The sequence below is a fragment of the Bufo gargarizans genome, chromosome 1, assembly GCF_014858855.1.
Source record: "Bufo gargarizans isolate SCDJY-AF-19 chromosome 1, ASM1485885v1, whole genome shotgun sequence".
Lineage (NCBI taxonomy): Eukaryota > Metazoa > Chordata > Amphibia > Anura > Bufonidae > Bufo > Bufo gargarizans.
The window spans coordinates 753,548,353-753,620,441 of record NC_058080.1 but is presented as its reverse complement, the minus strand read 5'-3'; the positions used below and the strand labels follow the sequence as shown (position 1 = coordinate 753,620,441).

Below are 72,089 nucleotides of genomic sequence, written 5' to 3'. Positions count from 1 at the left end.
TATGAAAACAGGAATTTGTACCACTGAGCAACAGTCCAGTCCTTTCTCTCCTCAACCCAAGTAAGATGCTTCTGACATTACCTCTAGGACATGAGTGGCTGGATACGTCTGTGTGTGGTGGCTTTTGAAACACTGACTCCATGTCACGGTGCGGTTCACTGTGACAGTTGTGGCCATGTAGGCTGGCTGCAGGCTGACCCCTGTGCAGGCTGGTTGCTTGGGGCTGCGGTGTCTTGTGAGAACTGCTGCCTGTAAATGTGTGTACTCCCAGTGTCTGCATCTCTGTGCAGTTCTTGTCACTGTTGCCGTGCAGGCTGGCTGCAGGCTCTCTCGCGTACTGGCTACAGGGTGTCACCTGTGTATGCTGGTTGCTTGGGACTGCGTGCTGGCTGCGGTTGGTGTGTGAACTGTGGCCTATGTTTGTGGCTTCCATGTCTATATCTCTGAGGTTCCTGTGTGAACAGGGTCTGAGTTTGGATGCATGTCTGTTTCTATCACAGTGCAGTTCTGTTACTCAGTGTTGCTATGTAGGCCGGCTGCCTGTAACCTCGTACTGGCTACAGTTATCTTGTGTATACTGGTTGTCGGTTGGGGCGTGCTGGCTGCAGCACTTGTGATTGTGTGATGATATGAAGAGTAATAGAATAGGCGGCACTCACCTGCGTGAAAAAGATAATCCTTTAATCGTACAAAAGATAAAATCTTCAGGCTGGAGCATATGGTGCGATGTAACACAGATGAAGTCAGCGGCGACGGCCGTTTCGCGCTAACTTGCGCTTCGTCGGGCAAGTGACATAATCGCTAACACGCGCATCTTATACACGTCACTGCGTCAGGTTGTTAAGGCAACAAAGACGCTAGACCTCCTTGCAACCGCCTGTATGATCCAGCCCAGCTGAATACAATAACTTCTATGCGGCATCGGGGAAAAAGGTCAGGTAAATACACTTAAATCATTTCTATCATTGAGTCCCAAAGGACCTAAAGCATCAGCTTTCATGATCCACTTAGATTCCCTTTGTAGGAGTGCACGGTGCCTGTCCTCACCTCGGGACCGGGATGGCACCTGCTCAATCCCCACTAAGGAAATACACTGTGGATTACCACCATGTTCATTGCGGACATGTTCAATAAGCCTGGTACAACCCTTGCCTGTTTTAAGAGAATTTAGATGCTCTCTAAACCTCTCAAACAAGGGGGCGGATTGTTTTCCCTATGTAAAAGGCCCCGCAATGGCAAGTGATCAAGTAGAAAACATAGTTACTTCTGCAGGTAATAAATTGTGTAACTCTGTGCGAAACCCAACCAAAAGACAGGTGTTTCCTTTGATTGTTATAATTGCAGAAGGAGCAATTCCCACATTTAAAATTGCCCTCAGGTCTACTAGATGACAGCCAATTGCTGGTCACTTTGTTCCTGAACCTGCTCCTTACAATTTGATCCTTTATGGTGTGGCACTTTTAGAAGGCTATAAGTGGTCTATGTTTGCAATCCCTTCCAACCCTTCCTCATTTTTCAAAATATCCCAATGGTTACAGATGGCACGTTTAATGAGATTTGCTGCGGGACTATATTTGAAAGTGAAAACGAATCTCTCTATTTCACTACGAACATTTCTCCTTTTCCTATGTAATAACTCTTGTTGAGTGAAGGAACCTGCTTTCTTTCTGGCTGTGTCTACATCCCTCTCCTTATATCCTCTGTCAAGTAGTCTACCTTTTAGTTCCTCTGACTGTCTATTGTATCCCTCTTCAGTGTTGTTTATACGTTTATGTCGCATGAATTGGCCATAGGGTATAGATTTCTTAACACTATCCGGGTGAAAACTCCTGTGGTGCAAAAGGGAGTTTGTAGCTGTGGGTTTTCGGTGGCCGCTGGTATGTATGCCATCCTCTCCAGCCTCTACATGTACATCCAAAAACTCAAGAGACTGACCCCCAAAATTGAGGGTGAATCTCATGTTCATGCTGTTACTATTGTTCAAGTGAGAAACAAAATCCCTGCATTGCATCTCAGTACCCGACCATATCATGAATACATCGTCGACATAGCTAAAAAACAACTGTATATATTGCAAGTATTGGTTAGCCGTAGTGAAGACATATCTGTCCTCAAATACTTGTGATTGTGTGTTCTGTACTTCTGGTTCTGGTGGGGTTAACATTCCCTGATCTGTTCCTGGGTGTGGCTTATCAGGTGACCTTGTTATCGCAGCTACAGTCAGGTCCATAAATTTTGGGACATTAACACAATTCTAAAATTTTTGGCTCTATACACCACCACAATAGATTTGAAATTAAACAAACAATATGTGCTTTAACTGCAGACTGTCAGCTTTAATTTGAGGGTTTTTACATCCAAATCAGGTGAATGGTGCAGGAATTACAACAGTTTGCATATGTGCCTCCCACTTGTTAAGGGACCAAAAGTGATGGGACAGAATAATAATCATAAATCAAACTTTCACTTTTTAATACTTGGTTGCAAATCCTTTGTAGTCAATTACAGCCTGAAGTCTGGAACGCATAGACATCACCAGACGCTGGGTTTCATCCCTGGTGATGCCCTGCAAGGCCTCTACTGCAACTGTCTTCAGTTCCTGCTTGTTCTTGGGGCATTTTCTCTTCAGTTTTGTTTTCATCAAGTGAAATGCAGCTCAATCGGATTCAGGTCCGGTGATTGACTTGGCCATTGCATAACATTCCACTTCTTTCCCTTAAAAAACTCTTTGGTTGCTTTTGCAGTATGCTTTGGGTCATTGTCCATCTGCACTGTGAAGCGCCGTCCAATGAGTTCTGAAGCATTTGGCTGAATATGAGCAGATAATATTGCCCGAAACACTTCAGAATTCATCCTGCTGCCATACATGCCCACGCCATGACACTACCACCACCATGCTTCACTGATGAGGTGGTATGCTTAGGATCATGAGCAGTTTCTTTCCTTCTCCATACTCTTCCCATCACTCTGGTACAAGTTGATCTTGGTATCATCGGTCCATAGGATGTTGGTCCAGAACTGTGAAGGCTTGTTTAGATGTCGTTTGGCAAACTCTAATCTGGCCTTCCTGTTTTTGAGGCTCACCAATGGTTTACATCTTGTGGTGAACCTTCTGTATTCACTCTGGTGAAGTCTTCTCTTGATTGTTGACTTTGACACACATACACCTACCTCCTTGAGAGTGTTTTTCATCTGGCTAACTGTTGTGAAGGGTGTTTTTTCACCAGGGAAATAATTCTTCGGTCATCCACCACAGTTGTTTTCCGTTGTCTTTCGGGTCTTTTAGTGTTAGTGATCTCACCGGTGCGTTCCTTCTTTTTAAGAATGTTCGCCACGCCTAATGTTTTTGCTATCTCTCTGATGGGTTTGTTTTGTTTTTTCAGCTTAATAATGACTTTCTTCACTGATAGTAACAGCTCTTTGTATCTCATCTTGAGAGTTGACAGCAACAGATTCCAAATGCCAATAGCAGACTGGAAATGAACTCTGGGCCTTTTATCTGCTCATTGTAATTGGGATAATGAGGGAATAACACATACCGGCCATGGAACAGCTAAGAAGCCAATTGTCCCATTACTTTGGGTCCCTTAACAAGTGGGAGGCACATATGCAAACTGTTGTAATTTCTACACCGTTCACCTGATTTGGATGTAAATACCCTCAAATTAAAGTTGACAGTTTGCAGTTAAAGCACATCTTGTTCGTTTTATTTCAAATCCATTGTGGTGGCATATAGAGCCAAAAATGTTACAATTGTGTCGATGTCCCAATATTTATGGACCTGGCTGTATATCTATCTGTGAGCTGTGGGGCTTGTGGTTAGTCTTTCTTTTGTCTTGCTGGGTGTAGCCCCTTGCTGCTGACCCAGGGGGTTTTGCTACCTGCCCTTTTGTGTGGTGTCGCCTGGTATAGTGTTGGTGTTGTTGATGTCCATGCCTTGCCTGATCTTCTGATCCTGTCTGTTCTATGTTCAGCCTGGCAGTGCTTTACTGCTTCTGTTCCTTTGTTTGTCCTGCCTTCGTGAGAGGGCTCCTGGGTTCTCAGGAGGGAGGATCTTTAGTCTGTGGGCAGCTTTGCCTGAGACCGACATGCTTCTATTCCGCTTGGTGTCCGGGCATCTGCCTGTGTGCTGGTTCCCATTTGTCATCTGATTCATGTTGTGAGTTTGGTTGGGTTCCAATCCTGTTGTATTTGGTTCTCTGCAGGTAGCAGCAAAGTGTAACGGGACCTTCCTGGGGGTGCGACCAGTGAGCCCCCGGCCCAGTTCATCCCCACCACCAGGGGCTCTGTGAAGAACCGGGCTCACTGGCTCTTCTCCCTCTGGGTTTTGCCTCTGGTCTGTCAGTGAACTTGGTTCTGTGGTAGTGCTACTACTATTGCTTAACCTGCTTTTCAGCACTGTCATGTTTACTATTACATATGTAATAAAGCACTCTGTTGGTCCCTGGTCTGTATCTGCCTGTGTCCTGGTCCTGTTTGCAAGACGTCCCGGAGTTCTGCCTTGGGCCTCTGAAACGTGAAACTCCAGCCACAGTCCACTCCTTGTAAATCTCCCGCAACTTTGTGAAAGGCCACTCACAATCACTTCAAGGCTGCGGTCATCCCTGTTGCTAGTGCACCTTTTTCTACCACACTTTTTCCATCCACTCACCTTTCCATTGATATGCTTGGATACAGAACTTAGTCACCAGCTTCTGTAGCACTGACCCTTAAGGCTAATCCGTGTGAAGGGTGTCAATGACTGTTTTCTGGACAACTGTCAAGTCAGCAGTCTTCCCTATGATTGTGTAGTCTACTGAACCAGACTTAGGGATCATTAAAATGCTTAGGAAACCTTTGCAGGTGTTTGTGTTGATTAGCTGATTAGACACCTTAAGGCTACATGCACACAACAGTGAAAAATGTCCGTGTGATGGCCATCTAAGTAATGACCGTCACACGGCCATTTTTAGCACCAGTGAAAGTCTATGGGGCTATTCACATGGCTGTTCTTTTAACAGCCAGTGAATAGCGTCCGTCTAAAAATAGGACATGTCCTATTGAAATCAATGGGACCGTTTTTAATGGCCGATTGACAGGAGTGCACCCGTCTAACGGCCGTTAAAAATTCTCTCATTTAGAGGGACCTGCCGAAGGACCTGCGATCTGCGTGGTGACGTAACCACGTGGGAGCGCGTAGTGACGTCATCGCGCACCTTCGGCAGCTCCCGTTCTGTGAAGAGAGAAGAGACTGCTGCAGCGCGAACAAGTGGATAGGGTTAGTTTTTTGGGGGGCTGTGGGACTTTATGGGGGCATTAAAGAGCTGGGGGCCCTAAAAAAAGAAAAACAGACACACTATGTGGGACATTATTTAGGATGGGGCTCTACATTATGGGCATTATTAAAGCTGGGGGCAGTAGAACAAATTCTTACACTACGGGGGAAATTATTTTAGCTGGGGGCCTACATGGGGATATTATTAAAGCTGGGGGCAGCAACAACAAAAAATCATGCACTATGGGGGACATTATTTTAGCTGGGGGCCTACCATCCTGTGCGTGTTCTCAGAAGGGTGGGTCTATAAATAACTGCCAATCAAATTCATCCATTTTTCATGTCTGTTTTCAACGGACATGAAAAACGGACATTAAAAACGGCCAGAAAATGGATGCACACACTGATGCAAACTGATGCAAAATGGCCATAAAAAACTGACAGTGTGTCCGTTTTTAACGGACTTTTTTTTCACTGTCGTGTGCATGAGGCCTAAGTCTACAAGATTCTACTTTTTCACACTATTCTAATTTTTAGAGATACTAACATTTGGGTGTTTATTAGCTGTAAACCATAATGAGTCTATATAACATATGAGTTTCACTTTTTGAATTTAATTACTAAAATAAATGACTTTTTCAATGATATTCCAATGTGAGATGCACCTGGAGTTTATTCTGGAGAGAAGATATCTTCACACTGTGACCCTTGTCACCACAGTAAAGACATATGTTATTGCTGCATCTATGCCGGCACTCCTCCTCAGATAGAGGACAGAGGTTGAAGAAAAAGGAAGCGAGGACATCTAGAAGAAAAGTGATAATAGTGGGGCTTTTCTCTCCCAGATAATCGGACCAATACATTTGGCCAATGTGATTAAATGGTCCAGGGTAGCTATAAGATCTAAAACTGCTAATTCATCATTTATGTAACCGGAAAGCCCATTCCAAAAAGAAGCCACCAGGGCCTTGTTGTTACAGGAAAACTCCCAGGAAAGGCTGCGGAACTGGATGGCACACTGTGTGACCAAAAGGTTGCCCTGAGGAAGACGCAATAAGGCCTCCTGCACACGACAGTATTTTTTAACGTCCCGCAAAACGTGGTTCCGTTGTACCGTGATCCGCGCCCGTTTTTTCTTCCGTGGGTCATCCGTGATTTATGGAGGATCCACGGACATGAAAAATGAAAAAAAAATCTAAGTCAAGTTTGCCATTGAAATGATAGGAAAAAACGGACACGGATCACGGACACGGATCACGGACAACAATCTTGTGTGCATCCGTGATTTTTCATGGACCCATTGACTTGAATGGGTCCGTGAACCGTTGGCCATGGAAAAAATAGGACAGGTCCTATTTTTTCACGGCCAGGAAACACTGATCACGGATGCGGCTGCCAAACGGTGCAGTTTCCGATTTTTCCATGGACCCATTGAAAGTCAATGGGACCGCAGAAAAACACGTTAAACGGGACAACGGCCACGGGTGCACACAACGGTCATGTGCAGGAGGCCTAAGGAAGATGTTGTGCATTTAATTCCAAGTGGATGATGCACTGGTTCAAAAATCCACAACAGGTCTTAGGATCTCCATAATAGCGTGGTTACAGTTGTAGATGCACAGGAACCCCCGAAGGAAAAGACAGACTGAAGGAGCGATATAGATGTAATTGTTATGGACCAGAACTATGTTTAGCTAAGATGGCGGCCAGGCATTCAGCCAACGCCTATAAACTAGAATCTTACTTTGTGTTTTATTATGTGCTTCTTTGTGGATTCCGTTCAGCTCAAGCAAGCAGTTTCAAAGAAAGAATAAGTAACGGCTTCACCCACCAGCAAGGGGGGAACTTCCTCTTGTCATCGATGTTACAGAAAATATAGAGTTTATAGTCAATAGAAAAGATACACGCCACCTTACACCCCCCACTCCTTTCCATCCTATATACTGTCTACTGTTTCGCAAATAATCTAGAGATCCTGTTATAACCCCCAACTGTGTGTTGTCTCAGTATTGATCTCTCAGTATAGGTATACTTAACATTAATTAATTTGGAGCAGTACATCAACCGAACTGGCAGCTTGACCAGAACCAGAACACCATGGCTTGAGTACAGAGCTGTGTATATATATAGCATACAGCACAGAGCTGTGTATATATAAAGCATACAGCGCAGAGCTGTGTATATATAAAGCATACAGTACAGAGCTGTGTATATATAAAGCATACAGCGCAGAGCTGTGTATATATAAAGCATACAGCACAGAGCTGTGTATATATAAAGCATACAGCACAGAGCTGTGTATATATAAAGCATACAGCACAGATCTGTGTATATACAAAGCATACAGTACAGTGCTGTGTATATATAAAGCATACAGCGCAGAGCTGTGTATATATAAAGCATACAGAGCAGAGCTGTGTATATATAAAGCATACAGCACAGAGCTGTGTATATATAAAGCATACAGTACAGAGCTGTGTATATATAAAGCATACAGCGCAGAGCTGTGTATATATAAAGCATACAGCACAGAGCTGTGTATATATAAAGCATACAGCGCAGAGCTGTGTATATATAAAGCATACAGCGCAGAGCTGTGTATATATAAAGCATACAGAGCAGAGCTGTGTATATATAAAGCATACAGCACAGAGCTGTGTATATATAAAGCATACAGTACAGAGCTGTGTATATATAAAGCATACAGCGCAGAGCTGTGTATATATAAAGCATACAGCACAGAGCTGTGTATATATAAAGCATACAGCACAGAGCTGTGTATATATAAAGCATACAGTACAGAGCTGTGTATATATAAAGCATACAGCGCAGAGTTGTGTATATATAAAGCATACAGCGCAGAGCTGTGTATATATAAAGCATACAGCGCAGAGCTGTGTATATATAAAGCATACAGCACAGAGCTGTGTATATATAAAGCGTACAGTACAGAGCTGTGTATATATAAAGCGTACAGTACAGAGCTGTGTATATATAAAGCATACAGCGCAGAGCTGTGTATATATAAAGCATACAGTACAGAGCAGTGTATATATAAAGCATACAGCACAGAGCTGTGTATATATAAAGCATACAGCACAGAGCTGTGTAGATATAAAGCATACAGTGCAGAGCTGTGTATATATAAAGCATACAGTACAGAGCTGTGTATATATAAAGCATACAGTACAGAGCTGTGTATATATAAAGCATACAGCGCAGAGCTGTGTATATATAAAGCATACAGTGCAGAGCTGTGTATATATAAAGCGTACAGTACAGAGCTGTGTATATATAAAGCATACAGCGCAGAGCTGTATATATATAAAGCATACAGTAAAGAGCTGTGTATATATAAAGCGTACAGCACAGAGCTGTGTATATTGTAGGAAGGCGCAAGAGTCCGTCATTGACGGAAGGTACGTGTCACCGAGGTTCCTGGCCTCTAGTGCTCGCTGACACTGTTTAACTTAGTGCGGCTGTAAAGCCAATCCGGGCCGGTTTTTATTGAGAGCAGCCAAAGAGCAGGGTGTGTTCCCCACGTCTAGACCAGGTTTTGGGCTGGGGTTTAAAAACCCATCCAGCAGCTCAGCTGGGTGTGGTATGATCCTCCAAGTGATAGTGGAGATGTGGAAGCTCCTTGTGTTTGGGAGCTGAGGAGATCCGCCATACTGTAAGGCTGAGAGCTGCATGAGAGCCGCCTGCTGGGTGCCCTAAAGCCTGCTGTGGTCTGCCAGGTGACTTATGTTATTATGGGAACTCCTGCTGTGTGAACTAACACCAGGACCCTGTAAAGCATTCCCTACAATTGGTGGAGGACGCGTGCTAGCGCAGTGAGGCTGGCGTAATCGTCGAAATATTTTTGGTTTGCACACGGGTGTATGTCGTTTATCAAACCTGCTAGATTTAAACCTGTGTCACGTGACAAAATGGAGGCTGTTTTGAAGGCCCTCATGGAGGCTAATCTGCAGCAGCGAGAGACCAACCTGCAGCAACGCAAGGCTAATAAGCAGCAGCAAGAGACCAACTAGTTGCTGCTACAACACGTGATGGCTTTGCAAACAGCAGGAGCAACCCTAAGCGTCCACGATGCCCGGAAAGCAGTCCGTGCAGCAATCCCTAAGATGACACCCACAGATGACATCAAAACATACCTGGCGATGTATGAGAATATGACCACCAGGGAAAGGCTGCCCCCGGACCAGTGGGCTGGTAAGAGCCCAGTGGGTGCATCAGTGGGAGTTCAACCCAGCTGAGCCCATGAGACCCCAGTATTATAACCTGCTCAACCAGTTGCAAAAGTGGCTACAACCTGATGTGCTGAGCCCCACTGCTATGCTGGACCGGTTGCTAGCAGACAGGTTCTGGAGGGCTCTGCCACCCCCTCTCCAGCAATGGATTGGCCAGGTCTCTCCAGGTAATGCGCTGGAGATGGTCGACCTGGTGGAGCGCTATGAGGCTACCCGGAACTTACAGGGGGGTTCTTTCAAATCCCGTGTCCTTCCACCCTGGAGACTGGTGCCCACCAAACCTGCCCAGGATATGGCCCCTGTGGACCCCGCTCCAATGGTCTGCTGACGGTGTTGGGAGACTGGCCATGTTCGAGCGGACTGTCCACAGGAGGGGGATCCTATGGACACGAACTATGGCTTCCGTCAATCATATGCCAGGAAACTGTGTGCCATGGGTGCTCCGGAGTTTCTGAACCACCTGTGCCAGGTGAAGGTGGGAGACACTTCAGCGGAGGCTCTGTTGGACTCAGGGAGTCTGGTGACCCTGGTAAGGGCTTCCCTGGTACTCTCCGCTGAGTACACCGGCCGCAAGGTCGAAGTCATGTATATACATGGGGACTTAAAAGACTACCCTTCTGCTATGGTGTCTCTGTCCATGGTTTCCGGCAGGTGGACCCACGAGGTGGCTTTCGCAACCAACCTACACTATGAACTTATAATAGGGAGAGACTTCCCGGCACTGTGGCTGGTTACAAGAGTGACTCATACCCATAAGACAGGGGTAACCCTAGCAAAATGGTCAGGGGGGAGAGGAGACCAGAACCCTGGGAACCTGAGTCCGAAGAGCCAGCGGTAGGGTCGACCACCACTTCGGTGGAAGAGGGAGATACAACCCCGCTAAGTGTGATGGTGGGAGACATGGAGGACTTGCCACCGGATCCTGAGCTGGCAGACCTCAATGTCTTTGGGGATAATTTTGGTACCGCCCAGCACTGGGACCCAACCCTATCCTGAGCCTGGGAAAATATATTAATAGTAGATGGTATACCACAACAACCAGGGGCAGAGTCGTTGTTCCCCCGTTTTGTGGTTCATCAGGATATGTTATATCGGAAAAATCAGTTGCGAGGTGATCCCATTGAACAGTTGGTGGTGCCCCAGGCTTATCGCAAACTCGTGTTAGAGTTAGCCCACCAGCATGTTCTCGGGGGTCATCTGGGAATGCAGAAAATACATAACCGGATACTACAGCGGTTTTACTGGCCCAGTGTGTTTAAGGAGGTGGACAAGTTCTGTAAGTCTTGCCCTACCTGCCAAGCAACTAGCCCCCAGCACCTTTTTCGCAGTCCCTTGGTGTCTCTCCCGATATTCGAGATACCATTTGAGCAAATCGCTATGGACCTAGTAGGCCCAGTACCGAAGTCCGCTAGGGGACATCAACACATCTGCCCAGAGGCAGTGCCACTGCGACATACATCGGCGAGACTTATAGCTAAAGAGCTAATGGAAATGTTCTCCTGAGTGGGGTTACCTAAAGAGGTCCTGAGTGATCAGGGGACCCCTTTTATGTACTCCTTGTATTTACTGCATATTAAATAGTTACGGACGTCTGTGTACCATCCACAAATGGACGGACTGGTTGAAAGCTGTAAAGCTAATCCGGGCCGGTTCTTATTGGGAGCAGCCAAAGAGCAGGGTTGGTGGCTGCTCCCCACGTCCAGACCAGGTTTTAGGCTGGGGTTTAAAAACCCAGCCATTAGCTCAGCTGGGTGTGGTATGATCCTCCAAGTGATAGTAGAGATGTGGAAGTTCTGTGTTTTTGGGAGCTGAGGAGATCCGCCATACTGCAAGGCTGAGAGCTGCATGAGAGCCAGGTGCCCTAAAGCCTTCTGTGGTCTGCCAGGTGATTTATGTTATTTTGGGAACTCCTGCTGTGTGAACTAACACCAGGACCCTGTAAAGAATTGTTTTTCTTTTCTGCCTTTTCTGTGTGAATAAACACTGGACTTTTGTGTTTTCAACCATGGTCTCGCCTCTGTACTGCGTCCGCTTACCCTGCCGACCAGAGCAAATCCCTACAATATATAAAGCATACAGTACAGAGCTGTGTATATATATAAAGCATACAGCGCAGAGCTGTGTATATATAAAGCATACAGTACAGAGCTGTGTATATATAAAGCATACAGTACAGAGCTGTGTATATATAAAGCATACAGCACAGAGCTGTGTATATATAAAGCATACAGCGCAGAGCTGTGTATATATAAAGCGTACAGTGCAGAGCGGTGTATATATAAAGCATACAGTGCAGAGCTGTGTATATATAAAGAATACAGTACAGAGCTGTGTATATATAAAGCATACAGCACAGAGCTGTGTATATATAAAGCATACAGTACAGAGCTGTGTATATATAAAGCATACAGCGCAGAGCTGTGTATATATAAAGCATACAGCGCAGAGCTGTGTATATATAAAGCATACAGCGCAGAGCTGTGTATATATAAAGCATACAGCGCAGAGCTGTGTATATATAAAGCATACAGCACAGAGCTGTGTATATATAAAGCGTACAGTACAGAGCTGTGTATATATAAAGCGTACAGTACAGAGCTGTGTATATATAAAGCATACAGCGCAGAGCTGTGTATATATAAAGCATACAGTGCAGAGCAGTGTATATATAAAGCATACAGCACAGAGCTGTGTATATATAAAGCATACAGCACAGAGCTGTGTAGATATAAAGCATACAGTGCAGAGCTGTGTATATATAAAGCATACAGTACAGAGCTGTGTATATATAAAGCATACAGTACAGAGCTGTGTATATATAAAGCATACAGCGCAGAGCTGTGTATATATAAAGCATACAGTGCAGAGCTGTGTATATATAAAGCGTACAGTACAGAGCTGTGTATATATAAAGCATACAGCGCAGAGCTGTATATATATAAAGCATACAGTACAGAGCTGTGTATATATAAAGCGTACAGCACAGAGCTGTGTATATATAAAGCATACAGCGCAGAGCTGTATATATATAAAGCATACAGTACAGAGCTGTGTATATATAAAGCGTACAGCACAGAGCTGTGTATATTGTAGGAAGGCGCAAGAGTCCGTCATTGACGGAAGGTACGTGTCACCGAGGTTCCTGGCCTCTAGTGCTCGCTGACACTGTTTAACTTAGTGCGGCTGTAAAGCCAATCCGGGCCGGTTTTTATTGAGAGCAGCCAAAGAGCAGGGTGTGTTCCCCACGTCTAGACCAGGTTTTGGGCTGGGGTTTAAAAACCCATCCAGCAGCTCAGCTGGGTGTGGTATGATCCTCCAAGTGATAGTGGAGATGTGGAAGCTCCTTGTGTTTGGGAGCTGAGGAGATCCGCCATACTGTAAGGCTGAGAGCTGCATGAGAGCCAGGTGCCCTAAAGCCTGCTGTGGTCTGCCAGGTGACTTATGTTATTATGGGAACTCCTGCTGTGTGAACTAACACCAGGACCCTGTAAAGCATTCCCTACAATTGGTGGAGGACGCGTGCTAGCGCAGTGAGGCTGGCGTGATCGTCGAAATATTTTTGGTTTGCACACGGGTGTATGTCGTTTATCAAACCTGCTAGATTTAAACCTGTGTCACGTGACAAAATGGAGGCTGTTTTGAAGGCCCTCATGGAGGCTAATCTGCAGCAGCGAGAGACCAACCTGCAGCAACGCAAGGCTAATAAGCAGCAGCAAGAGACCAACTAGTTGCTGCTACAACACGTGATGGCTTTGCAAACAGCAGGAGCAACCCTAAGCGTCCACGATGCCCGGAAAGCAGTCCGTGCAGCAATCCCTAAGATGACACCCACAGATGACATCAAAACATACCTGGCGATGTATGAGAATATGACCACCAGGGAAAGGCTGCCCCCGGACCAGTGGGCTGGTAAGAGCCCAGTGGGTGCATCAGTGGGAGTTCAACCCAGCTGAGCCCATGAGACCCCAGTATTATAACCTGCTCAACCAGTTGCAAAAGTGGCTACAACCTGATGTGCTGAGCCCCACTGCTATGCTGGACCGGTTGCTAGCAGACAGGTTCTGGAGGGCTCTGCCACCCCCTCTCCAGCAATGGATTGGCCAGGTCTCTCCAGGTAATGCGCTGGAGATGGTCGACCTGGTGGAGCGCTATGAGGCTACCCGGAACTTACAGGGGGGTTCTTTCAAATCCCGTGTCCTTCCACCCTGGAGACTGGTGCCCACCAAACCTGCCCAGGATATGGCCCCTGTGGACCCCGCTCCAATGGTCTGCTGACGGTGTTGGGAGACTGGCCATGTTCGAGCGGACTGTCCACAGGAGGGGGATCCTATGGACACGAACTATGGCTTCCGTCAATCATATGCCAGGAAACTGTGTGCCATGGGTGCTCCGGAGTTTCTGAACCACCTGTGCCAGGTGGAGGTGGGAGACACTTCAGCGGAGGCTCTGTTGGACTCAGGGAGTCTGGTGACCCTGGTAAGGGCTTCCCTGGTACTCTCCGCTGAGTACACCGGCCGCAAGGTCGAAGTCATGTATATACATGGGGACTTAAAAGACTACCCTTCTGCTATGGTGTCTCTGTCCATGGTTTCCGGCAGGTGGACCCACGAGGTGGCTTTCGCAACCAACCTACACTATGAACTTATAATAGGGAGAGACTTCCCGGCACTGTGGCTGGTTACAAGAGTGACTCATACCCATAAGACAGGGGTAACCCTAGCAAAATGGTCAGGGGGGAGAGGAGACCAGAACCCTGGGAACCTGAGTCCGAAGAGCCAGCGGTAGGGTTGACCACCACTTCGGTGGAAGAGGGAGATACAACCCCGCTAAGTGTGATGGTGGGAGACATGGAGGACTTGCCACCGGATCCTGAGCTGGCAGACCTCAATGTCTTTGGGGATAATTTTGGTACCGCCCAGCACTGGGACCCAACCCTATCCTGAGCCTGGGAAAATATATTAATAGTAGATGGTATACCACAACAACCAGGGGCAGAGTCGTTGTTCCCCCGTTTTGTGGTTCATCAGGATATGTTATATCGGAAAAATCAGTTGCGAGGTGATCCCATTGAACAGTTGGTGGTGCCCCAGGCTTATCGCAAACTCGTGTTAGAGTTAGCCCACCAGCATGTTCTCGGGGGTCATCTGGGAATGCAGAAAATACATAACCGGATACTACAGCGGTTTTACTGGCCCAGTGTGTTTAAGGAGGTGGACAAGTTCTGTAAGTCTTGCCCTACCTGCCAAGCAACTAGCCCCCAGCACCTTTTTCGCAGTCCCTTGGTGTCTCTCCCGATATTCGAGATACCATTTGAGCAAATCGCTATGGACCTAGTAGGCCCAGTACCGAAGTCCGCTAGGGGACATCAACACATCTGCCCAGAGGCAGTGCCACTGCGACATACATCGGCGAGACTTATAGCTAAAGAGCTAATGGAAATGTTCTCCTGAGTGGGGTTACCTAAAGAGGTCCTGAGTGATCAGGGGACCCCTTTTATGTACTCCTTGTATTTACTGCATATTAAATAGTTACGGACGTCTGTGTACCATCCACAAATGGACGGACTGGTTGAAAGCTGTAAAGCTAATCCGGGCCGGTTCTTATTGGGAGCAGCCAAAGAGCAGGGTTGGTGGCTGCTCCCCACGTCCAGACCAGGTTTTAGGCTGGGGTTTAAAAACCCAGCCATTAGCTCAGCTGGGTGTGGTATGATCCTCCAAGTGATAGTAGAGATGTGGAAGTTCTGTGTTTTTGGGAGCTGAGGAGATCCGCCATACTGCAAGGCTGAGAGCTGCATGAGAGCCAGGTGCCCTAAAGCCTTCTGTGGTCTGCCAGGTGATTTATGTTATTTTGGGAACTCCTGCTGTGTGAACTAACACCAGGACCCTGTAAAGAATTGTTTTTCTTTTCTGCCTTTTCTGTGTGAATAAACACTGGACTTTTGTGTTTTCAACCATGGTCTCGCCTCTGTACTGCGTCCGCTTACCCTGCCGACCAGAGCAAATCCCTACAATATATAAAGCATACAGTACAGAGCTGTGTATATATATAAAGCATACAGCGCAGAGCTGTGTATATATAAAGCATACAGTACAGAGCTGTGTATATATAAAGCATACAGTACAGAGCTGTGTATATATAAAGCATACAGCGCAGAGCTGTGTATATATAAAGCATACAGCACAGAGCTGTGTATATATAAAGCATACAGTACAGAGCTGTGTATATATAAAGCATACAGCACAGAGCTGTGTATATATAAAGCATACAGCGCAGAGCTGTGTATATATAAAGCATACAGCACAGAGCTGTGTATATATAAAGCATACAGCGCAGAGCTGTGTATATATAAAGCATACAGCACAGAGCTGTGTATATATAAAGCATACAGCACAGAGCTGTGTATATATAAAGCATACAGCGCAGAGCTGTGTATATATAAAGCATACAGCGCAGAGCTGTGTATATATAAAGCATACAGTACAGAGCTGTGTATATATAAAGCATACAGTACAGAGCTGTGTATATATAAAGCATACAGCGCAGAGCTGTGTATATATAAAGCATACAGCGCAGAGCTGTGTATATATAAAGCGTACAGTGCAGAGCTGTGTATATATAAAGCATACAGTGCAGAGCTGTGTATATATAAAGCATACAGCGCAGAGCTGTGTATATATAAAGCATACAGCGCAGAGCTGTGTATATATAAAGCATACAGCACAGAGCTGTGTATATATAAAGCATACAGTACAGAGCTGTGTATATATAAAGCATACAGCACAGAGCTGTGTATATATAAAGCATACAGCGCAGAGCTGTGTATATATAAAGCATACAGCGCAGAGCTGTGTATATATAAAGCATACAGCGCAGAGCTGTGTATATATAAAGCATACAGTGCAGAGCGGTGTATATATAAAGCATACAGCGCAGAGCTGTGTATATATAAAGCATACAGTGCAGAGCTGTGCATATATAATGTTAATACCGCCACCTTGTGCACACAGAGTAAAACGGTTGAGGTGTTTTTTGTCGCTGATTTAAAAAATTCTTGATGTTACTTCTTGGAAACAGATTTGAATTTCAGAGAAGTTGATGCGGAAGCAAAGAAACCTCAACCCAAATCTCCTGTAAAACCTGCACCAACTTACAGCTCTGCCACCACCATCCACCTGTTCTCTGACACAGCCTCAGGCGGCGCACACATCTCTGTCACCTCACGTCACATTATCAAGAAGAATCTCCTCAGACAGCACAGCCTGGATCCTGACTCCGCCCACACAGGGTCACATGGTCATGACATCACCAAAGGTCCTTTCACTCACTAGGCTTCGGAATCTACAGATATATACCTGGTCATGTGATTCCTGACCCCTCCCACACATGGCTGTGACATCATCACAGGTCCTGTAAGCACAGAACAACCACAGGGCTGCTCTGCAGGAGGAGGTAAGTGTCTGCTCACAGTCATGTAAGGCTTGGGGTACAAGGTGATAGAGGGGATCGCCCGGAGGTCAGTATTTTCCAGTCCACATATAATTTGTTCAACTCATTTTGTGAAAAACAACCCTCTGTATGGCTATGCTGACAGAAAATAAAAACATTATAGCTCTTGGAAGGCAGGAGGGGAAAAAATGAGAATTGTCTGTGATAGGAAGGGGTTAAATATCATGAGACTGTTTTTTTTATGGTCCAGTACTATGACGATGAGAAAGTTTTTTAAAAAAAGCAGCTTTTACCTGCTACCTGTTTAAGCTGAGCACGGACAACGGCCCCTGGGCTTAGCCGCTCCAACGAAAATCCCAAAAGCTTTACAAGTCCAGCTCATAGCAAAAAACAGACGGATCTTTATTTCAACGGTTAAAAACTTCCAAGACAGGATAGAATGTTACGCGTTTCAGACCTCCTTTAATTCAGGTCCTTCATCATGACCCACCAAACACTCAAATGAGTGCACTATATGTGCTAACCCACCACCTGGGGCCCATCGGACTATGACGATGATACCAGGTAGACATGTCCATTTTTTTTACACGCTTTTGCAAAATAATTGAAATATATATATATTGTTTAAATGGTTTTCCGAGGTATTTTTACCGATGAACTATCCTCAGGATCGGTCGTCCGCAGAGATGGGCAAAGTTCTTAAAAATTTGATTCTGCTGCTTTGATGAATTTAACAAAGAATTCGCTTTGTGACAAATTACTTAATTCCCAAAGTGCATTTCTTCGTAAGTAGCGGGCACAATGACGGGGAAAGGAAATTGCGCAGCCCCCGTCATTGAACCCTTTAGATGCCGCATTTATCACAGATCACGGCATCTGAGATTAATATTAAAGGGGTATTCCCTTCTTCAGTTTTAATACCTTCCTTCGTCCAGCGCGACGTCCACTTCCTGGATTCGGCTGGGCTTGAGTGACGTCTTCTCCCGGCCAGGCCGAGCTTGCGCAGAAGACTGAAGTTTTTCTCCTGGCCGAGCCGCGCAATGTCCTGAATACGCACGCACGCTGCGCATGCGCCATGGTGACTTATTCCTGGCCTGTATAGTACAGAGCCGGCGTGCGCGTTCGCGGCTCTGTACTATACTGGCCAGGAAGAAGTCATCATGGCTCATGCGCGGCGACGTGCGCGTTCAGGACATTGCGCGGCCGAGAGAGAATCTTCAGTCTTCTGCGCAAGCGCGGCCCGGCGGGATTCGACAGGAGAGGTGGCCGTAACCAGGGGAGACGAAAGACAACATCAGGTAAGAGGGGACTTATTTTCTCAAAAAGGGTGGGAATTGGGTAATAAAATGTATTTAGAAAAATGATCACTGTCAAATCATGAACAGATTTAACAGTGATCATTATGATGGGAATACCCCTTTAAGGCCTTTCAGACCTTATCAATTTGAGCACAAAGAGGCCATCCATGCTTCAAGATCCAGCGCGAAATCTAGCGTTGTGCATGATGACGTCATCACGCTAGCCGGCTTGGTGACGTTACATGTCACCGCGGAGGATCTTCATGCAAGATGGCCGCGGCGGCCTCTTTGCACTCAAAAGTATGAGGTGAGTATGATGGGGTTATTTTTACCGCCATTCCAGGGAAAATTGATTCATTACCACAAAGCACGAGGAAATTCGGTTTTGCAGCGAATTGTAGTTTCCCTGAAACTTGTATCAAAGTCCACCTTAGATACTTCGATTCACTCAACACTAGTCATCAGTGTCTGATCGGTGGGGGTCCAACACCCGGGACCCCCTACCGATTAGCTGTTTGTGAAGGCATCGAGTAATTTGGCCTTCTCCATACTCACCAAGGACAGCGCCGTACATTGTATAGCGGCCGTACTTGGTATCGCGCTCAGCCCCATTCACTTCTATGGGGCTGACGAAAATAGCTCGGCTAATTTATGGCGCTCAGCCTCGCATGCTTGGTCTGCACTTCTGCACTTTGCAGGCTCCATTCTAAGGATAGGTGCGGGTCCCAAATCGGAATACCCCTTTTATTAAAATGTATTTAACGAGTTTTCCCATCCCAGAAGGGAACCTCACAATGCCGTCTTATCGTTTGGCTTACTCAGCAATAGACCTACAGGCCGTCTGTTAGGCCGGGCCTTTCTTAAAGGGTTATCCAATTTCAACATGTGTGGCATATAGCTAAAAGGTGCCATGAGTGTGTTAGAGAAATATACCTTCACCCATAATTGTTGGAATTCAAATTAAAAGGGATACGATACGAGCGATCGAGGAAACTGACAGATACATTTGATGTAATTGTATCAGATTTATCTTTATTCAAAGACAACCTCACAATAAGGCTACTTTCACACTAGCGTTGTTTTAATCCGGCGTTCAATTCCGACACCGGAACTGCCCACCGGATGCGGAAAAACGTGTGAAAACGGATTACATTTGAATCCTGATCAGGATTTTGATCACAATGAAAAAATGCATTGGAAAAAACGGATCCGCCATTTATGGACTTTAACTTTTTTTTCACATTTTTCGGGTTTAACATGCAAAAGCCGGATCCGTTTTGACGGAACACACGGGGCCGGATCCGGCGTTAATGCAAGTCAATGGGAAAAAAGCCTGATCAGGCGTTCAGTCAAAGTGTTCAGGCTTTTTGGCCGGAGGTAAAAATACTGCATGCTACGTTTTTCTGAAAAGCCTGATCAGTCAAAAAGACTGAACTGAAGACGTCCTGATGCATCCTGAAGGACTGACTCTCCATTCAGAATGCCTGGGGATAAAACTGATCAGTTCTTTTCCGGATTTGAGCCCCTAGGACGGAACTCAGCGCCAGAAAAGAAAAACGCTAGTGTGAAAGTAGCCTTATATAAGCTTGAAACAGAAAAAAAAAAAATCACACGACAAACATGCAAACATGACATTTGCGGTTATAAGAAATAGATCATAAGACCATACGTAGGTTTCCATTGCCCTCTTCCCCCCCCCTGCCCGCACTTCCTAAGACTCAGACTGATATCTCTGCTAGAGATGAAACTGTGTGGGGGGGGATGTGGGTGGACACATGAGTTGACCTTTTCATGCCTTGTTTTAGATTAAACCTGTGCGCTACATTTAGGACTTGACCTAAATCTCCCATATACACAAGATGGAGGACATATTTATACAAAATGGATTCTCATCCCTCACAAATCCCCCATTTTGAGATATCTTCAGTTCTGCAGCTGGCGCAGGACACAAGATTTTCTCAATAGTCTCTATAATCTCTCCTCTTAGTACATACTTTGTTTGTGCACATAAACAGTAGCCTGAGCAATACATATGCTATGAGGATAACTATGGCGACTTGGACAATCATTTGAAGAATTCCCATGAACCACTCTCCCAAAGTTTTGAACCAGTTGGCAGGTTTGAGGAAGGAAAAGGTGCCTCCCCACCATGAGTCTTTGTCTGCACTATTTTCCTGTAACCATTTGTCTCTCATGGCTTTCACCTTTTCTATTCCAGCTTTTACCTGTAGGTTACCTTGGGGATCTAAATAATGGCAACAAGCAGGTCCTACAACCTGACACATGCCTCCTTCCTTTGCTGTCAGGTAGTCTAAAACTAAGGTGTGTTGATTGGTGACAATAATTATCTGGTTCTGGAAAATGTTAGAGGTGTTCATGAGTCTTAACACTGCCCATATCTGATCATCCAAATAATCAGTTGCCACCACTAGTTTGTCCCACATCTGCATTGCCATGAGGTACAAGAACAAGGTACTGAAAATCTTATTGGAGATACTCATCTCTACTACATGAGGTTTACCATTTGGTCTGGGTGTATTGTCCTTTGCCCTTCGATACAGAGTATGTTTAGGTACAGAGTTTATATCTATGTTGTAATGGGGTATTATAAAGGTTGCAGGAGTAAGCCGGACAAATGTACATAGACCAGTGACATTTCTGGGCAACCACTTGTATGCCTTATGCCCACAGACCAAGAATATATCTTCTGGGACTGCAACCACCGTACTATTAAACAACTCAATTCTCAATTTGTCCAGTCGGACACCTTCTGCCAGTTATTCCAGCAATTAAATCAACTAAGGTACGGTTGTTTCAGGCCAGATTCTTAGCCTTTACAGGATCTATACCAACACACTGCACCAGGCTGTTCGCTGGAAAGCATGACACATTGCACGACATGTTCTCGTTCCAGGGGGTAGAGCTATAATCAACTGGTGGCCCTGATCTGTTTACCATGAGCCATGGGGGCTCAGCCCATTCCGCAACATGTAAGGGTGCTTCCCTGTCTCTAGTTTGAGACTTAACCTGCTTCATGCCTGAGAAAAAGATAGTGAAGTTGGCCAGTTCCGTCAATTCAGAAAAATTGAGGAGCACGGCGAAATAGGGCATACTGGCTGAACTCACAGGACTGTGAGTACAGATCCAACAGTCCCTCAATTTTTCAATCTCATTCAGTCCTTCAGACAGCACCTGATGGTGCCGTATCAAAGCATTGTCCCATTCATCAGTCAGTGGACAAAACACTGCTGACACGCTCAGGGTCAGAGCCACTGTCAGCAGGAGGAGCTGCATCCTGTGGTTCCAAGACTTTCTTGCAGTGAGAAGCGTGTATCCAGTTGGGTTTTCCTTCAACCTTTACAGCGGTGTGGTTGGTCAACAGTACTTGAAAGGGACCATCGAATCTTGGATCTAGTCCTTTTCTCACATGCCTCTTTATCACCACGCCGGGCTGCAAGCTTTGAGTTCCTTCTACAGATCTGGAAGTGAAGCAAAACTTGTTTAGGAGTATCTTCAAGCTGTTTTGTGAGGGCCTGGACATACCCGGCGAGATTGTCATTGTTCATCTTTAACTGCTGGTACAACCCAAGCCTGGGAGCACACCCAAACAAAATCTCAAATGGAGACAGTCCTGTTTTTCGGTTGGGAGTGGTCCTAACAGAATATAGGGTGAGGGGCAGGCATTCTGGCCATGGTCTTTGGGTTTCCTGCATGGCTTTCTGGGTCTTTAACTTCAATGATGCATTGTGAAACGCTTGAGTGACCCCTAGCGCCTCCTGCATGACCTCCCTCATTACTTCTCCTGTGAATTGGGACCCCCTATCTGACTCGATAACTTCAGGAACACCGTACCTGCATATCAGATCACTGACTAATTTCTTTGCTGTACTCTTTGCATTTGCCTTTGCTACTGGGAAGGCTACCGGCCATCCTTAAAAGAGATCAACACACACAAGAACAAACTCATACACACCTACCTTAGGTAGCTGTATATAGTCTGCAATCTCTGAAATTGGTAAAATGGCCTCGGGGCGTGCTTGCTTGGAGTCTTCACCACTTGACCGGGATTATTTAATGCACAAATTATGCACCCTTGTGCAAACCGAGCTGCTACTGTGGAAAACCCTGGTGCAATCCAACCAGCATTTACAACACTTACCATAGCAACTTTAGACAGAAGGGTAGGGCCATGGGCCTCCTGTGCCATAGCAGGATACATTGGACGAGGTAAACAAGTCCTTTCTATGTTTCTCCAGATTCCTTGTTCATCAACCTTGGCCCCATGCTTTGCCCAAAGTTCTTTTTCTTCAGGAGAGGCTTGATCAGCCATTTTCTGGAGCATACTTACAGACACGTCTTCAGGATTTTTACCGGAGCTGTCTTTATGGGCTGTAGTGCGGCTTGTTTGGCCGCTTTGTCAGCTCGATCGCTACCTTTTGCCTCCACCATGGTGTGCCTGGTGTGTGCCTTCACCTTGATCATGGCAGCTTCCTCTGGTAACAACAGAGAGTTCGTAAGTTCTAGTACAGAGTCTTTATTCTTTATAGGCTGGCCTGCAGATGTTAGGAAATCCCTGGCCCGCCAAATAGGTCCATAGTCATGTGCAATACCTTGAGTCTGTGCATATGTTCACCTTCTTCCCCTTGGCCATTTTACACGCCTCAGTGAGTGCCTTCAACTCTGCCTCTTGTGCTGACATATGAGGTGGGAGTGCTTCAGCTGTGCCTACCTCGTGCTGTGTGACCACTGCATATCCAGTATGGAACCGGCCATCCTATCCCATGAACCGGTTTCCACCTACAAAATACTCAAAGTCGAGATTAGAAAGAGGTTTTTCATGAACGTGTTCAAAACCAGACGTTTCCTGCTGCATTAATTGTATGCAATCATGACGATCATGTTCAACAAGATCAGTTAAAAGTTCTGATACACCTCCCTCCCCCATTTCTGAATCTGTAATCTGTAACAGAGTAGCAGGATTTAGAGTAGTACGACGTTTGAATGAGATGTTTGCAGGCATGAGGAGTGCACACTGTAGTCTCACTTGTCTGGCCATGTAGATAAGTTTTGGTTGCACTTGAGTGAGAATGCCTTGAATGTCATGAGGAGTTTGAACAGTTACAGGGTAGTCCAGAACAATTTCAGAAGCTTTTTCAATCATGGCTTGCACTGCCGCTACTGCCCTGACACAAGAGGGGGCACCTCTGGCAACAGGATCAAGGCGAACAGAAAAGTAGGCAGCGGGGCGTTGCGGATCTTCGTGTTTCTGAGTCAGTACAGCACTGCTATGCCCCTGAATTTCAGACCAAAACAAACAGAAAGGTTTGTCATATTTTGGAATGCCCACAGCGGGGGCAGACAGTATGCACAGTTTCAAAATATGAAAGTTATTAACAGATTCTTCTGTAAGATGAAAGGGATCAGAAGACAAACAGTCATAGAGGGGCTGCATTAACATAGATGCGCGCCGTATCCAGGGACGGCAGTATGAGACAAGACCCAAAAATACTCTCAAGTTCTGTGCTCCTTTGGGCACCTGTATCTTTTCCACTGCCTATTTTCGTTTGGAAGTGAGGTGCCGGGCACCGCGTGACGGGCAGTGTTCAAGAAATATCGCCTTGTCTTTACAAAACTGCAGTTCATGCCTAGAAGCTTTACACCTATTTTTTTGGAGAAAAATAAGGAGTGGCAGCTTGACAGCTGGTCTCCATTTCAGCACACAAAAGTAAGTCATCGACATATTGCAATAAGACCACAGTTCCAGGAGGTGACCAGTTGGCTAGGACAGACTGTAGGGCCTGACTGTACATGATGGGCGAGTTCTGGGCCCCCTGGGGTAAAACAGTCCATGTATACTGGTTCCCCTTGAAAGTGAAAGTGAAAAAAGATACTGACAATCTGGATGCAGAGGTACACTGAAAAATGCATTTGCCAGGTCAATCACAGTGAAACAGGTAGCTGTGGACGGAACTTCGGACAGCAGAGTGTGCGGATTGGGCACTATTGGGGTTTGTAGGACTGTGAGTTTGTTAACCTCTCGAAGATCGTGGACCATTCGATATGTGACTGGCTGACCCTTAATGGCCTTCTTTCTCACTGGAAATAGGGGAGTGTTTGCCGGGGACACAGTCTTGATGAGAACACCTGCTTGGAGAAAATCATATATTTGTCTGGACACTGCTATTTCCTCAGCGTGACTCAATGGGTACTGTTTAACTTGCGGGGGCTGACACCCAGGCTTTAGAGACCCCATCACAGGGGACTCAGTTGCCTCAAAAATTTCCCCACTATATTTACCTAGTGTATTCTGTTACTGAGTTTCTTAACCAATCAAAACCTCACAAACCGGACATTGGAGTCCAAGGACTTTGATTACCCTTCCTGTAATTCTCAAAGATTTTCCACATACAATAAAGAACAAATAAGGCATATACCAAAACTCCCAAAACTAAACCAAAGACTTCCCAATTGAAACTGTCCATCTCTTAGGTCTCAAAATCCAACAATCACAGTCATTACCAAAAATAGGCTCAACTATAAAAGGACTTATACGTACATTCCATCACCAGATCCTCGAACCGGACAAACCACTCAGGGAGACACAGATATAGTGTAAGATAAAGTCTCTTACCCTTTAGCACTATGCCTTACATCTGCAAATCCTGGACCGGGACGTCCAATTTGTCGGAGACCAGTTGAAGTGTCCTTTAGTTGAACCCCACGTTGGGCGCCAAGATTTTGTTAGGGAAATATCCTTTCACCTATAATTGTTGGAATCCAAATTAAAAGGGATACGATTCGAGCGATCGGAGAAACTGACACATACATTGCATGTAATTGTCAGATTTCTCTTTATTCAAAGACAAGCTCACAATAATATTGGCTTGAAACAGAAAAAAAACCCTCACATGACAAACATGAGATTTGCAGTTATAAAGTATACGGTAGATCATAAGACCATACGTAGATTTCCATTCCTCTCGCCCCCCCCCCTCGCAATTCCTGACACTCGGACTGATAGCTCTGCTAGAGAGGAAACTGGGGGGGGGGGGGGGTGGGTGCACACATGAGTTGACCTTTTCATGCCTTGTTTTAGATTAACCTTGTAAGCTCCATTTAGGACCTGACCTAAATCTTCCATATACACAAGATGGAGGACATGTTTATACAAAATGCATTCTCATCCCTCACAAGTGTCAGGTGCAGGGTCCTATGTCTGGAATTTGCTCCTGTCTCCAGAACTTGGGCCTCAAAGTGAAGGAGTGTTCACTGTGTATGTGCAGCTTTTTCTCGAACCTATGTTAGAAGACTTCTGAAAATATCCAAGCTAGTGCTGTCAGCTCATTTCAGAAGTCCCATAGTAGTGAATAGAGCGCATGGCGCATGTGCAACCACCACTCCATTCGCCTCTGTGGGACAGTTGAAAATAGCTGCTATTTTTAGAACTCGCATAGCGGTCATTGGAGGGTGGCTGCACATGCACAGCTGCTCTGTTCTGGACATGGGAGCGTGTCTCAGAGGTGAGTCCCACAACTGTCTGACACTGATGGCATATCCTGGCGATTATATTATATATTAATTTTAAGGCCTTTCAGACATGGCCTGATCCCATCAGAATTAAACTTTCCACATCACGGGGCTGCCTTCCCGCAGGAGGACTTACACCCAAAACAAGGAGGGAGGACACTGCTACCGCTCGAAACAATCCTACTCTGTTTTCATGTTCTACTAAGTATTCCAAGTAGCAGGAAACAACTGGATTAGGTATAGGTGAAGGGCTTTTTATTACTACCTTCCATGTTGTTTGCTGTCCCCGGGAGGTGGGGAAACCCTCCTGTCCTTGCCGATGTGGAGGTGCGAAGAAGAGAGAAGCTACAACATCTACACTGAAATATCTCCTCAGATGTTCCCCCTTATTAACTAATTCATGTATTTTACATGGGATTATGTAAGTTTTTTTACATTGTTTCTTCTTCTTTCCATTTAGGTTCCTACAATATAGAAACATTTCAGTTAATATCTTTCACTGAACAGAATTTTCCTGATTGACCCATCATGGATAGGGACAGAGACAAGATGGCAGAGAGGATATTAAATCTCACCCTAGAGATACTCTTCCAACTTACTGGAGAGGTGAGAGATTCTAATGATATCACATTACATCATTATTATATATGGTAATAACCATGGTGGATTTGATTTAAATTAAACTGATTTAAATCACAATTTAAATCACTAGTCAGAAAGGCTTGATTTAAATCATAGTTTTCTACATAAAGACTAATTCTTGCTGGTATAACTTATAATATGGAAGTAGATGAAGATTTTTAGAATAACAACTTTTTTATATTAGTTTGATTAGGTTGATTCTGTATTCATAGGTTTGTAGAAGTTAGGATTAAGGTCTTTTTCTCAACTCTGTTCATGTTATAACATTTTTGCTGTAAAGAAGAGGCATGTGATCTCTGCTGAGTCAAATTCAGTTTTGAGAACTGCAAAAGTAAACCAAAAATCTGTGATAATATCTTGTAAGCAGAGAAACTGACCAATAATCTTACAAAAACCTCTGGAAGAGCATGACATTGTGAATGGATTAATGGAATTTATTTACCAAAAAAATGAAACATATACAGCCTTATTCTACATAATTAAAAAAACGAATCTTTATTTCATGATGGAATAACCTTTGGATAGTAATATATTTTCCTCAAAAAGCATTTTATTTTAAAAAAATCCTTTAAAAAAAAAATTTTAATCAGGGATTTTTATCCACCCTGGTAATAACAGATTGAAATAGCTGTAGAGGTGATGGACTCTGGAAATGTCAGTAGTGATATTTATTACGGTGTTCCCCCATACCCAGGATTACACAGTGATGAAGAAGACCTCTAGCGAGCACTGTCAGGGTCATGTATCTGAAGGATGTGGAAGTACCCTGAGCCCAATCACGGGGCCTCCACCTCACTCCCGGAAACATGAGGAGATCAATGAACAGAAGATCCTAGAACTCACCCACAAGATGATGGAGCTGCTGACTGGAGAGGTGACACTGCTGGGAATGCTGGGACATTATACAGTAACAGCACTGGAGGGGTCTGGGTGATGACTGTATCATTGTGTTGTCAGGTTCCTATAAGGTGTCAGGATGTCGCTGTCTTTTTCTCCATGGAGGAGTGGGAGTATGTAGAAGGACACAAGGATCTGTACAAGGACATCATGATGGAAGACCACCAGCCCCTCACAACACCAGGTAATAGACAGAACTAAATAAAAATTTATTTTCATTATCTGTATGTAAATAATGAATTCAGTCTCTGTATGTGTCTCCTACAGGAATATCCAGTAAGAGAAGAACACCAGAGAGATGTCCCAGTCCTCATCCTCCACAGGATCATCAGGTAGATATTCTCCTATGGTCTGTAGAAGGCTGTGAATTCCTTGTGTTCAGTCTTGTTTTATCCCATATTATTGCACGTGTGTAATGAAATATGGTGAGATGATGGGATTAAAGATTCCTGGAACCGCTTTAAATGTTCTGGTTACGGATACTGGCAGCAGGAATAAGAAACCAACTGGATTTATTTCTATCTTTTCCTTCCTTTTTCCTGAGACAAACATCACTGAAGGCCAACTTTCTCCACTGAATCAATTTGATCCACGTCTAGCCATTCCAAAAACATATGAGGTTCTTGTCATTGAGCCATCATCTAATATCATGTTCTGATGAAGAAGATCTACAGCCATAAGATAAATAGCGCTATCATGTTATTGTTTTGTTTGTCGTGATAATTAATCATCCTCTCTACTCATTTTGAACATTTATTAGTTATTTGTATGATTGATTGTGATAATAATATTGTTTGTTTTGCAGCTCTTGAATGTGGATAAAGATCTGAGTAATATTAATTCTACATATACATATGTGAGGGGTGATGCCCAGTGTAAGGAAGAAATTCCTACAGAGACATATGTGAGGGGTGATGACCAGTGTAAAGAAGAAATTTCTACAGATAACCACCCAGGTGAGTAGAAACAAATAAACAGAGCAGCCAAATACATATTAAATATGTATAAAAATGTGAAACATACAGTTAAAGTAAAATATGCCTATGTGAAGAAGGCTGATTTATTTATCTGCTATCAGTACTGATGTGGTAAAAGCATTTGCTTAATTTTGGAACTAAGGAACTATTTGGTCTTATTAGACTTGGGAGATGAGGATAGACCTCACCCCGACCTTTCTATAAATGTGCTTAACAGTTTATTCTATGGTTTATTACTGTGCCTTTAAATTGGTGGCTATTATCTGCCTCAGTGCTATATAGTAAGTTTGTTTTATTGTAATGTGCATCCATTCAGTACAGCCTGAGATCTTTATGACTTATGTCCACTGCTATCCTGCCACCTAGTGTCCAGGCTGTGTGTTGTTATGGCATTGTGTATATACAGCAGGATGTTTGGTCACGTGACCCTTCGGTGAAGGTTCTTGAGACAGAAGAGAACATGACCCTGTGAAGATACTGGCTTGAATGCAGAAGTGAACTGTGAGAGAACAGTCTGGTGGCCTAACACCATGATCTACTGGTCCTTGCTGTGAGGTCTATTGTTAGATTGTGATCTGTTTTCCCATCACTGTCTTAAAAGGAATTTGTTATCAGAAAATGACCTATTTAGAGATTAGAAAATCGATTCTGTACTAATTGGATTTGTTATCGGTGTCGCAAAAATTCCCCTGCCAAATGAGTCTGAAGACTTGACTTGTTTCGGACGAATCATGTAAAAACTGAACCCAGCGCCATTTTACTGTGAGTGTTAGCGTGGAAAAGCATGGGGGAGGAAGAAGATCGAGGATGATATGACACTGGGAGGAAGTGGGAGTGGGTTGTCCTATTTGGCTCGGAGGCTGGCAGATAGCCTGGATAAGCCAATTAGGGAGCAGGGGGCAGGCAGCTACTTATGCTGAGATAGAGGAATCGCCATTCTCTCTTCAGCTTGTGACCTGGAAGGGTGTTATGTGGCAGTGTCTGACAAAAAGATATAACAGACACAAGCCACTAATGTAGTGAGTAGTGTTGAGCGCGAATATTAAAATTTTAATCGTGAATATCACCACTTCGAGAATTTGCGACGATTTAGAATATTGTGCTATATATTCGTATTCGCGAATATTCTAGATTTTTTTAAATCTGAACCCATAGACCCTCCCGGCTTCTTGCTTGTGGGCCAATGAGAAGGCTGCAATTACTTTGTAAGAGCTTGGCAACATCCCTGGCAACCAATAGGAAAGTTGCCTACCCCTTACTATACAAGAACCTCCCCAGCAGCCATTTTCTGCAGTTTTTCTTTAATTTCTGAGAGAGAGAGAGAGAGAGAGAGAGAGCAGTGTCATTGCTGTGCTCTGTGCTTTGCTGTGTCATTACATTAGATAGTTAGTTAGCTTATATATATAATGCAGACAGTTAGTGGGAGATAGTCAGTGTAGGTTAGATCGTGATATAGTGTTGCTGATAGGTTCCAGTGCAGGGTGTTAGGTAGTGTGATAGTGTCACCGCCGGCCCTGGGAGAGATCTTAGAAGTTCAGATAGACGTAAGATTCAGGAGTCTATCTGACAGGTCTCTCTTGTTTTGATTGTTGCTGACAGGTTTCCACCCCTTCGCAGGTGTTGCTCATTATCTGTCAGGTGGCTCTTTATATGTTCCGCCTCTCACTTGTTTCCCTGCGGCTGATAGTTCTTCTGTGGAGTGCTCTGCTTGTGTGGTGGTTCTCCTGTTCCAGTTGCTTCTCAAGCTAAGTCCTTTTCCCTTTTCTTGGTGTGTCTGTTCTGACTAGGCCTCAGGGAGACACTAGCTCCTTCAGTCTGGAAGGAGCCGGTTGCCTCTTTCCCTGTTCCCTAAGCTGAGGGTTTGGTGCAGTGTTTCAGCAGTCTCAGGTTCCTGTGCATGTGCATTTCTACCTTTTGAGATTTGCACATGTTAGCAGCTTAGGGAGAGATTCAGGGATTACTATGAGGTGACCTCTTTGTTCCCTAGGTTTGGGGCCTAGTCTGTTGTTGTTTTGTTGTGGTTCCCTTTGGTTGCCTTTCCTTCCCTGTACTACCCGTGACAGGTTCTGCTGTCCATACATACATGCTACAGACATAGTGCTGTGATGTCACAAGTTCACAACAATACTTAGTGCACCAATCAGTAATATGTAGTCAGACCTGCTAAAATGTGAAGTTGCACGTATTGCGACAAAATATGCGCATCATTAATTGCCGATTTGCGCAATCGCTAATATATTGGAGCACGCTATCTGCATATAAAGCTATTGTATTGTTCTGCCGTACCAACCATTTTCTCCAGTCTCAGGAAACTTCTAGCAGCTTGAAAATTGTAGCAAAAGTGACCGACGCCTGTATTACGCTTGCAATACGCGCATATTACATTGCAGATTTTCGCAATCAAGAAAATAATAGCAAATTTATGACAAGTATTTGCCCAAATATTCGCGAAATATCGCGAATTTAAATATTGTCACCTGCAGCTCATCACTAGTAGTGAGATAAGGACATTATAGGCAAAGACTTAGGGGATATAATTGGTGCTGGTTACCGAGTTGTGTGTTTAATACAGCTTCTGGCTGGCATTTAGTTCCACATTACAAAACTTACAAGTCCAGCAGGAATACAATAATGGATATTAAAGGGTAATAATTACATAATTGAGCAAATCCAGCAATGAAACCCTTAATTCAAAAAGATAGCTAATATTTAATAAGAATAACAAAAGACTAACCTATATAGTTACCTAGGTAGGTCCACACTTGGCTGGGTGAGCTATCTATTGGGTGGGGGAGAGGTGTCCCTATACTGCTACCCTGATCTACACCTCAGCCCAGGGACGTCCCCTGGTGGTGGAGACTCCCTGTCCTCGAGCCTAGCCTCGCCTCCTGTCTAACCCTAGGATGGTGACAGGTGGTGAAAGCTGGTGCCGCAGTGGCCTACCAATCGATAACTAACACACTCACAAAGAAATAGAAAAAAGGTGCCCACTGTATACAGCCCTCGTGATGGTACGCCAGGAAGTACAAGGTACACCAAGTATTACATAAAAACACCCTCTAGTATGATAATTGAGGATGATAATCTAGCATGATTATCAAAAGAAACCCCGACGCGTTTCACCCACGAAGTGGGATCATCAGGGGAGGTGAATATATAGTGATATTCAGAAAACCTCAGTAATCAACCGACGGAGCTCAGATGCGTCGAACAAGCTCCGTAAGACGGGTGTAAATAATATTGAGTATTAGAGTCAGACCCAACCTTGATGAATACGTAAATAAATAAATATATACCGGATGGCGAAGTACATACGGTCAGTTGTCGGACAACCTGAGCAGTTGCGGGTCGTGTAGGAGTCATACACAACATGCGGGCCTTGAATTTCTGCGGAGCCCAATGCCCAATTCGGTATAGTCGTACTGGATAGGTACCAGTGCGGTGGGATATGGTAATAGTAATCACAGGGCATCAATTGGGCTCCGCAGAAATTCAAGGTTGGGTCCGACTCTAATACTCAATATTATTTACACCCGTCTTACAGAGCTTGTTTGACGCATCTGAGCTCCATCGGTTGATTACTGAGGTTTTCTGAATATCACTATATATTCACCTCCCATCACCCCCTGATGATCCCACTTCGTGGGTGAAACGCGTCGGGGTTTCTTTTGATTATCATGCTAGATTATCATCCTCAACTATCATACTAGAGGGTGTTTTTATGTAATACTTGGTGTACCTTGTACTTCCTGGCGTACCGTCACGAGGGCTGTATACAGTGGGCACCTTTTTTCAATTTTTTTGTGTGTGTGTTAGTTATCAATTGGTAGGCCACTGCAGCACCAGCTTTCACCACCTGTCACCATCCTAGGGTTAGACAGTAGGCGAGGCTAGGCTCGAGGACAGGGAGTCTCCACCACCAGGGGACGTCCCTGGGCTGAGGTGTAGATCAGGGTAGCAGTATAGGGACACCTCTCCCCCACCCAATAGATAGGTAGGTCCACACTTGGCTGGGTGAGCTATCTATTGGGTGGGGGAGAGGTGTCCCTATACTGCTACCCTGATCTACACCTCAGCCCAGGGACGTCCCCTGGTGGTGGAGACTCCCTGTCCTCGAGCCTAGCCTCGCCTACTGTCTAACCCTAGGATGGTGACAGGTGGTGAAAGCTGGTGCTGCAGTGGCCTACCAATTGATAACTAACACACACACAAAAAAATTGAAAAAAGGTGCCCACTGTATACAGCCCTCGTGACGGTACGCCAGGAAGTACAAGGTACACCAAGTATTACATAAAAACACCCTCTAGTATGATAGTTGAGGATGATAATCTAGCATGATAATCAAAAGAAACCCCGACGCGTTTCACCCACGAAGTGGGATCATCAGGGGGTGATGGGAGGTGAATATATAGTGATATTCAGAAAACCTCAGTAATCAACCGATGGAGCTCAGATGCGTCAAACAAGCTCTGTAAGACGGGTGTAAATAATATTGAGTATTAGAGTCGGACCCAACCTTGAATTTCTGCGGAGCCCAATTGATGCCCTGTGATTACTATTACCATATCCCACCGCACTGGTACCTATCCAGTACGACTATACCGAATTGGGCATTGGGCTCCGCAGAAATTCAAGGCCCGCATGTTGTGTATGACTCCTACACGACCCGCAACTGCTCAGGTTGTCCGACAACTGACCGTATGTACTTCGCCATCCGGTATATATTTATTTATTTACGTATTCATCAAGGTTGGGTCTGACTCTAATACTCAATATTATTTACACCCGTCTTACGGAGCTTGTTCGACGCATCTGAGCTCCGTCGGTTGATTACTGAGGTTTTCTGAATATCACTATATATTCACCTCCCCTGATGATCCCACTTCGTGGGTGAAACGCGTCAGGGTTTCTTTTGATAATCATGCTAGATTATCATCCTCAATTATCATACTAGAGGGTGTTTTTATGTAATACTTGGTGTACCTTGTACTTCCTGGCGTACCATCACGAGGGCTGTATACAGTGGGCACCTTTTTTCTATTTCTTTGTGAGTGTGTTAGTTATCGATTGGTAGGCCACTGCGGCACCAGCTTTCACCACCTGTCACCATCCTAGGGTTAGACAGGAGGCGAGGCTAGGCTTGAGGACAGGGAGTCTCCACCACCAGGGGACGTCCCTGGGCTGAGGTGTAGATCAGGGTAGCAGTATAGGGACACCTCCCCCCCACCCAATAGATAGCTCACCCAGCCAAGTGTGGACCTACCTAGGTAACTATATAGGTTAGTCATTTGTTATTCTTATTAAATATTAGCTATCTTTTTGAATTAAGGGTTTCATTGCTGGACTTGCTCCACATTACAAAACCCCCTGTGAGAAAAAAAAACTTTCTCAAATTTCTACCGTTTGTAGACTTATTGCCAGCACCCAGATATCATTCTGCTGCAAACACTGAACAAGTGCCCTTTTTTTTCTTCTAAAAACCATTTCACTGCATTAAATCTGTGTTATTAAACATATTGTATTATAACAAAAGCCTTACTACAAAAGTCACAGCCAGATGATGTGGATGTCACATCTCAGTTTGACACCGAGCATTGGAGCCAGGCGTCACCACATTTTTAATTTTCCTCCTCCTTGCAACCCCTTAGAAGCCATTCAGTTGCATGCTCTCTGTCTGCACTGGCCACTTCTAGTGGAGTCCTTAATTTTTTCTAAGATGCAACAAAACCCCATGTGCTATGGAAGATACTCAAGATAGTGTCTGAGAACAGACAGCATTTGGACTGCTATGAGGAGATGGTTCAAGCTGAGGTGGGGGATCCCAAGCATAGCTGTGGTTATAGTAGTGGCACTTGTAGCAACAGTGGTGGTGGTAGAGGCAATGATAGCTACAGTGGCTCTTGGGGCAAATGCAGAGCAGGGAATGGGGAAGGGAGGTAAGAAGACCACAATGATATATCCCTGTCTAATAAAAGTGACGTGAGGGGTGATAATGATGATGATTGTGTGTTGGACAGGACCTGGGGGTTGGATCAGGGTCCCGAGGAGGAGGGTGGTGGCAGCAATTAAGAGCAGAGGGTGAAGGGCGAGAATGATGATGATTGTATGTTGGACAGGACCTAGGGGTTGGATCAGGGTCTTAAGAAGGAGGGTGGTGGCAGCAATTAAAATCAGATGCAATGTATAGCCAGAACCTCCCAAAAAATGCAGGGTGATGATCTGCTTCTATTATGGTCAACTCAGAAATTAGTGATACCACTGATACTGTTAGTGTCAGATCAAAGCTTGCCAGACCAAAGCAAAGATTGGCTGCTGCTAGCTCTGTGTGAGTCTTATCTGACAGTTTTTCTTCACCGTTCCGGTAGAAAAAAGCTTTACTGCATTCTAGATCTGTAGAAAATAGGCACTACGGCTCTATGGCAGCACATGAAGTCGCCGCCAGCTAGTGCAACAAGAGTGTCCTCCCAATAATGTAATGTGTGGCTACAAGAAAACTCTACACTCCCAACGATCCACTGGTGCACAAGCTTAAATCCGTGGCCGAGTTACTGGTGGTGCTGTCGCTGCCATACCACTTAATGGATTTTTTCTGCCTTTAGGGAGCTGATGGCATGTTCTCGGCCTCTCTGGAAGATACCTAGCCAACATTATTTCTCCAAAAAGGCAAACCCTGCCTTGTACTGTCCTGTGGTGGAGAATTTGGGTTGCATTTGGAGGAGGAGGAGTTGCTTGTGCAGGGTAATGAGGTAGACAATGATGACAACTGTAGCTATGATGACCAAACATCTCACTGCGGGGGCAGGGCCAGAAAGAACTGGGTTCTTGGGCTCGTTGGTGAGAATAGCAAGCTGTATGCTTGCTTCTTTATGTAATGACTGGCATATCCTTCCCATCAAGCAATCTGATGGTTACTCGCTATGCTTCTAGACCTTTGTGATCTCAGCAAAATGGGGTAATATTTTCCTGTTGCCTAAAGGGAGGTCAAATTGCTTTATTACCAGGATACAGTGTGTATGCAGCTTGCTTTCATTGTGCAGATGCCTATTACCCATGTATCTGACCAGGAGGTCCCTTTATCGCCCTAGCCCACCCCACACAACCCCAGAGGCATCCACCTCCAACTGTCTCGACTACCACAAGCAGCAAACCCTGCAGCAAGTGGTTTAGATTATCAACATGATTGAGCAGTTTTTTTCATGTGCCACACCAGGCTGTTGCAAATCAACAAAAGAAGACATGCCGTTTGAATACCCCGACTCAGGCCTTTTTCCAGCATCCCTGACCCCATGGACTTCTGGGCAGGCAGAGTGGAACAGTGGCTGGAACTGGCCTAGTTTGCTCTCTCTGTACTGTGATGCCCAGAATCTAGTTTAATCTAGGAGGAGTTTCAGAGCATCAAGACACCCAAACAAAGTTGTCCGATGCCCGTGTACAAAACATCACTTTTGTCAGATTGAATGAGGCATGGATCTATGAGGATTTTCATATCTCCAGCTGAGACCAGGCTATCATTTTATATTGTACCATATGGCTTCTGCCACAATCATGCCACTTCCACTGCCTGCCTACTATCTTGTTCCATATTACATGGCTGCTGCTGAATCCATCATGCCACTTTTGCTGTCTGCCTGCCTACCTATTATGCTTCATAACATATGGCTGCTGAATCTGCTTACATCATACACTGCCGTTGTCTGCCTTCCTACCATTATGCTCAGTAAAGTATGGCTGCTGCCATCGAAACTGCTAATCCCCCCTACTGCCATTACCGTTACTGGTATACACCTACACACACACACATCTGCTGCTTTGTCTGTTCCATGCTATGCTGCTACCTCTACTTGTGTGGCTATATGCAACTATTACTCTACCCTTTCCACATCCACACTTGTACTGCTGCTGCTCCCAATTAAAAGGGAGAGTTTTTCTAAGTTTGTTTAGAACTGCTACTCTTTCTTTTGACAATTGGCACTTGTGCATGTATAAATACAGACATTCTGCCCCCATTAACACATCATTTTTGGAAGCTTGTGCAGAACAAGCCACTGTTTCTCATTACATTAAAGAGGACCTTTCACTACAATAAAAAATCTAAACTAAGCATACAGACATGGAGAGCGGCGCCCAGGGATCTCCCTGCACTTACTATTATCCCTGGGCGCCGCTCCGTTCTCCCAATATAGGCTCCGGTATCTTAATATGTTCGGCTCAACTGGGTGGAGCCTGCCGGCATCTTCTTCTCCCAGGCTGTAGCGCTGGCCAATCGCAGCGCTCAGCTCATAGCCTGAGAGAAAAAAAAACTCTCAGGCTATGAGCTGAGCGCTGAGATTGACCAGCGCTACAGCCTGGGAGAAGGAGACGCCAGCAGGCTCCACCCAGTTGAGCCGAACATATGAAGATAGCGGAGCGTATACCGGGAGAACAGAGCGGCACCCAGGGATAATAGTAAGTGCAGGAAGATCCCTAGGCGCCGCTCTGCATGTCTGTATGCTTAGTTTAGATTTTTTATTGTAGTGAAAGGTACTCTTTAACATATGTGTGTGTATACAGGGGCAGGCACCTGCACCCGTTATTACATAATTTTTTAACGTCTGGTCCCAAAAATCCATAGTTCTTTCCCCCAGCGCCTTATGTCTAAAGGACAATTTTTGGAAAGTTTCTAATCTGAAAATGCAAAACATGGGACAACGTGGGAGGGTGGGAAGGGAAAACATTTTAAAAAAAGAGATAAAAGATAAATATGAAAAAATCATAGAGTGTCATATACCAATTTTCAGCCCGATAGAAGCAGATTAATGTAGAATCGATTTGGACACCAATCAAATTATGTTTTTTTTTTTATTCAACAAAACTATTTTCAAGAAGTTTACTCCTCTCTAGAAAACCATTTAAAAAATATTTTTTGGGTTCATTCATTATTTTCTGTTCTGTACAGGTACGTCTACTTTCACACTCGCGTTTTGGCTTTCCGTTTGTGAGATCCGTTCAGGGCTCTCACACGTGGTCCAAAACAGATCAGTTTGCATTCTAATGCATTCTGAATAGAAAAGGATCCGCTTAGAATGAATCAGTTTGCATCAGTTAAGTCTCCATTGAAACTGAGCCAAACGGATCTGTCCTGGCACACAACGTAAATCAATTGGGATGGATCAGTTTTTTACTGACACAATAGCAAACGGATCAGTCCTCCATTGACTTTAAATGGTGTTAAAGAAGGATCCTACTTGGCTATGTTAAAGATAATACAAACTGATGCATTGTGAACGGATGCAGACGGCTGTATCTGTGGACCATGTAGCTTCTCTCAAAAGACAGAAAGTTTTAACATACTTTCCTCATAGTGGCCAGTGTGAAAACTGTATGATTATATGTATAAATATATGTATTAATTTAATATAAATAGCATCATGGAAAATTTATTTTAAAAAAACTCACCAAAATATGTTAAACATAAAAATGTAATTTAAACATTTCCTGATGACCCATTACCTCTAAGCTGACTATATAATTCTAAGTGTTAATTTTGCTCACAGCTGCTAGTATCCATCCCAAATTTTTCATACATATACCCACCAGTAATGAGCTGTAGGCGAAAAATTCGAATTTGCGATATTCCGCGAACATTTGATCTCCAGTCATTTTTTTTCTTGATTGCGGAAAATTCCTGATTCAAATATTTACAATACGAAAATTCACGGTCAACACTACTCCTAAAGTCAAAGATATTGCAGCCTTCTCATTGGCCCACTAGCAAGAAGCAGTGAGGGATCATGGGTACTGATGAAAAAAAATCTAGATATTCGCAAATTCTCTAAGTGCCAATATTTGCTATAAAAATTAGCGATTAGAATTTTCGCGATCAACACTAATACCCACTTGGTATGGCCAAACTGTATGTTTTCTGAATGGGGAGACATCTTTGGAGGCGGCTTATCTCACCTAAAACAAATATTTGAATATGTTAAAATCTAACTGCTAGTTGCTTCTACACATAAAGGATAGGCAGGTTCAGCCAGCATTTTGCTACATACAGAACCTTGCAATTTGTATGAAATTCTTAATATAAACATCCAGGGTCCTCTCTCTCCTTCCACTTATCTTGTTAAGGGTCCATTCACACATCCACAACGTGTTTTGCGGATCCACAAAGCCGCAAAACACGGACAGCGCCAATCTGCGTTCCGCATTTTGCGGACCGCACATTGCTGGCACTATAGAATATGCCTATTCTTGTCCACAATTGCGGACAAGAATAGGACATGTTCTATTTTTTGGAGGAACGGAATTGCGGACCCGGAAGTGCGGGTCCGCAATTCCGTGTCCGGGCATCAAAATGCGGAACGGAATTGCGGACGTGTGAATGGACCCTAATGCTTATTGCATTTGTGTTTTATGTATGTGTACTCCCCTTTTTATTTATGAAAGAAGATAAAGAACTGGCTGACTGCCTCAATTAATACTTCTGTTCAGTTTTTACAAAGGAAAATGAAGGAAAAGGACCTCAGGAAGGAAGACTAATGAGTCTTTTGATGCATGTGTCTTTACAGAGGAAGGGGTTCTAAGTCAGCTGTCTAAAATTAATACTAATAAGTCACAGGGGCCTGATGGGATACACCCAAAGCTATTAAAAGAGCTTAGCAGTGAACTAGCAAAACCATTAGCAGATTTATTTGACCAATCACTGGCAACAGGAGTCGTCGCAGAAGATTGGAAATTAGCAAATGTTATGCACAAGAAAGGTAGGGAGGAATCGGGCAACTATAGGCCAGTAAGCCTGACATCAATAGTGGGGAAATTAATGGAAACCATACTTAAGGAGAGGATTGTGGAACATCTAAAATCCCATGGATTGAAAGATGAAAAACAGCATGGGTTTACTTCAGGGAGATCATGTCAAACTAATCTTATAGATTTTTTTTGATTGGGTGACTAAAACAATAGATGGCGGAGGTGCAGTAGACATCGCTTATCTAGACTTTAGTAAGGCTTTTGATACTGTCCCACATAGAAGGCTTATCAATAAATTGCAGTCTTCGTGCTTGGACTCCCATATTGTAGAATGGATTAGGCAGTGGCTGAGGGACAGGCAACAGAGGGTTGTAGTCAATGGAGTATATTCAGACCATGGTCTTGTTACCAGTGGGGTACCTCAGGGATCTGTTCTGGGACCCATATTATTTAATATCTTTATCAGCGAAATTGCAGAAGGCCTCGATGGTAAGGTGTGTCTTTTTGCTGATGACACAAAGATTTGTAACCGGGTTGATGTTCCTGGAGGGATACACCAAATGGAAAAGGATTTAGGAAAACTAGAGGAATGGTCAAAAATCTGGCAACTAAAATTTTATGTTGATAAGTGCAAGATAATGCACCTGGGGCGTAAAAACCCAAGAGCAGAATATAAAATCAGTGATACAGTCCTAACCTCAGTATCTGAGAAAAGGGATTTAGGGGTCATTATTTCAGAAGACTTAAAGGTAGGCAGACAATGTCATAGAGCAGCAGGAAATGCTAGCAGAATGCTTGGGTGTATAGGGAGAGGCATTCCCAGTAGAAAGAGGGAGGTGCTCACGCCGCTCTACAGAGCACTAGTGAGACCTAATTTGGAGTATTGTGCTCAGTACTGAAGACCATATGTCCAGAAGGATATTGATACTTTGGAGAGAGTTCAGAGAAGGGCTACTAAACTGGTACATGAATTGCAGGATAAAACTTACCAGGAAAGATTAAAGGAACTTAACATGTATAGCTTGGAAGAAAGACGAGACAGAGGGGATATGATAGAAACTTTTAAATACATGAAGGGAATCGACAAGGTAAAAGAGGAGAGAATATTTAAAAGAAAAACTGCTACACGAGGACATAGTTTTAAATTAGAGGGGAAAAGGTTTAAAAGTAATATCAGGAAGTATTACCGTATTTTTCGCCCCATAAGACGCACTTTTCCCCCCAAAAAAATCGGGGGGAAATGCCCCTGCGTCTTATGGGGCGAATGCTGACAATTTAACATCGCTGGATGCGATGTAGCGTGAGCTGGGGCCGGGGGAGGGACTGGGAGGAGGAGCTGGGGGCCGGGAATAGCGGCGGGGCGGTGCAATCAGTGTAGTATAGCACCGCCCCGCCGCTCCGGTATACTAATATTAAATGTCTTATTCGATTAAAATGTATTAGATATGCCCCCCTCACTCCTATATTGCTAATCGTACCTTAAATCCTATTCCTAGGTGCTGTAATGCAGGCTGGGCGGGCGGCAGCGTAACTCCTTGATGTCACGTGCCTGCGCCGCCTACTTTATGAATGAAGCAGGCGGCGCAGGCAAGTGACGTCAGCGAGTGACGCGCCGGCCGCCCGGCCTGCATTACAGCACCTAGGAAAAGGATTTAAGGTTCGATTAGCAATATAGGAGTGAGGGGGCATATCTAATACAATTTAATTGAATAAGACATTTAATATTAGTATACAGGCGGCGGCGGCGGGGGGGGGGGGAGCTATTGGATGATCGGTGGATGCCACTGTTATGGGCTGGGGGGCTGTGGATGGCACAGTTATGGGCTGGGGGGCTGTGGATGGCACTGTTATGGGGTGGGGGGGGGCTGTGGATGGCACATATGTAACAGTGCCACCCACAGATCCCCCCTGTAACAGTGCCACCCACAGATCCCCCCTGTAACAGTGCTATCCACAGATCCCCCCCCCTGTAACAGTGCTATCCACAGATCCCCCCCTGTAACAGTGCTATCCACAGATCCCCCCCCCCCTTAACAGTGCTATCCACAGACCCCCCCCCCTGTAACAGTGCCATCCACAGATCCCCCCCTGTAACAGTGTGTCAGTCATCCACAGATCCCCCCCCATAACAGTGTCCGTCATCCACAGATCCCCCCATAACAGTGTCCGTCATCCACAGATCCCCCATAACAGTGTCCGTCATCCACAGATCCCCCCATAACAGTGTCCGTCATCCACAGATCCCCCCATAACAGTGTCCGTCATCCACAGATCCCCCCATAACAGTGTCCGTCATCCACAGATCCCCCCCATAACAGTGTCCGTCATCCACAGGTCCCCCCATAACAGTGTCCGTCATCCACAGATCCCCCCATAACAGTGTCCGTCATCCACAGATCTCCCCCATAACAGTGTCTGTCATCCACAGATCCCCCCCATAACAGTGTCCGTCATCCACAGATCCCCCCCATAACAGTGTCCGTCATCCACAGATCCCCCCCATAACAGTGTCCGTCATCCACAGATCCCCCCATAACAGTGTCCGTCATCCACAGATCCCCCCCATAACAGTGTCCGTCATCCACAGATCCCCCCCATAACAGTGTCTGTCATCCACAGATCCCCCCCATAACAGTGTCTGTCATCCACAGATCCCCCCCATAACAGTGTCCTTCACAGATCCCCAGTAATAGTGCCATCCAAAGACCACCATTAGTTCCAAACCCACCAAAAGCACACCTTTTGGTTAAAAAATTTTTTTTTCTTATTTTCCTCCCCAAAAACCTAGGTGCGTCTTATAGGCCGGTGCGTCCTATAGGGCGAAAAATACGGTACTTTACTTTACGGAAATAGTCTTCCTGCAGAAGTGGTAGCTGCAAATACAGTAGGTGTTTAAGCATGCATGGGAAAGGCATAAGGCCATCCTTCATATAAGATAGGGCCAGGGGCTATTCATAGTATTCAGTATATTGGGCAGAGTAGATTGGCCAAATGGTTCTTATCTGCCGACACATTCTATGTTTCTATATGTACAGCACCATGGAATAATTGGCACAATAATGATAATCTATTCCAATTTCAAGGTTATAGTATTTAAAAATAATACCGTTTTGTTTTTGGCAGATGATTGTATCGGGAGCTCAGAGGGACATCTGATCTCTTCAGCTTTTAAAGCTGAAGACACATATGAAGAGCATGCCACTAGCTTGGATATACCCTCAGCTCTTCACAGCCAACCTTGCTCGTTTGATCCATTAAAACATCTTCTATCTTCTGGTTCATCACAAAGTGTAAAGCAGAATCAAAGTCACAGAAAGGGTATTAAAGATCAAAGAATGCACACTAAGAAGAAGACAATTTCATGCTTAGAATGTGGGAAATGTTTTACTTGGAAATCACAACTTGTTGAACATCAAAGAACTCACACAGGAGAGAAGCCATTTTCATGCCAAGAATGTGGGAAATGTTTCATAAGAAAATCACATCTTGTTCAACATCAGAGAATTCACACAGGGGAGACGCCGTTTTCATGTGAAGAATGTGGGAAATGTTTTACACACAAAACAACACTCGTTGAACATCAAAGAACTCACACAGGAGAGAAGCCATTTTCATGCCAAGAATGTGGGAAATGCTTCATAAGAAAAACACATTTTGTTGAACATCAGAGAATTCACACAGGGGAGACGCCTTTTTCATGTGAAGAATGTGGGAAATGTTTTACACACAAAACAACACTTGTTAGACATCAAATAATTCACACAGGGGTGAAGCCATTTTCATGTTCAGACTGTGGAAAATGTTTTACCTTGAAATCACAACTTGTTGATCATCAACAAACTCACATAGGGGTGAAGCCATTTTCGTGTTCAGAATGTGGAAAATCTTTTACTTGGAAATCACGACTTGTTAAACATCAACGAAGTCACACAGGAGAGACACCATTTTCATGTCTAGAATGTGGGAAATCTTTTACTTGGAAACCACAACTTGTTAAACATCAACGAATTCACACAGGGGAGAAGCCGTTTTCATGTGAAGAATGTGGGAAATCTTTTACACTAAAAACAAAACTTGTTGGACATCGAAGAACTCACACAGGGGAGAAGCCATTTTCATGTTCAGAATGTGGGAAATGTTTTGCAAAGAAAGAAACACTTGTGGTACATCGAAGAACTCATACGGGAGATAAGCCATTTTCATGTTCAGAATGTGGAAAATGTTTTACCTGGAAATCACAACTTGATAAACATCAACAAATTCACACAGGAGCAACTCCGTTTTCATGTGAAGATTGTGGGAAATGTTTTACACACAAAACAACACTTATTGGACATCGAAGAACTCACACAGGGGAGAAGCCATTTTCATGTTCAGAATGTGGGAAATGTTTTACTTGGAAATCACAACTTGTTAAACATCAACGAATTCACACAGGGGAGAAGCCATTTTCATGTTCAGAATGTGGGAAATGTTTTGCAAAGAAAGCAACACTTGTTGGACATCGAAGAACTCACACGGGAGATAAGCCATTTTCATGTCCAGAATGTGGTAAATGTTTTGCACAGAAAGTAACACTTGTTGGACATCGAAGAACTCACACAGGAGATAAGCCATTTCCATGTCCAGAATGTGGGAAATGTTTTACTTGGAAACAACAACTTGTTAAACATCAAAAAACTCACATAGGGGAAAAGACAATTTCATGTTAAGAATGTGGGAAATGTTTCTTAAGAAAAGCAAACCTTGAACATCTGGAAATTCACAAAGGGAAGATGCCATTTTATGTCCAGAATGTGGGAAATATTTAACTTTTAAATCACAAATTGTTGAACCTCAATGAACTCGCACAGGAGAGAAGCCATTTTGATACCAAAAATTTGGGAAATTTTATGGTCATAGCTCAAACCTTGTTAGACCCCAAAGAACTCACAGAAGGGGAAAAGCCATTTTTCATGCCAAGAATGTGGGGCATGTTCTACCCATAAATCAGTCTGTTTTTGTTCAGAATTTGTTCAGAATTTACAAAGAAGTGAAGCTATTTTCATGCACTGTATAAGGAAAATGTTTTACCCAAAAGTCTAATCCAATTTCACATCATGGAACTCACATTGGAAAAACAGTTCATGTCCAGAATGTAGGAAATGTTTAAATGTTTAGTTTGTGTTTGCGTCTTTTGTCAGTGAAAAAAAAGAAAAAACTCCCCCCCAAAAAAATCTTAGATTGTTAGTGTATTAGGGTTCATTTGGTGTAGTGATTATTGTCTGCTTTAGTGTCAGCGTCTTTTTTCTTTTAAAAAAAAAAGTCCTTTATTGTTAGTGTTTTAGTGTTTAGTTTATGTAGGGATTAGTTTCTGTGCCTTGCATTTTAAAAAAAGACAAAAACAAAAAAAAGTCCCTTAGTGTTTTAGTGTTAAGTTTGTGTAGGGTTTAGTGTCTGTGTCTTGCTGCATCTGTTAAAATAAATAAAAAAAAGTCTTAGATTGTTAGTGTATTAGCGTTTATTTGGTGTAGTGATTATTGTCTGCGTTAGTGTCTGCGTCTTTTTTCTTAAAAAAAAAAAAAGAAGTCCTTTATTGTTAGTGTTTAGTTTGTGTAGGGATTAGTTTCTGTGTCTTGCATCTGTGAAGAAGAAAAAAAAATTGATTATTAGGGTTCAGTTGTTGTAGTGATTATTATCTGCATTAGTGTATGTGTCTTTTTTCTTTGAAATAAAATTAAAAAAGGCTTTTACTGTTAGCGTGTTAGTGTTTCTAGTATATTTCATACAATTTTTGTCCCATTGTCCCCATCCCAATAAAGTTTTCCCCAATTTCCCTAATTATTTTCTTTATTTTTTGTTCTGCATATATAATATAAACAACACAGTATGAGTGCACATGGGCGTTCAGGCAGCCATGGTAGGGGAGTTGGTTCCAGTGCTGGACCGCCGCCAGCACGGGGCCGCTCCTCTACCCACGGAGGGGCGGGTGCAGGTGTCAAGGACCTTCCCCTCATTCGTGATTTCTTTGGGCATGGCAGCCGCCCCATTTCTACTCCGGACGCCGAGGCAGTAGTGGCTATCGTGGCACAAGCCAGTGGCACGGAGTCTTCTGCCCGGCTCTGAGCAGCAGCAGCACTCAACTTCCTGCAGTAAAAACCAAGAATCTACCCTGCTCCTGTTTGACAGCGACAGTGAGAGGGACATTTTGGGGGAGGTAATGCAGGAGAGTGAATTGCAGTTCAGTCCCCCTCATGGTCAGGACCTTTTGGAAGGGATGGAGGAGGAGGGGGTATCGCCTGTCAGTACCCCAGTGACATCCCTTCCAACTGGTGTGGGTGGTTTCAGCCACAGAACCCCCACACCTAGTCATACCCAGGCATCAGCTAGGGGACAGCGGAGCCAGGTTAGGGTTTCTTACAAAAAGACCACAAATCGTAAGCATGGGCGAGCACTTTTCTTCATCCTTAACACTAAACATAGGGGTACCGAAAGGCTGTGTGTTGAGCCCTCTCCTTTACTCCCTCTTCACAAATGACTGTAAACCTATTCACATTACCAATACCATTATAAAATGTGCAGATGACACGACCGTGATAGGCCTAATCTCCAACAATGATGAAACAGCCTATAGGAAAGAGGTTGAGAACCTAGAGAGATGGAGTAAGAACAACAACCTCATAATCAATACCAAGAAAACAAAGGAGCTAATTCTGGATTTTAGGAAGAAGAAACGAAATGGACACCATCCCATTAGCATTAATGGTGGAAACGTGGAGATAGTTCAAAGTTTCAGATTCTTGGGAGTTCATATTAGTCAGGACCTGTCATGGATAAAAAAACACAACAGAAATTACCAAAAAAGGCCTTCAGAGGCTTTATTTTCTGAGGAGTCTGAAGAAAGCACAACTCCCAAAACAGCTGCTAGTCAATTTTCACAGGTGCACCATAGAATGTGTTATCACATACTGCTTTACAGTGTGGTCCTCCGGCTGCTCTTCTGAGGACAAGAAGACCCTCAAGCGCATCAGAATGGCTGGCAGAATCACTGGTACTCAGTTACAATCACTGGGTGACATCTTCACTGCTCGCTGCAGCAACAGGGCAAAAATTATCCACAGCCTTTTCATTCCACTACCCTCTGGTAGGCGTCTTAGAGCCCTACATGCCCGCACCACTAGGCTGAAGAACAGCTTTTACCACAAAACAATCAGTCCCCTAAATGCTCTGAGATTATTGCCCCTTCCTAGGATAGAAACTACCACAGACTGAAAGTGACTGCTGCATTCATGAACCCATGATGACCTCTTGTCCGCAGTGGTGTCTGAATCAGTGTGTATATATACTCATAAGCACTTCCTACATATATACTGTGAACTGTGAATAGTAATGCTTTCAAGTGCAATGTTTTGTTTTTTTCTAGTGTAATGCTTTAGTTTAAATGTCAGTTCTTGTTCCTCTGTCCATGGCATCTAGGATTTCTCCAAACAACATTTCATTGTATTGTACATTGTATTACATTGTATTGTACAGTGACAATAAAGGCATCTTATCTTATCCACGTCTGCAGTTCCCCTCAGTCCACCACAGGTTGGCCTTGGGTCTGACATATCAGGGGACGAAGAGAAGGGTGACCCAGAATGGGTGCCACCTCCCTTGTCAGATGACAGCAGCACTGATGAGGAAGTTAGGCACCCGAGGCAAACGGTGTGCCAGGTCATCAGTGAGCCCAGTGTCAGGGGCTCCACTGGTAAAGGCAGCAGCAGCCAGCTCCACCTGTGCGCACCGAGTCCGAACAGGCGCAAGCCAGCACCACCCCATCTGACAGGAGGTTGGTGCGCAAGTCGCCTGTTTGGGCGTACTGCACCCTGTGTTGTGGAAATTTTATTAGGATGTGTATTTAATATATTGTGTTTTGTCATCATGTCTCTCAGTGTCAGGGTAAACCATTGGAGTGGATATCTTCCCGTGTATGTCCTGTCACAGCTGCTGGCCCAGGGGTCTACATCGGCAAATGGTCCATGTGCTAAGCACTGGGCTGTGGGCTGGGGGAGACTGATGTGTTCAGCAGAGCAGTGTTTTGTTGGCTCATGTATGGACGCCGGCTAGGGCCCCCGCGCAAGACGCGGATTTATTGGCTTGGCGTGGATGCATTTGTTAAGAGAACAATATAAACGAAAGGAATGTGCGTTTGTTGTCTCTAGTGCGCCTGATCAGCCGCTGGAGATAATGACACTGTACTGTAAATAAACATGCATGTGGATCATAGTAACTTTATCTGGCATTGATCACTAAGCAAGGCTGGATAAAGTTCGCTCCAGTGGTAATGGTAGATTATTGTATACATGTGTTTGTTAGCTGGCTATGTTATTCTAAATGATGGTGTCTTGTCTTCCTGTGTCATCACTTCCTGTATGTCATCACTTCCTGCATCCTTGTCTTGGGCCAGCCCCTTTTATGCCCTGAGCAGGGCGGGCAGATGCTCAGCACTTGACATGAGAACACCTTTGGCTGACTGCGGTTGAGATTTTTAACTTTCCTTACACAAAGATATTGGAGAGCAGATTACAATTATTGAGATTTCTATTTCAGTTGGCGAGCTAGGAGGATTCAACAGATTTTTTTCTCTGCACAGCAGGTAAAAGGGAGAGAAACTATAGTTTTGTCTGCTGCGTCAGAGAAAATTTCTGCTTGTTAAAAGAACATTTTTCGCTCTATTTGTGTAAGGATAAGGTAACAGTTTTTCTGTTATATAGTTTTTGGTGGATCTGTGTTGATTGTATGGAGGTTGTATGCTGAGTAGCACAGGGTATTGTGTTTTTTTGTAACTTCCTAACTTTTATGTTACTGTGAATCACCCACAGAGTGGAGGTTTTGCTCTGGTTTCAGGGGGAGGGAACATAGGAAAATTTAAAAACTGTTTTTTATTGCTGGATATTGTAGACACTATCTTGATTTCCTTTGTGTGACGACCATGTGCTTGTCGGCCATCTTTATGACCATGCTTGTCGGCCATCTTTAAGTTTGTCGGCCATCTTAGTTAGTTTGCTATGGAAAGCGATTTGATTGTTTTTGCCTGAAATGTTAGTTTTGTCCAGAATAGTTATCTTGTCTTTTTGTAACCTTTCTATGTACAGTTTGATTTTGTTTTGATAAGTTTTGTGCTGGATATCGGTTTAGTGTTCGGTTATGGTATAGCGCAGTGACCAGTCTGATACAGGAATCATTGTGTGAACATTAGTGGCAGTTTAGTGGTGAAATCTGTCCTATAGTTGATGATTCTGCTTAATGTTTGTATATCTGTGGCTGTTACACTGAATTGTAGACTTGTTTGGCATAATTAATACGGGTACTACAGTGTAGAAAGGTTCTATGCCAAAAGTATTGGGACAACTCCTAGAAATTGGTACTAGTGTGTTGTATTTTTTGTAGCAACCATTGTGGTGTTTGTTTTTTGTGCAATGGAAAGTATTTTTAAAGAAGTAGCAAAGTTGAAGGACACGGCGGCCATTCTTCAGGCTATGCAGGGATCTACTGATCCATGGCTGCAGGCCCAGAATTGTGTAGCAAACCTGATCGGTACCAGAAAATGGCGCAAAAGGAAAGGCAAGTATGCTCTGATTTTTGCTGCTGGGTGGATAGCGGATAAATATCAGGAGTCTTGTAGGCTGAAGCTGAGTTTGGAAGGAGAAGTGGAAGATTTAAAAGTGGAAATTCTTAAATTGAGAACTCTTGTCCAGCAGGCAACTGAAGCTAGCGCAAATTATGAATGTACTGTGAGGTGTAATACTGAGCTGTGCAAGGAAAATGAAAGTTTATCTGAAAGCCTGATGCATGCACAGGGTGCTGTAAGGGAATTGCCAGAGTTATTGAAACAACCTTTGGAGAGTAATGTGTCTGGGGTTAGAGGCAATGTATGGGCTGTAAGCATGGAGAAGTCTGAGGATTGTGGGTCGCATGGTGGAACCGACTCAGGAATGGAGATGGACAATGTGTCTGACCCTGGAGTTGGAAGTATTAACACAAGGCCAGAAGATTCCTCAGATGAGTCCGTGGTAAGTGGACTCAATACAGATAGTAGTGTGGGATCTAGTCATGCTAGGATGGTTAATGTTTTGCGCCAAGTCAAATCGCCATGTGCCCAGACAATGTATTGTGCCCGGAGGCGAGCTATCCGTTGTTTCACATGCAGGGAATACGGGCACATTGCACGATATTGTAACGTTGCTAATGGCAACAGACACAGGTATGTTAAGTACACCAGAACCACACCTAGAAGTGAAGTGGTTTATTCAGCAAGGTGGGGTAATGGTCCCAGCCATGCTTCTTTGCAAAGGCAGAGAACCCAGGGACAGCCAAGGTCATGGATCAATGAAGCAGATTTTAAATCACAATATGAACGGTTAAAATGTGAAAATGTAAAGCTCAGAGAGGAAAGAGATCGTTCTTGGAATTCAGTAGAGTTTCTAATTTTTGTGTGCCAAAGAAGGGTACATTAAGGGCTTTGTAAACCATTTTAACTCTTAAGACCTAATTTGAATAGAATCCCTCCCCCAGGAAAAACTGGTTTTGGGACCTTGTGATGTTAAGTCCTGCTTCTCTGGTAAAATGAATCTGAAGCTGTTTGGGGCTGGGCAAATTAACATTTCAATGACTGGGTGGGTAGAAATTCTCCTGTACGGTTTCAGGGGAACCCTCCAAGACATTGATTTGTTAATTCAGTCCTATACAATTGTATGTGTTCCTAAGGTTTTAGGTTTTGTATCTGAGTTTTGGGTTTTAAGTTAAAATTAACTTTTTACTGAATCTCAATATATGTAATCAAGTTTTTTTCCTTTTTTATTTTACAGTTATTTTTGCCTATTTTTGTTTGGGTATTTCTTTGATTAATTTACATTGACATTTTTCTTCTTTTACTAATTCATTTTAATTTTTTAGGTTTTTATTGAAGTTTCTTTCAGTTTTTCCTTATTTACCAACCCATTTTTATTTTTAGTCTATTATTTTTATTTTTTCATATTTTGGATTAATTATATTTACATTTTTCTGCAGTTCTATATTCAATCTTAACATACTTTTTTCCTTCTATTACTCTTTTCCAAGTGATGGTTCTACACACCAGGACTCTTCTCTCTTTAACAACCAGAGGTTAACCCCATATTTATTTTTACTTTATCAGCAGGAGATTGACTGGAGGAGCCACATTGAGCTGGAGAAAAGCGGGTCTCAATTATTGGCTAGTCGTTGCTGACCAAACGCAGGCGTAGCTCAGCTGTGTGTATAGCCCTTTAGGAGGCATACTGGGAATCCAGCAAAAGGAGCTCTGGCTTAAATGCCCTGTGGGAGTGGAAATAGCATTGAGAGTAGCAATAGGCCGCCCTCAGTGCAGGAGATTTCTAGCTGTCCGACATAGGCTGTGTAAAAGTAGGGGTCGGGCAGACGTACCGTAAGAATGAGCCGGGCGGTACCCTCCATGTACGGTCAAAAGCGTGTCCCTGGACGCAGGCAACACTGGTAAGGCTTGGTTAACCAAGGATGGGTTGTGGTAGATCCATTTTCGGGGGGGAAAACATAGTTCCCCTCGTGGGGTCAGACGGCTGCTCAGTACATGAGATCTAGTTATGGGGTGAAGGCCACAAAGCCCCTTAAAGAATGGAGTAGGTGGTCCAAGGGAACTAATTGGAGTATCCCTCTGACGTTAGGTAGCGCAATTGTGGCTGCAAAAGTCAATCATGGTAATTAAGCAGGGCGTACAGAACCCAGTTTTAATCCGGAAGAACCGAGTGATGTACGGCCTGGCCTGAGGGGTAAACTGAGTTTAGGGATCCGATGCAGGAAGCAGAGGAGGCTCTATCTGGGCTGACTTTGCTGAAACAGGCCAGGATCCACTAAACCAGGGCCTACTGAAACAACCAGTACCCGAGGTAAGTGAGTCCCTAACTGTCACTTCCACCTCCACTACTGACAGGGTCGCTTTTCTCTTTCTCTATCTTCTCTCTCTCATCCTCTCTCATCCCTCTATCTAACCTTGAGACGATGCACCATGTTTAATCCAGCTTCTCTTCGTCCTGGTTTTAAGGACGATGAGAAGGGGGGAAAGTGGTGCAGAAAACAACGATCTTCAAACTTTCTAACCTATCAAATGTCAATCAATTTCTAAACCATCACAACTGCCTTTTCTTTGCTGGTACTTGGGTCGGATTTTTGCAAAGAAGGTAAAAATCACGGCCGATCCATAAATGTTCCACTGTAACCCTTTTATTCCATCAGGTATGCCTCCAGGCAGCCCCACGGGTTATCACCCGATGTCCACCACCGGGTTCTGGAGTTTCTCCCGGACCCAGACTCAATAACCAGTGTTCATTCTAGTCAACCAGGTGATTGGGTCATGCTAAAGAAACATCCGAGGACGGCACTAGAGCCGAGATATCTTTGGCCATTACAGTTGCTGCTGATGACGCCAACCTCTCTGAAGTTCGAGGGACAAGACAACTGGATCCACACCGGTCACTGCAAGAAGCTGCTCAACTAAGTCAAAGAATGCAGAGTATCACTTTTGTTTATTTGTTACAAGGAGGCATTTGTTGATAGACGATACATTCCTAGAGGGAAATAGTAATAGCTCTGGCTCCTGCTCCTCGCTTGTTAATCCTGTATGGGTGTCCGGGCAGCTAGGCGGCCCGTAGATGTGGTAAAGGGCATAAGTTTGGGGGATCCTCCAGTTGTAAGGAAGGTATAACGGACAACCTTACTAATGAAACCTCCGATCTCTTTAATAACACCCATAGACCAGATTATATCTGCTAGAAAGAAGGGTGTGACGTTCAGACTCAGGGAGCGATCCCTCAGTATATTCAGTTATTACTGGAAGCCCGTGACCGTAAGAAGTTCTTGTGTGGAGTTGACGGGTCCGTACTATTTCCTATGCGGTTTAGCTGCTTATAAGGTAATTTCCCCCTAATGCCAGAGGTTCATGTGGCCTGGTAAAGCTTGTCCCTGCATCTTACTTTGCAGCCGATTGGGAGAAACTGATGGTGTGGAAGGAGGTAAGAAGGGCAGGGAGAGCTGGAAGGGATTTGTTTTGTGGCTTGACAGGATGGGGAGTTGGACTTATGAAGCGATTGAACAATTTCTCGTCTATAGTGGATGAGATGTTCAAAGAAACCGTTGAGGCAGTGAGAGAGATCCCCGAGAAACATCAGTAGAGCGTCCAGAGGAGGGTTTTTGTGAATTAGATAACGGTTATGCCTGGCTAGCAGATACCATTGACAAGGGTCAGGCCCATACTGACAGGAGCAGGGCAGAGGCGGAGCCATGACTAGTGAGGGTTGGAATCCTTTTTAAAGCTTTAGGAGGTCTTGGGGCTCACTGGTTTTCCATTGGATCCGGGCGAAAGGAAATAGGACATGTACTTATGTTTTTTTGTTTCCATTCCTTCTATACGCCGGAGTGAGATGTTCCTGATGTCTAATCGACTGAGTTACCGAAGCCCGAACAGACAAGATGCCCTGAAGACCATGGACCAGATGCAGAGGATTCCAAACCAGCCGGCGACCAGCGCGAAACACCACCTGAGTCAGCTCCCGAAGAAAAGAATCTCCAAGTCAAGATTTGTTTTAAGCTACGTGTCAAGATTGACTTTCTGTTTTCCATCATCTGTTTTGTTTTATGGATTCAGGACTTTTATTAGACAAGACAGTTTTTTTTTTTTTTTTCAAAGAAGAAGATCGAGATTCGTCGAGGGACACTGGGGAGCATATGACAAAGAGGAGGGACTGTTGTGGAAATTTTATTAGGATGTGTATTTAATATATTGTGTTTTGTCATCATGTCTCTCAGTGTCAGGGTAAACCATTGGAGTGGATATCTTCCAGTGTATGTCCTGTCACAGCTGCTGGGCGCAGGGGTCTCCATCGGCAAATGGTCCATGTGCTAAGCACTGGGCTGTGGGCCGGGGGAGACTGATGTGTTCAGCAGAGCAGTGTTTTGTTGGCTCATGTATGGACGCCGGCTAGGGCCCCCGCGCAAGACGCGGATTTATTGGCTTGGCGTGGATGCATTTGTTAAGAGAACAATATAAACAAAAGGAACGTGCGTTTGTTGTCTCTAGTGCGCCTGATCAGCCGCTGGAGATAATGACGCTGTCCTGTAAATAAACATGCATGTGGATCATAGTAACTTTCACTGGCATTGATCACTGAGCAAGGCTGGATAAAGTTCGCTCCAGTGGAAATGGTAGATTATTGTATACATGTGTTTGTTAGCTGGCTATGTTATTCTAAATGATGGTGTCTTGTCTTCCTATGTCATCACTTCCTGTATGTCATCACTTCCTGCATCCTTGTTTTGGGCCAGCCCCTTTTACACCATTTGGTTAGTAAATAAAAGTGAACACACTGAGCAGGGCGGGGCAGATGCTCAGCAGAACTTGACATGAGAACACCTTTGGCTGACTGCGGTTGAGATTTTTAACTTTCCTTACACAAAGATATTGGAGAGCAGATTACAACTATTGAGATTTATATTTCACCTGGCAGCAGATGATGTGACAATTGCTATATGCCAGCTGTGCTATGCCAGGGTGAGAAAAGGGAGGTCTGTTGCTTGGCTGGGTACCACAACCCTTACCCAGCACATGAGAGTAAACCACTGGTGGGAGTAGGAACAGATGCAGGGTGGTCGTAGCAGCGTCTCCAACAGTGCGCAGGGGATAGCAGCTCCTGCCACTGTACTGTAGCCACCCCCACCCCTTACAATGCATACCCACTCCCCTCTCCTAGAGGTACTGGTACCAGCAGCCAAAACTCTTCCTCCACTGCACCCTCCTCTATTGCCTCCACTGTGATCCGGCGCCAGCAGTCAGTTGCCGGTGCTTTTAAACGCACCGCACCCTACACCCCCGGGGACCGACGCATGCGTTCACTCAATGGGCTCCTGGCAAGGGTTATCGCCCAATATCTGCTGACCTTTAATATTGTGGACAGAAATCCATTCCAGCAGATGTTGGCACAGGTGCAACCAGATGGCGGGTCCCCAGCCGCCATTTCTTTGCCAGTACCGGCATCCCTGCCCTACACCAGCACATTGTGCAGAATATATCCGTGTAGCTGGATCACGCTGTCAGCGACAGGATGCATCTGACAATGGATGCCTGGACCAGCAGACATGGGCAGGGACGATACATCAGTTTTACTGCCCATTTGGTGTCCCTCCGAGGCGCTGGGGAGGGATCATCACATATATCGGCATCTGAGTTTGTGGTGCCGCCCTTGGGTGTCCAGCGGAGAACTGCTGTTGTCACTCAAGCCACTGTCTCCACCGCTGCTGAGCCCCTCAGCAAGTGACCCAGTAGCTACGCAAGTGTGGGGCACGTCCGCTGCCAGGCTGTGCTCCAACTTGTGAGCTTAGGGAAACAGAGACACACTGGACCTCATGTTCTTGCCGCACTACAGGCTCAGGTCCAGAATTGGCTGACACCCTGAAGGCTAGAGGCAGGTATGGTTGTCTGTGACAAGGCAGAAACCTCCTGGCCACCCTCCATGCTGGCAGTCTCACACACGTGCCCTGCATGGCACATGTCCTTAACTTTGTGGTACAGAAGTTTCTACGCACATACCCAAGGTGGAGTAACATTGTGCAAAGGGTATGGAGAATTGCCAACCACTTCCAATGCTCCCCAATCACTACCGCGTCCCTGTCCAAACTGCAGCAGGACAACAGCCTGCCCCCTCGGGCTGATTGTGGACAGCGTGATGCGGTGGAACTCAACCCTCCACATGCTGGAGAGGTTGTGGGAGCAGCGACGGGCAGTCAAGGAATACCTGCTTGACCAAGGCACTTCTGGGCCATAAGACCCACTCCCCTAAATCACAACTGCGGAGTGGGAGCAGATACACCAGGTCTGCCACATGTTGGCCCCATTCGAGCAGGCAACCATGAAAGGTCAGCGGGGAGCATGTCGGCCTCAATGCTGGACCTGACACTAGATCACCTGCTCGAGGCTGTGGAGAGTGCCTTGGTGGAGCAAGAAGAGTCAACAATGCTCCACCAAGACCAGGAGGAGGAGTAGGAAGAATTTGTTGAGTTTGGACACGTCCAGGAGTCTGGGCCTGGTCAGGAGGGAGAGCCGGTGCTGGGGGCACCGTTAGTTCGGCGGTGGGTGACTCCCACAGGTAGCAGCAGCATGAGGACCAAGAAGTCATGGTCCCAGGCAGCCAAAAGGAGTCACAGCAGGCTGTCCTCTTCCCCATGGCTGCCCACATGCTGCGATGCCTCAGGAGGGACCCCGGATCAAGAAAATTAAGGAGAGGGACATTTATTGGTTGGCCACCCTTTTAGACACTCGCTGCAAGGGGAAACTGGAGTAGTTCATCCCAGCCAGCTGGAGCAGGCAAACCCTCTGACTGACACACCAGTTCTCCCCGCCCATCTCACCCAGCAGGTGGCTGGCACCAGCCGAGCAGGTGACCTTATGGGTGAGATGAGGTTGTTCTACCACTCTGCGCGACCCAGTAGCAACAGCAACAGTAGTCACCACCAGCGGCTGGCCCACATGGTGGCTGACTACAAGGGGTCCATCGGTGCTTCCGACAGCATGAGCACCAACGACCCCATGAAGTACTGGGTTGCCAGGCTGGACACCTGCCGTGAGCTCGCTCAGTATGCGCTGGAGTTACTGTCTTGCCCACTTTCCAGCATATTATCTGAGTGGACATTCAGCGTGGCAGGTGGGACAGACTCCGTGGACAGACTAACATTTATTAAAATTAATGAGTCCTGAATTGGCGGCAACTTCTTGGCCCCTGCAGTCTATTCAGGGTGCTGAAGTGTCCCTTGTCCATCCGTCTCCTTGTCTCTCCCTCCAAAACTATGTTGTTTTTTATTCTTTTTATGTATTTAATCATGTATATATTTATTTATTTACGGACAAATATTTTTATGAATTTAATTACTTATTTTATTGATATATTTATATTGTAAGGGATCGTCTCTTTTCAAGGGGTCACACTCACAGATATCTCACCAGACAACGGATTTTCATGTCCAAACTGTGCATTTATTTTGACAGTCTTCTTATAAAGGATAGTCCAGTTATAAAATCACTGGGTGGGATGAGGTTCCACCTCAACACTTAAAACACAAATAAACTCCTGCCCGTCTAGGCGCTACCTAAACAAAATACGTCCCTACCTCACTCATAGAGCTCAGTTCACACATGGACAACATATTCGGCTTTCCTCAGCCAACATCAATACTGCAGCCTCAAGGCTGTGGCAACTCCAGTACCTTTTGGGGGAGTGTGGCCCAGTAGTCCTCCAGACGCTGGGCGTGCAACCCTCGTTCTCTAGGTGTCGCTAGGTCCTCCAAACCTCAGGCTATTCAAAGCCTTGTGGCCCCTCAGTCCTCCTGACTGAGACCACACACAGAGCCTCTGCTTCACAAAACAGTCTCGCTCTCCCTCCTCAGACTGACCTACTCTGAGGTGCTTTATGCCAGCCTGATTACAGCAGGCCTCACCTGTAGTGTTGAGCTTAAATATTCGAATAGCGAATATTAATCGCGAATATCGTAAATTCACGAATTTTTCGAATATAGTGATATATATTCGTTATATTGAATATTCGTCATTTTTTAACATCTGAAAACATGATTCCTCCCTGCTTCTTTCTTGTGGGTCAATAAGCCATTGGCCCACAAGCAACTTAAGCAGGGGAAATCATGTTTTCGTATGGAAAATGAAATGACCCATATTCTAAAAAACGAATACATAGCAATATAGTGAATATATTCGTTATTTTGAATTTTGGCATTATTTTTTTCCTATCTGTACAGTTGTTCGCATACTCCTTCCCGACAAGCGTCCCCGTCAACATGGGGACGCCGGTGGGTTAGAAAATACCATCGGATCTGAGATTTCCCTGAGATCATGAAAACTCAGATCCGATGGTATATTCTAACCCACAGGCGTTCCCATGGTTACGGGGACGCTTGTTGGGGAGCAGTATGCCAAAGTGGAATAACAGTACACATTGGGGAAAAAAAAAAAAGACGAATATTCTAAATAACGAATTTATTCGCTCTATTGCTATAACTTCGTCTTTTAGAATATTACGAATATTCTAAAAAACGAAGTTATAGCGAATATTCGTAAAATACACATACAGACTGCAATTTAGCTAATATAGTGCTATAGTAATTTTTTTAATAGTATACATATTTTCAAAAACTGAAGTTCAGAAGAGGCTAAAAAATTTGACAAAAAGGATAATAGCACTATATTAGCTAAATTACAGTCTATATGTGTATTTTACGAATATTCGTAATATTGCTCTAACTTCGTCTTTTAGAATATTCGTAATATTCTAAAAGACGAAGTTAGAGCAATATTACAATTATTCGTAAAATACACATATAGACTGTAATTTAGCTAATATAGTGCTATAGTAATTTTTTTTATAGTGTACATATTTTACAAAACTGAAGTTCAGAAGAGGCAAAAAAAATTGACTAAAAAAAAGATGATAGCACTATATTAGCTAAATTACAGTCTATATGTGTATTTTTACGAATATTCGTAATATTGCTCTAACTTTGTCTTTTAGAATATTACAAATTTGTATTTAGAATAAATACAAATATTAGCCTTGCCATAGTCATAGGAACGTTGCCTTATACTGTCAAAAGAAAAATCGCAATACACGAATAATTAAATCGTATATTATTCGCTATAAATAGAATAATGACGAATATTCGATTTGGACGACTATAAGACGAATATTCAATAGAATATTCGCAAAATATCGCAAAATCGAATATAGCACCTCCCGCTCATCACTACTCACCTGCGATCACCTCAGGTAGAAAGGAAAACCCGTACTGGAAGGGTGTGGACTGGCAACTCCCTCTACCAAGCCTAGCCACCAGTCCAAGTAAAATCCAGCCCAGAAAATGTATACAAAAATGCCTCAGCAAACTATTCTTTGCTGAGACTACTGCCACTCTCTGGATTTTATCTGTCTCACCCATCTGAGGTACCTGAAGTGGGACAACACACCTTCCAGCACTGTTCACATTACCACAATATATTGATTACCTTTTTCTTAATCATGTATTTATATATTAATTTATTTATTGAGCCTTTATTTCTGTCACAACCAGACAGCTGAGAAGCTCTGACAGAGGCCTTTCAGAACCTCCTCTTTGAGTTTCTGTGTTGTGGTATTCAGCTCCTCCTCTCCTTAGCCTCTCTCAGCTGTCATGTGTTGGACTAATTGCTTCCCTTTAAATTCTTCCCCAGAAGGCTTTTCTGGGCGGCTTATATTTCTTCCTGGAGTATGTGTGCATGCCCATCTGGTTCTCCTGTCCTCTACAAAGTTAAGTGTTATACTGTTATCTGTTATTTTCTGTTTGCTGGATCCCAGGTGACCCTGACTCCCTCCGTGTCTGGTGTAGGGAGCCGGTGGTCGTGTCCCCTCACTATTGTAGGGTGCTCAGGGGTTATATAGTCAAGGTACGTGGATATGCATACCTCCACCATTCGGATCTATGCATAGGCTAAGCAGCCAGGGAAAGTGCCAGGTCTTCTACAGGGGTCTCCCTTTTGTTCCTTAGCTGTTGGATCCAGCGAGTCATTTATGCATGTTGTTTTGCCTTGTTACCTGTACACATTCCGTGACATTATAAGCCGCCAAAACCGTCTTAAGCATGGATCCGGTTTCACTTTTGGCTGAACGCTTCCAGGGTCTTTCATTGGAGGTAGCTGACCTCCGTAAGACTTTTTCTCAGCTTAAAGTGACCGGTTCAGCTTGCGTTCATGGAGCTTGTTCTGAGCCTAAGATCTCGCTCCCGGATACGTTCTCCGGGGGTAGTGAGAATTTTGTGCGTTTTAGAGAGGCTTGCAAACTCCATTTTCGCCTTCTTCCCCTTTCCTCTGGAGATGAGGAACGGAGGGTGGGGATCATTATATCGCTGCTCAGAGGTAACGCTCAGTCCTGGGCCTTTTCGCTGCCGGAGGGGGCACGGCCTCTCCGTTCAGTGGATGAATTCTTTTTAGCCCTGGGTCAGATATATGATGATCCGGATCGTATTGCTCTGGCGGTGTCTAGACTACGTCTCTTATGCCAGGGTAAACAATCCGCAGAAATATACTGCTCAGAATTTCGGAGATGGGCAGCTGATACTGGTTGGAATGATGCTGCACTCCGAAGTCAATTTTGCCATGGTCTTTCAGAGGGATTGAAAGATGCATTTGCCTTTCATGAAAGGCCTATTTCTTTGGACTCAGGCCGTTTTGCTATGTCTCAGGCCGTTCGTATTGACAGGCGTCTTAGAGAGAGAGGAGAGATCTCTCCTTCATGTCATACTCGGTCCCAGGACTGCAGCGGTCCCATTCTGTGCGCAGGGGTCTCAGTCGCTGTCAGCCCCTTCTGAGCAGGAGCCCATGCAGCTGGGGTTGATTGCTTCTGACAATAGAAAATTCAGCCCGCATGGGACGGTTTGTTTTTGTTGTGGAGGTATTAATCATTTGGCAAATATTTGTCCCTCTAGGAGATTCAGGCAGTTCTCTGGGTATAATAAAGAAACAATGAGGAAAAAATCTTTGAAAAATGTTCCGTCTGTTACTATTGGCAGGGTTGAGGCGGAAATTGAAGGTTTTCCGTTTGCTTGTAGTTCCCGTTTTGTCCTGCCGGCTAGGGTGGCGCTAGAGAGCAAGAACATTTTTTGTGAGATTTTTGTGGATAGTGGAGCAGCGGTCAATCTCATTGATAATCAATTTGCGATAACTCATGGTTTCCAGGTGTGCGCTTTGAGAAAGGATATTCCTGTTTTTGCTATCGATTCCGCTCCACTTTCTCAGAAATCATTAAAGGGCATAGTTCACAATATCCGTTTGATTGTGAGTGATGCTCATGTTGAGGATGTGTCATGTTTCGTCCTTAGCGGTTTGCCCACCCCTCTGGTGTTGGGGCTGCCCAGGCTCACTAGGCATAACCCCACCATTGATTGGCAAGCGAAGCAAATAAATGGTTGGAGTGACTTTTGCAGAGAGAATTGCCTCATGACATCTGTTTCTGAGGTTGCTACTAAGACTATACCATCTTTTCTCTCTGAATTTTCGGATGTCTTCTCTGAGAGTGGAGTTCAGGATTTGCCCCCGCACAGGGAGTACGATTGCCCTATTAATCTCATCCCAGATGCCAAGCTGCCTAAATCTCGTTTATACAATCTTTCCCAACCTGAGAGGATCGCTATGCGTGCTTATATCTCTGAGAGTCTGAGAAAGGGACACATACGACCCTCGAAGTCACCTGTTGCCGCTGGTTTTTTCTTTGTTAAGAAAAAAGATGGTTCTTTAAGACCTTGTCTGGATTTCAGGGAGCTGAACAATATCACAATTCGTGACCCTTATCCGCTTCCTCTGATCCCAGACCTATTTAACCAGGTTGTTGGGGCTAAAGTCTTTTCCAAATTAGATTTAAGAGGGGCATACAACCTGGTCAGGGTCAGAGAAGGGGACGAATGGAAGACGGCCTTCAATACCCCTGAGGGCCATTTTGAAAACTTGGTTATGCCTTTTGGTTTGATGAATGCCCCAGCCGTTTTTCAGCATTTCGTGAACAGCATTTTTATCATTTGATGGGAAAATTTGTATTGGTGTATTTGGATGACATTTTGATTTTTTCTCCCGATTTCAAAACTCATAAGGAACATTTACGTCAGGTCTTGCTCATTCTGCGGGAGAATAAATTATATGCGAAACTGGAAAAATGTGTGTTTGCGGTTCCAGAAATTCAATTTCTGGGGTTTCTTCTCTCCGCTTCTGGTTTTCGCATGGACCCCGAGAAGGTCCGCGCTGTGCTTGAGTGGGAGCTTCCTGAGAATCAAAAGGCGCTGATGCGTTTTTTGGGCTTTGCCAATTATTACAGGAAGTTCATTTTGAATTATTCTTCTATTGTTAAACCACTCACTGATATGACCAGAAAGGGGGTAGATTTTTCTTCTTGGTCAGTAGAGGCGCGTAAGGCTTTTTCTGATATCAAGGAGAGTTTTGCTTCCGCTCCCATCTTGGTGCAACCTGATGTTTCGTTACCCTTCATAGTTGAGGTTGATGCTTCTGAGGTGGGTGTGGGGGCGGTCTTGTCTCAGGGTTCCTCTCCTGCCAATTGGCGACCGTGTGCCTTTTTCTCAAGAAAACTCTCCTCCGCAGAGAGAAATTACGATGTGGGAGATAGGGAATTGTTGGCCATCAAGTTGGCTTTTGAGGAATGGCGCCATTGGCTAGAGGGAGACAGACACCCTATTACCGTATTTACTGACCATAAAAATCTGGCCTACTTGGAGTCAGCCAAGCGTCTGAACCCGAGACAGGCCAGATGGTCGTTGTTCTTTTCTAGGTTTAATTTTGTTGTCACGTTCCGCCCTGGAGTTAAGAATGTGAAGGCAGATGCCCTGTCACGTTGTTTTCCGGGAGGCGGGAATTTTGAAGACCCGGGTCCCATTTTGGCTGAAGGTGTGGTGGTCTCTGCTCTTTTTCCTGAATTGGAGGCAGAGGTGCAGGCAGCCCAGTCAGAGGCTCCTGATCTTTGTCCTCCTGGGAGGTTGTTTGTGCCTCTCGCTTTAAGACACAAGATTTTTAAAGAACACCACGATACGGTCCTTGCTGGGCACCCGGGGGTAAGAGCCACACTGGATCTCATCGCTCGGAGATTCTGGTGGCCTGCGCTTCGTAAGTCGGTTGAGGGTTTTGTGGCAGCCTGCGAGACTTGCGCTCGTGCCAAAGTCCCTCATTCACGGCCATCAGGTCCTCTCCTTCTTACCCATTCCTTCCCGTCCTTGGACACATCTGTCCATGGACTTCATAACGGACCTGCCTCGTTCCTCGGGGAAGACTGTGATTCTGGTGGTGGTGGACCGTTTTAGCAAAATGGTGCATTTCATCCCTTTTCCTGGTTTGCCCAATGCTAAGACGCTGGCGCAGGCATTTGTTGATCACATTGTCAAATTGCACGGTATTCCTTCAGACATAGTCTCTGATAGGGGCACGCAGTTTGTTTCCAGATTCTGGAAGGCTTTCTGTTCTCGCTTGGGGGTTCGGTTGTCATTCTCTTCTGCTTTCCACCCGCAGTCGAATGGTTAGACAGAGCGCGTCAATCAGAATCTGGAGACATATCTGCGTTGTTTTGTGGCGGAGAATCAAGAGGATTGGTGTTCTTTTTTGTCCCTTGCTGAGTTTGCTTTAAATAACCGTCGTCAGGAGTCCTCTGATAAGTCACCATTTTTTGGTGCATATGGGTTTCATCCACAGTTTGGGACTTTCTCGGGAGAGGGGTCTTCTGGTTTACCTGATGAGGACAGATTCTCCTCGTCTTTGTCATCTATTTGGCAAAAGATTCAAGATAATCTAAAGAGCATGAGTGAGAGATATAAGCGTGTGGCTGATAAGAGACGTGTGCTTGGTCCGGACCTGAATGTTGGTGATCTGGTGTGGTTGTCTACCAAGAATATCAAATTGAAGGTTCCCTCCTGGAAGTTGGGTCCTAGGTTTATTGGGCCTTACAAAATCCTGTCTGTCATCAATCCTGTTGCATACCGTCTTGATCTTCCTCAGACTTGGAAAATCCATAATGTTTTTCATAAGTCCTTATTGAAACCTTATGTTCAACCCATTGTACCCTCGCCTTTGCCTCCTCCTCCGATTATGGTTGATGGGAATCTTGAATTTCAGGTCTCTGGGATTGTGGATTCTCGTCTTGTCCACGGTTCTCTTCAGTACCTTGTTCACTGGGAGGGGTATGGTCCTGAGGAGAGGATGTGGGTCCCAGTGACGGACATTAAAGCCTCTCGTCTCATCAGGGCTTTCCATAGGTCCCATCCTGAGAAGGTGGGTTCTGAGTGTCCGGAGTCCACTCGTAGAGGGAGGGGTACTGTCACAACCAGACAGCTGAGAATCTCTGACAGAGGCCTTTCAGAACCTCCTCTTTGAGTTTCTTTGTTGTGGTATTCAGCTCCTCCTCTCCTTAGCCTCTCTCAGCTGTCATGTGTTGGACTAATTGCTTCCCTTTAAATTCTTCCCCAGAAGGCTTTTCTGGGCGGCTTATATTTCTTCCTGGAGTATGTGTGCATGCCCATCTGGTTCTCCTCTCCTCTACAAAGTTAAGTGTTATACTGTTATCTGTTATTTTCTGTTTGCTGGATCCCAGGTGACCCTGACTCCCTCCGTCTCTACGAGTGGACTCCTCACTATTGTAGGGTGCTCAGGGGTTATATAGTCAAGGTACGTGGATATGCATACCTCCACCATTCGGATCTATGCATAGGCTAAGCAGCCAGGGAAAGTGCCAGGTCTTCTACAGGGGTCTCCCTTTTGTTCCTTAGCTGTTGGATCCAGCGAGTCATTTATGCATGTTGTTTTGCCTTGTTACCTGTACACATTCCGTGACAATTTCATTTATTTATATATTTTAATGAATTATTCTAATCATGTATTTGTAGATTCATTTATCGATCGCAAAAATGTTTTATATATTTATTTATTGACATATTTCTGTACTGACTAATTAGTTTAATCATGTAATTGTAGATTGATTTATTTATTGATTGTTTGAATTTTACATTTATTTATTTTTAGATACATTTGTATATAGTTGATTATTTTATATAGTGTATTTTGAAATGACTTTATGGTTGAATGTTTTAATATATTCATAAATTTATTGATATATTTCTATATTTTTTAATTGTTTAAAACATGTATTTATACATTAACTGGCGCTATATTGGCACACAGCGCTACGCACACCGCCTACACCAGTCTGCTCTCAGTCGCAGCCTTCCTCACCGTGTGCTGATTCCTCCAAGCCAGAGGGCAGTAGGAGTGGCAGGCTTTTGCAGTGGCTCTCTCATCCTCCTTTTGTCTATGAGGAGGCATGGGTATCGCCGGTCTCCCCACCCATACACAATCGGCGCCGCATACACATTGGGCTCCGGCCATCGGCAGGACATATCTGTCCTTTGACTGTCTGAGCACAGAAGCCAATGATGAGCCAGCTTGCCTTGGCCCGGGTCTGAAAGTGTCCCCAACTCTGCTGCCAGGATCATTTCCCCTTCCCGTCGGTGATGACTCAGCCACGGTCCCCGATTGCTGGCCGGGTGCTTGGCGGCTTCCTCTAGTGCGCAGCCTGGATCATCGATCGCAGGTCAGACTGCTGAATAAGCCTTTAGCTGCGATGCTTGACTACACACGGGGAGTAGTGTCACAAAACCCGGGCCAGACATCACTAGGAAGGGGCTGTAGCCACCGGGGAGCACCGACACTGTCATCAAGGAGAGCAGAGTTAGTAGTCTGTTCTAAAGCCACCATGTGTTCACCAAGACATAGAACTGCAGGTAAAGTTAATCCACAAAATGAATGCGGTCCAATACTATATTTAGGTCTGGAGTGGGAGAAGAATGCAGGGCTTGCAGGGAGAGATGGGATAGATAGATAGATGTGGCTCATCCTATTCAAATTTACCTATCTACTCCATCTCTCCCTGCAAGTCCGGCATTCTTCTCCCCCTCCAGACCTAAAAATAGTATTGGACCGGATTGCTGCACGTTTTTCATGAACCTACTGGATCTCATTTTCTATGTCAAGTCGACAGAGATGAAGCAGAGCTGCATTCGTTTTGTGGATTAACTTTACCTGCAGTTCTATGTCTTGGTGAACACATGGTGCAAACTAAACTGAAAATCAATAGCAATTATACTCCTGAAGTAAAGACTGTAAATGTGAGATCCCAAAAGGGAGCTAAAACGTAACTTTTACTTCTGATTGATAAAATATGATAGGAGCACCAAGACATACAGGTAGTACTCACAAACACAAAGTCCCCAGTGAATGGAATTTGCTCAAGATAAAATGGAACATCCTTACCAATTCAGATGTACCCCAAGCACGACAAGCCAGGCTAAATTCAAGTTACAGTAACACGATGGTGTGGTAGGGTAACTTCGTGCATAGATGAGACCAGGAAAGGCTATCCCTAAATAACCTTAGATGTTGGGAGGGGGTAACTAGTCTGACCCTGCCTATCTATACAGAGCACTCGCCCCGATAGGGGCGACCCCGTCCAGATAACTAGCCCTAGGGACGGGCGGTATCGCTATTGTTCCCTACAGGAGAGCCTAAGTGGGAAGTTGCAGAAGGTGCGTGCGATTACGTCAAAGGACGCACCAGAGTTGGTTGAGCGGACGCAAAGTTTCGCAAATGTTCGTGAACGGGCGAACCGCCATTGACTTCAATGGGCAGGCGAATTTTAAAACCCACAGGGACTCTTTCTGGCCACAATAGTGATGGAAAAGTTGTTTCAAGGGGACTAACACCTGGACTGTGGCATGCCGGAGGGGGATCCATGGCAAAACCATGGAAAATTACATAGTTGACGCAGAGTTGGATTTTAATCCATAAAGGGCATAGATCACCTAACAATACAATTTTTTTTGGAACAACGTGGTTTAAAGAGGACCTTTCACTAGTTTAAAAACTAACTAGATCAGTGGGCAGAGCGGCGCCAAGGGGTCCCCCTGCACTTACTAGTGTGTCTGGGCGCCGCTCCGTTCGCCCGGTATAGGCTCCGGTGTCTGCAGCTCCCTCTGTTGTACTGGGCGGAGTTTTTGTATTAGGCGTGTCCCTTGCTGCAGCGCTGGCCAATCGCAGCGCACAGCTCATAGCCTGGGAGTCCCAGGGACACGCCTAATACAAAAACTCTGCCCCGTACAACAGAGCTGCAGACACTGGAGCCTATACCGGGCGAACGGAGCGGCGCCCAGACATACTAGTAAGTGCAGGGGGACCCCTGGGCGCCGCTCTGCCCACAGATATAGTTAGTTTTTCGTTTTTAAACTAGTGAAAGGTCCTCTTTAAAACATCCAGTGTGTGTATACGATCAGGTATGATGTTGTATCGATCAGGTAGTGTAAGGGTTATGCCCGCTTCACAGACATTGACAGACCAAACTCCCCTTTTAATGCACCGCAAACAGTCCATTTGCCCAACCGCAAACTTCCCATTTGCATAAGGTTGGATACCAAGCTAGCCATGTCCCGTTGATGTCATTGAAGGTTTCTTCCTCCACCCAGCCACGTACAACACCAAGGGTCCCCGAAAGGTGAATTGAATAGATTTTTCGAGTGGGGAGATGGTTAAAAAAACGCTGGCTCCCTCCCCTTTGTTTAAATCCATGGTCACTGCGTCTGTGCCATGCAATTTACTGTCCAACCCGATATGAGTGCTATTTTCTATAGTTCTCTCTTCTCATCAGTTTAATCCCTGTTACGTTCCCAATCTGGGGTCCATTTATTAAATAGATTTTTTGAACGGGAAGATGGTTAAAAAATTTCTGGCTCCCTCCCCTTTGTTTAAATCAACGCCATGGTCACTGCGTCTGCGCCGTGCAATTTACTGTCACACCCGGTATGAGTGGTATTTTCTGTAGTACTATTCTCATCAGTTTAATCCCTGTTACATCCCATATCAGGGTGGGATTGCCTTTTGTGAAAAAAAATTTAGGCCGGGTATCTTCGACTGCCTTCACAGTGACAGACCAAACTCTGATATACCAAACTGAATTGATTTTAGGAACCGGGAGATGGAAAAAGCAGCTTGGTCGGTCCTCTTACTCCCAAGTTGGGGCACTGCGTGTGCACGGAGCAATGTGCTGTGACACCCTATATGAGTGGTGTCTTAACTAGTACTATTCCTATCAGTTTAATCCCTGTTACGTCGCCTATCCGGGGACGTGTGTCGAATTGATTAACCATTGTCGAATTAACGAACCATTACGACATCCTGGAATAATTTAGTTCTGAGCTTTGTACTTGATTTGTATTTGAATTGTTGGGGATTTTTTAAATTGTCTGCATTATTTCTAATAAAAAAATCATAATAAAGTCTCTTAATAGTTTATTTTATGTATTAAAAACCCACCCATACAACTTAAAAAAAGATAAATAAAAAAAGTACGTTTTTTCTATGAATAAACATCCAGCCGTCCCGATCGCTTTTGGTCTGATCATAATGAAGCAACGGCCTTATCATATGGGGTGTGGCAACATTGCCAACACACTCATAGAGGTGATGATCGCTTCATTGTGATACGCAAGCCCCTTCACCACAACAAGGTAACGATCACGAAAGGGGAATTGACACTTGCATGTGCCTTTTTTTTGTTTTGTTTTTGCAGCCACAGTGCAGCACCAGAGGCCAGAAAAATTAGGCATGTACACATGCCTGAAAAACAATGTTATTGTTGCAGCCGCTGTTGTAGCAAAAATTGATGTTTTCAAGGCAGAATTGGTAACATTTCCGCCACTTTCTGCTTATACCGGTCTAGTAGCGTGGCCACCCAGTACAGGTCGTTCTCCTTCATCCTTTTTATACGAGGGTCCCTCAACAGACATGACAGCATGAAAGACCCCATTTGCACAAGGCTGGATGCCGAGCTACTCATTTCCCGTTCCTCCTCCTCACTGATGTCATTGACGGTCTGTTCTTCACCCCAGCCACGTACAACACCACGGGTCCCAGATAGGTGACAACAACGAGCACCCTGGGATGCCTGCTGTGGTTGGTCTTCCTCCTCCTCAAAGCCACATTCCTCCTCTGACTCCTCATCCTCATACTCCTCTTGCAGCGTTGCCGCAGGTCCGGCAAGCGATGATGACAAGGCTGTTTCTGGTGGTGATGGTGACCACAACTCTTCCTCTTCCTCTTCACGCTCATCTACAGCCTGATCCAGCACTCTTCGCAGGGCACACTCCAGGAAGAAAACAAATGGGATGAAGTCGCTGATGGTGCCTTCGGTGTGACTGACTAGGTTTGTCACCTCCTCAAAAGGAGGCATGAGCCTACAGGCATTGCGCATGAGCGTCCAGTAACGTGGCAAAAAAATTCCCAGCTCCGCAGAGGCTGTCCTAGCACCCCGGTCATACAAATACTCGTTGACGGCTTTTTCTTGTTGGAGCAGGCGGTTGAACATTAGGAGTGTTGAATTCCAACGTGTTGGGCTGTCGCAAATCAAGCGCCTCACTGGCATGTTGTTTCGGCGCTGAATGTCTGCAAAGTGCACCATGGCCGTGTAGGAACGCCTGAAATGGCCACACAACTTCCTGGCCTGCTTGAGGACGCCCTGTAAGCCTGGGTACTTAGACACAAAGCGTTGTACGATGAGATTCAACACATGTGCCATGCACGGCACATGTGACAACTTGCCCAAATTCAATGCCGCCAACAAATTGCTTCCATTGTCACACACCACTTTGCCGATCTCCAGTTGGTGCGGGGTGCGTTCAAGGCGTACAGGAGTGCTGGTCCGGTGTGGCTCTCTGCTTTCAGGCAAGTCAACCTGCCTGAGACATGACTTTAAATATAATTTTTTTTTCTGCAAGGTATTTGAGTGAATGACACCCTGTAACGGTATGAGTGCAGGCCTAGCCACTAGCCAGTGGGCACAATACAGTATGTGTTGGCCTGACACACACGGGCTTGCAAATGTGATTAGATCACAGAAAAATTTTAAATAGAATTTTTTTTTCTGCAAGGTATTTGAGTGAATGACACCCTGTAACCGTATGAGTGCAGGCCTAGCCACTAGCCAGTGGGCACAATACAGTATGTGTTGGCCTGACGCACACGGGCTTGCAAATGTGATTAGATCACAGAAAAGTTTTAAATGGAATTTTTTTTTTCTGCAAGATATTTTAGTGAATGACACCCTGTAACGGTATGAGTGCAGGCATAGCCACTAGCCAGTGGGCACAATACAGTATGTGTTGGCCTGACACACACGGGCTTGCAAATGTGATTAGATCACAGAAAATTTTTAAATGGAATTTTTTTTTTACAAGGTATTTGAGTGAATGACACCCTGTAATGGTATGAGTGCAGGCCTAGCCACTATCCAGTGGGCACAATACAGTATGTGTGGGCCTGACGCACACGGGCTTGCAAATGTGATTAGATCACAGAAAAATTTGTAATATAATTTTTTTTTCCTGCAAGGTATTTGAGTGAATGACACCCTGTAACGGTATGAGTGCAGGCCTAGCCACTATCCAGTGGGCACAATACAGTATGTGTTGGCCTGACACACACGGGCTTGCAAATGTGATTAGATCACAATTTTTTTTTTATAGAATTTTGTTCTCTGCAAGGTATTTGAGTGAATGACACCCTGTAACGGTATGAGTGCAGGCCTAGCCACTATCCAGTGGGCACAATACAGTATGTGTGGGCCTGACGCACATGGGATTGCAAATGTGATTAGATCACAGAAAAAAAAATTATGGATTTTTTTTTTCTGCAAGTTATTTAAATGAATGACACCCTGTAATGGAATGAGTGCAGGCCTAGCCACTAGCCAGTGGGCACAATACAGTATGTGTTGGCCTGACACACACAGGCTTGCAAATGTGATTAGATCACAGAAAATTTTTAAATGGATTTTTTTTTTTACAAGGTATTTGAGTGAATGACACCCTGTAACGGTATGAGTGCAGGCCTAGCCACTATCCAGTGGGCACAATACAGTATGTGTGGGCCTGACGCACACAGGCTTGCAAATGTGATTAGATCACAGAAAAATTTGTAATATAATTTTTTTTTCCTGCAAGGTATTTGAGTGAATGACACCCTGTAACGGTATGAGTGCAGGCCTAGCCACTAGCCAGTGGGCACAATACAGTATGTGTGGGCTTGACACACACGGGCTTGCAAATGTGATTATGTCACAGAAAAATATTAAATATAATTTTTTTTTATCTGCAAGGTATTTTCTGTCACACCCTGTATGAATGGTGTGCACACAGTGCTGTCTATGACTGAGCCTGCAGCCTCTCACACACGGGCAGCCAGGCAACTTCAATATATATATATATGGGGAAAAAAAGCACACTGATGTACCAGCCCTGAAAAGGGCTTTTTGGGGTGCTGTCTGGACGCTGTCCTTACAGCAGATGAGTCTGTGGACACAGAACAATGCCCTAGCTAACGCTTTCCCTATTGAATCAGCAGCAGCTACACTCTCCCTCCTCTCTCTGTGAATGCAGTTTCCGAATTAATCTAAAATGGATGCTGTCCAGGAGGTGGGAGGGTCTGGGAGGGAGGGTCTGCTGCTGATTGGCTGGAATGTGTCTGCTGACTGTGAGGTACAGGGTCAAAGTTTACTCAATGATGATGTATAGGGGGCGGACCGAACATCGCATATGTTCGCCCGCAGCGGCGAACGCGAACAAGCTATGTTCGCCGGGAACTATTCGCCGGCGAATAGTTCGGGACATCACTAGCCCTAGATGCCCTCTAAGTCTCTTGGGACTTCAGGCTGGCCTACATTTTTCTGCCCATTCCTATGATTCCAAAGGTCTTACAGAAGATCAAACGGGATCAGGTCTCGACAATCCTGATATGTCCATACTGGCCCAAAAAGGCATGGTTTAGACAACTAATGCTGATGAGCAGGGAGACCTTCTGGAGGCTCCTACAGATTCCACACCTAGTAATTCAGGACAGCAGATGTTGTCCGGATGTACACTACCTGAAATTGACAGCCTGAATGTTGACTGCCTCCTTCTAGCAGGACAGGGCTTATCAGATGCGGTAATCAGAATGCTATCACAGTCCAGAGCACGTACAACTAATCAAGTATACATCAGAGTCAAGAAGGTGTTTTATTTTTGGTGTGCGAAAAATTGAGTATCTTGTCAGTCTCCTACAACTCAGGATATCCTGAATTTCCTGCAGCAAGGCTTTGACAAAGGCCTAAACTCAGGTACAATTAAGGTCCATATATCAGCCTTATCAGCTTCATTGGGCAGACGGTTATCCAAAGAACCACTAATACAGAGGTTTGTTAAAGCAATCAGAAGAATCAGACCTTAGGTCATCGACCCGATCCCGAGGTGGGACCTTTGTGTGGTTCTGGATTAACTTTGCAAGGTTCCCTTTGAACCACTGCAGGACTAAAGTTCGTGTCCATAAAAGTTTGTTTCTTAGTGGCAATTACTTCGGCCAAACGGGTCAGTGAGATACAGGCCCTGGCATGTGCCGAGCCTTACTTAATCTTTCTGCAAGATAAAGTTCTACTAAAGACACTGCCCGCTTTTCAGCCAAAGGTGCCATCATTTTCTAATCTAAATCAGCAGATTGAGTTATCGATTTTGTTTCCCGGATCCATCTTCACAGGAAGAGAGTACACTTCACTCTCTAGACGTGGGCAGAGCACTAAAGATATACAGGTCCTTCTAAAAAAAATTAGCATATTGTGATAACGTTCATTATTTTCTGTAATGTACTGATAAACATTAGACTTTCATATATTTAGATTCATTACACACCAACTGAAGTAGTTCAAGCCTTTTATTGTTTTAATATTGATGATTTTGGCATACAGCTCATGAAAACCCAAATTTCCTATCTAAAAAAATTTGCATATTTCATCCGACCAATAAAAGAAAAGTGTTTTTAATACAAAAAAAGTCAACCTTCAAATAATTATGTTCAGTTATGCACTCAATACTTGGTCGGGAATCCTTTTGCAGAAATGACTGCTTCAATGCGGCGTGGCATGGAGGCAATCAGCCTGTGGCACTGCTGAGGTGTTATGGAGGCCCAGGATGCTTCGATGGCGGCCTTAAGCTCATCCAGAGTGTTGGGTCTTGCGTCTCTCAACTTTCTCTTCCCAATATCCCACAGATTCTCTATGGGGTTCAGGTCAGGAGAGTTGGCAGGCCAATTGAGCACAGTAATACCATGGTCAGTAAACCATTTACCAGTGGTTTTGGCACTGTGAGCAGGTGCCAGGTCGTGCTGAAAAATGAAATCTTCATCTCCATAAAGCTTTTCAGCAGATGGAAGCATGAAGTGCTCCAAAATCTCCTGATAGCTAGCTGCATTGACCCTGCCCTTGATAAAACACAGTGGACCAACACCAGCAGCTGACATGGCACCCCAGACCATCACTGACTGTGGGTACTTGACACTGGACTTCAGGCATTTTGGCATTTCCCTCTCCCCAGTCTTCCTCCAGACTCTGGCACCTTGATTTCCGAATGACAT

At 44.7% G+C, this 72,089-nt stretch overlaps 1 pseudogene; it reads left to right on the top strand.

The window, feature by feature from the left end:
* The first annotated feature begins 16,837 nt into the window (after positions 1–16,837).
* Positions 16,838–43,830, top strand: LOC122930702 (annotated as a pseudogene).
* The last annotated feature ends 28,259 nt before the right edge of the window (positions 43,831–72,089 follow it).